The sequence below is a fragment of the Apodemus sylvaticus genome, chromosome 23 (genome assembly GCF_947179515.1).
Source record: "Apodemus sylvaticus chromosome 23, mApoSyl1.1, whole genome shotgun sequence".
NCBI lineage: Eukaryota > Metazoa > Chordata > Mammalia > Rodentia > Muridae > Apodemus > Apodemus sylvaticus.
This window is the reverse complement of record NC_067494.1, coordinates 4,661,599-4,733,687: the sequence shown is the minus strand read 5'-3', so window position 1 is coordinate 4,733,687 and position 72,089 is coordinate 4,661,599. Positions and strand designations below refer to the sequence as shown.

General features: G+C 38.3%; 2 protein-coding genes and 1 non-coding gene across 7 annotated transcripts; 2 read left to right on the top strand and 1 right to left on the bottom strand.

Moving 5' to 3' along the window:
• The first annotated feature begins 16,825 nt into the window (after nt 1-16,825).
• On the top strand, nt 16,826-43,128 carry Echdc1 (ethylmalonyl-CoA decarboxylase 1). Of its 4 annotated transcripts, none has more exons than XM_052169211.1 (7): nt 16,826-16,924; nt 19,823-19,876; nt 21,099-21,314; nt 26,574-26,716; nt 30,010-30,062; nt 32,262-32,342; nt 41,838-43,128. In XM_052169211.1, exons 3-7 carry the CDS (start codon nt 21,101-21,103, stop codon nt 42,244-42,246), a joined length of 900 nt encoding a protein of 299 aa, XP_052025171.1. In that variant the 5' UTR covers nt 16,826-16,924; nt 19,823-19,876; nt 21,099-21,100; the 3' UTR covers nt 42,247-43,128. The 4 variants fall into 4 exon arrangements, with proteins under 4 accessions (XP_052025171.1, XP_052025173.1, XP_052025172.1 ...); XM_052169213.1 differs by having other exon boundaries at nt 16,853-16,924; nt 19,828-19,876; XM_052169212.1 differs by lacking the exon at nt 16,826-16,924 and adding an exon at nt 17,236-17,334 and having other exon boundaries at nt 19,828-19,876.
• A 79-nt stretch (nt 43,129-43,207) lies between these two features.
• On the bottom strand, nt 43,208-61,617 carry Rnf146 (ring finger protein 146). Of its 2 annotated transcripts, XM_052169209.1 has the most exons (4): nt 61,506-61,608; nt 60,830-60,888; nt 51,458-51,567; nt 43,208-44,943 (listed from the first exon to the last, which is right to left on the bottom strand). In XM_052169209.1, exons 3-4 carry the CDS (start codon nt 51,463-51,465, stop codon nt 43,869-43,871), a joined length of 1,083 nt encoding a protein of 360 aa, XP_052025169.1. In that variant the 5' UTR covers nt 51,466-51,567; nt 60,830-60,888; nt 61,506-61,608; the 3' UTR covers nt 43,208-43,868. The 2 variants fall into 2 exon arrangements, with proteins under 2 accessions (XP_052025169.1, XP_052025168.1); XM_052169208.1 differs by lacking the exon at nt 60,830-60,888 and having other exon boundaries at nt 61,506-61,617.
• LOC127674273 (U6 spliceosomal RNA) lies at nt 46,653-46,757 on the top strand. Its single transcript, XR_007975324.1, has one exon. It is a non-coding gene; the product is annotated as a U6 spliceosomal RNA (small nuclear RNA).
• Nucleotides 61,618-72,089: the final 10,472 nt, after the last annotated feature.

The following is a 72,089-nucleotide window of genomic DNA, read 5'->3' as shown; positions in this document are numbered from 1 at the left end:
TTGTAATGAATATTTGAAATGAATCAACTTATAGCAAAGAAAGTTTATTCTGGTACACGTTTCTGGAGATTGTAGTCCATGACCAGTTAGCCCTATTCACTCTAGAACAAAGAATAGGTACAGTAGGGCAGGATGCATGAATGGAAGAAGCTGCTCGACTCCCACAGTTCTCTCTGAGAGATCACACTATGATTTAAGGCCCCCGTGGGCCTCACCAGCTAAGAAATACACTACCACTTAATAACACCACGATCTGGGGAACAAATGTAAAACATTTCCCTCTGGAGAACATTTTAGAGTCAAATTATGGCATTTGATTAGGATTTTTTTTATTTTATTATTTTTTATACAGCGCTCCTTCAATGAAGATTTCTGGCCACTCAAAAATAAGATTTCAATTTGTGAACTGTGATGCTATTGTAGAAAAGAAGAGATTTCACTTTTTCTAAAATGATTTTTAATGCTATATAAAATTTAGAGATGGTTTGAAAGTTTAATTTACTTCAATGTATAAGCAAATATGGTTGATTCATATTCTTATGTTTCATCCCCTGGATATAAAAGTCTTAGTATTATTATAGTAAGGTAATAGAAGTTAGACAATTTTCATCTCATCTATTGCACAAAAGGAGTCATAGTTGTCAGCAAACCACACAGCTTTCAATATGCTTCCCTTGGAACTGCAATCCCTTTCAGGAAGACAGTAAAGTCAGAGCAAGTAGGGTACGCGAGTACGGGGAACAAACAGGTGCCCAGAAACCCGGGATCTCTAACTGTGAGATAAGGCTACTGTATATTTAATGGAAAACACCTGAGTTTCAATATTATATGCTACAAACATGAGTTGATGCTTTTAAAATTACAGAATATATGCCCAGAAATCTAATTATAGGAGTGAAGAAATCAGAATCATAATACTATAGAATACAAGCTAGAAACAAATATCAAAAGTCTTTAAAACTTATTCAAGAACTTTGACCCTTTAAACTGTATATTTATACAATCTAAATAGTAATATTTTGTTATCATTTTTTGTTTTGTTTTGTTTGAGACAGGTGTACCCATGGCTGTTCTGGAACTATCTCTGTAAACCAGGCTGGCCTCGGGCCTCATGAATGCTGGGATTAATGACATGAGCCTCCACCACCTGGCTAAATAAAGATTTATTTTAATAGATGATGCTAGTTTTCTTCACAGCAATCTCCACAATAGTTAGAAAAAACTCTCCAGTGAGGGAACAGATAAATCAATTGCATCATTTCCACACCACAAAATATTATGGATTCAATAACTGGGTTATTAAATCCTTCATTATTTAGAGGTTTATGATTATACCAAGTTTTTATGAGTAAAATTTGGACCTAAGGACATGCCAAGTCAGTGAAGTGCTCGTTGTATGAGCCTGAGAGCCAAAGTTCAGAGTCTCTGTCCCTAAAGTAAAAGAAGGCTGGGTGCAGCATGGCAGACCTGGAATCTCAGGACTGGAGAGGTGAAGTAGGAGGATACCTGTGCTCACAAGCCAGAGTCTTTCCAACTCAATGGATTCCAGGGTGAGCTCTCCCTCACAAAGGTAATGTGGGAAGCAATTGAGACTAGTGTCTGATATTGACTTCTGACCTATATCCCCCTCTATACATAAAAATATGAACATTTTATATTTATCAATGTTTGTGAGGCAAGAAAATCAGATTATGAGACTGTAGATAATTATTTTTCCATTTCTAGTCAATAATGGTTGTTATAGTTAATGATGGACTGACTTTAATCCTTATTTAATTTATGCATGACAAATTCATTGCACGTTATTCACTTATAAACTACAACAGTGGCCAGCATGGCACAGAAACCTCCATCCATGCCTTATGCTTGTGTACCTCGGTAATCTCTAATAAGACTGAGGACTTGCTTAACTAGGGGGAAGAAATCATAGCTGGGGTAGCAGGATTTTCCCTGTACAACTAATTTAATTATTAATACAACAAGAAGTCTGTGATTGGACAGGGAAAATGGAAGCGGAGTGAAGATTTGCAGAGAGGGAGACATAGAAGACAGAGAGAGGAAGGAGGAAAGATGGAGCAAGAGGAAGATGATCCAGATTTCACGTGGCATTAAATAGCTACAGGTAGCTGTAATTTACATAGGGATAGGGTAATTGGGAGAAATTGTCTAATCTAGGTGGGCAACTTGTATCATTGTCAATTGGCTCTGAAATTATTGTGTGGGTATCTTGGGAATTGAGAATTTATTGGTATATAAATCTGATTGGTTAATTACAAGCTTCTAGCGTTTTGATTTTACTAGGTTACTGGGAATTGTGAAAGCTAACCACAAGGTGGGTCATTGTATGGGTTTGGTGTGGCAGAGACCCGCCAAGGGAACTTAACTACTTGGATGGAGACATCTGACAAGATGAGAACACCCTGCTGCAGCAACATGGCATATCGGTGGCCAGCACAGCATGGGAATTTTAAAATCTTTCTAATATTTCCTGCAACAACCTGGTACTGGACCTAGGTCATACCTAGGGCTAGTGGGCTCATGGATCTTGGAGGAGAAGCTACCATCACCACTTCACTAAACAAGCTTAATTCCCAACTATATTTTATATTCTAGTCCTTACATGCCCAGATAAATGTGGCCCTTACCCTTCATCAAGGAAATGACTTTGAAACAGACAGGGACCATTACAGAAAACTGCACCCAATCACAGTGCAGATTTGTGGAGCTAAGTCAATGGATGCATCTACAATACAACTTCTGTACCTAGGCACAGGGAACATTGCAGAAGAGGGAGTAGAAAGATTGTAAGAGCCAGAGGGTCTTGTGAGTTTGCTGTGATAGTATATCTCCTAACAATGGCAGAAGCTACACTATAAAGCCTTGCCAACATGGCTGTCTAAACATGACTGAACAAGAAAGCATAGGTTTTAACCTGTTGAAGGGGCTGAAGATGGGGCTGTGGTGAAGAACACTTCTGTTCTTGTTAAGGGGCAGCTTTGGATCCTAGCATTCACACTGCAGCTCACCACTTCCTGTCACTCCTGTTCCAGGCAGTTTGATGCCCTCTCCTGACCTCTGCAGATACATTGCACTTCCATGCTGTACATATTTAGTTATGTGAAAGCAAAATACACACAAAAATACTCTACAAAAAAGTTTTAATCTACTTGAGCAGGCAGAAGGCATTTGCAGTGTATTTGAAGAATTCAGCTTCTGGAGTAAATTAAGTAAATTAAGTTTCAAATATTATTAATATTTGAATAATATTAATATTAGTATAGAATATTTTGCTCATCTTAGAGATTTCAGGGTATTCGTGTCTGAATGAATCACCACACAATTAATTTCTATTTCCATTTACGAAAAACACAAGTTATGGGCCACCTGTGTTTAAAATACACACTGAAGGCTGGAGGTCTGAAGATCAGAGCCTTATTTTCTGGACTCCAAATAATCAAGTGCTGGGCCCAACTACTCTGTCTCCAGCGATTTACCCAGCTCTTGACTTACCCAGCTCTACTGAATTCCCATGGACTCCACACACACATATTGTTTGTACAGCAGCTACCAGACTGGCTATACAGTCAAAAGTATATGAGAAGCACACACGTCAGTAAAGTGAAGCCAAGCCCTCCACCTTGCAATCTCCTGGTAAGCCAAGACTCCAAAGTAAATTCAAGCCAAGCCTGTCACTCTCCCCAGAAGCAGATCAAGTCGCAAGTTTCATAAAATGGAAATTAACATTTGCTATAGTCAGGAGTACATTGGAAAGCACTGTCTAAATATTTCAGATAAAAATTTGAAAAGATTTCCCCCGACCTGACTTAAAATGCTTGCTATATCCCTTTTATTTTCTGCCTTCAGATATGACTATATAAACCTGCCAGCATTATTAATGCATCTCACTGTGACTCCTTGGTGTTACCAAATATGGAAAAGCAGAGGAGAGGGTCCTTAAAAGGAGAAAACACCATTGCTGCTGAGGGAGGGACAGTACTGCCCTTTCTTTTCCTTCTTTACACTTTGGATCTTCATACAGGGGTCTCAGCAAATGTAAAAGTGAAAATAGCTAGCTCCATTGATGTCACATACATACACAAGACACACACACAGCACCACCACCACCACCACCACCACCACCACCACCACCAAGAAATAAATTCACTTTACTTAAGTCTCAGGATATATTTTTTTCTTTAGAAAGCAATCACAGATCATGTGTAAAGTAAAATTCTCAGTGTGTAAGTATATTATTTTGTTGTAAGTTGATGCCTAACCATTGCTTACTTATATTTTTCTTTGAACCATCTGGTCTTGGTCTTGTACACACACACACACACACACATACATATAGCCTCTAACCTGTAATCCCCATCTGCCCAAGCACAGATAACTTTCTGGAATGCTGTGGGCTGTTGTTCATTTATGAGAAGAAATATGTCTGTTTTTGCTTCTGTAAACAAACTTGCTTGCCCTGAAAACCCAGAATATGTACTTGATTACAAGCAGGCAGTAAGAACATAACCTTGAGAGTTTTACCTTTATGTCTCTCTGTGGAACTGAGAGACAAAAAATGAGGGAAAATTAAGCTTTAAGGTGTCTTTGGAAGAAATAAGAAATGAATTAGAATGTTGACACTGAACTGATTGCACAAAGGTAGAAAGTACATAACCTTGAGTTTTGCCTTTATAATTCTCTCATCAATGTAATTCTGGGTCATACTCTGAGTGTGAGTGTCAGGTATAGAGCTGACCAGTATCCATTCTTCTGGCAAGTATTAATAATCCTGTTATTAAAACTTCTTCATGAGCAGACTGGTAAATCTCTGAACGACTTCAGACCCATAGCAATCTGAACTCCATAAACAAGCCGCAAGTTACACGTGTAGGCTGACTTGGACGTTTTCTATATGCCAGCATCACAAAGAGACAGTATCTTTGTGTACAGACCAACGTGCTATTTCTGTGATCCATGCTAATGCCAGACATTTCTTTTCATCTTGTTATCAGCTGTCAGGAGTCTAATTGGCTTTGTGTAAGCTCATTTATCTTCAAGACCTTTGCTTTCTATTCCATCTCAGTCTGACAGCTCTGTACTCCTCGGTTTAAAGAATAACTTTCAAGTCTCCGTTCTTCTGCACCTAATCTCTTCTTCCCTGCTCCTTTTTCCCCATTATAGGTCATGGCCTCGTCCTTGGGTGTCCTCTGGCTTCTTTAATCTGTGTGTGTCCCTGTGACACACTAGCTCCTCTTCAGTTTATGTGTTCAGCAAAATCCTCGGTGCACCTATTGCCTTGCTTTTCCTTTCTAGCACCTTTGGAATCCTATTGCTTATTTCCAAAACTGCCAACATCATCCCACGAAGTCTTTGCTTTCCCTCAGAACGCTCAGTATTTATGATGAGGACCATGATGCTCCTGATTGGATCTTATATGGCTCTTGTAATTTTTTTTACTTTGACATTTATTTACTGTTTCCTTTTGCCAAAGAGACATTGAAGTTTACTTTTCCTCCTCTTCTGCCTCCTAGTTCCATGGTAACCTGCTTTAGGTCCATCATCCATCTTCTATAGTCTAGAACCACAAAACTGAAATTGCTTGCCATCAAAACACTTTCCGAAGCTTGTGGATCTATTCTCTTTTTTACAGTCCAAAAAGCAAGAGTACCCATAGCTTGAGATGAATGTTGGGATCAAGATCAGGATGCAAGATGGTCTCTTTGTTGATAAGCCTCTCTTAGGAAGCAGGTATGGGCAATGTACTCCTCAGAGCCCTAATATCCACACTTGGCCACATGATTTCCAATAGCTCATCATCTTTGTCATTGAGCCACTCTTTGAATTTAGCACAACAGGCTAAACATGCATGCTTGCTGCCGCCAGTCACAACACCTTACACAATGCCCTGCTGTGCAGACCTAAGTGTAAGTGGCTAGCATCACTGTCTTGATAATACGCTTTGCACGCTATACGTGACTTCCTAGACCTACTAGTGATGTCAGACTCCATTTGCTTGTGTTATGTTGTTGTGGGTTGTCCTGATGTTGTTTGGTTTCTGATAGTTTCTGCTTCTTCAAAAGGGGTTGCCCCTGATGAGCACTCCATCACATACTCACGGGATCTCATAGACACCTTCCCCCAATTTTACCTGATCAATAAAGGCTAGAACCTGGGACTGGGGAGTAGGAGAGAAAGGTGGGACTGGAGGTCTGAGAGTGGGGGGAAAGTGGAAAGGAGAAGAGGACAAGAGAGAAAGAGAGAGAACAGAAGAGGAGGAGGAAGCAGTGATGGATCTGAACCACGTGGCCAGGAGAAACCACAAGTAGCAAGGGGTCTTATAGCTGGTGAGTAAGTTACTGTAGTGACAGATCTTCCCAATCTAGGCAAATAGCTTACAATTATAATAATTGGATTGTGGGTTTTTATATGAGCTTATTTGGGTTAGAAATTCCAGCAACATGATGTGGCTAGTTATACTTTTGCCTTTGTAGGATCATCTGAGCCATGTTCTTACAAAATGTCAAGGCAACTGAGTCACTGGAATAGGATCTATACCTGGGGAGAAGAAAACCTGAGCATTCTAATATAATTTCCTCAGACATACTGCTAGGGATTAATAGTTCAGCAAGACAGCAAACCCAGGTTGAACTGCCCATTGCCTTCTATTGCTCCTTTGCTAGTAAATGTTGTCCTGCCTTTTCCATAACTAGAAATGGCACTATGGACAATCTTGTGAGACACACCTGTAATATCTACCCTTGACACCCATCCTAGCCTCTGCAATAACCAATTTCAAGACCAAATTGAGAATCTGTCTCAAAAACAAAATTCATAGTGACTTCTTCTAACTTTCTCTGTCCGGACCCGCAGGACAGTCAACAGGGTCCCTGGACCACCTAGGAGAACGCAAGAGACAAGAGACACAAGCAAGACAGTATTCTGATCAAGATGTCAAATTTTATTTTATTTTTTTACACAAGGCAATATAAAGGGAAGCAAGCAAGCTGTAGGGAGGGGTTAAGGGGGAAGATTTACAGGGGCTGGCATCATTTCTTAGAAACAGTTTATCAGAGTTTCTGGGGAAAGCTAGTTATTGCTGCTGGAATCTTGGCATGATAAAGGGGGTCATGAGGAGGTGAAGTGGAAAGTAGTTGCTATAGTAACCTATCCACAGATGAGCTTTGAGAGGAGGGGGTTTTGAGATCTAAGTAAGAATGGCTCCTGGTATGGAGATCTCCTGGCATCAAGATCTAAGTGGGGATGGCTCCTGGCAATTCTCCCTCTTTATTTTCTCTTTAAAAGTTTTATCTTGGGGGCTGGAGAGATGGCTCAGTGGTTAAGAGCACTGACTGCTCTTCTGAAGGTCCTGAGTTCAAATCCCAGCAACCACATGATGGCTCACAACCATTTGTAATGAGATCTGCTGCCTTCTTCTGGGGTATCTGAAGAGAGCTATAGTGTACTTACATATAATAAATAAATAAATAAATATTTAAAAAATTTTTCTTTTACTTTTAATATGTATAGTAAAATCTAAAAATAACTTACAGTACTACCCTAACCTCATTAATAAATTTTCATCACAGATTAACTGATAAGCAAATAAACAAATATAAGTCAAAAATACTACTTTACTCTTCCTTCTCAATGTTTCTTAATACTTTCTCAAGTATTTAATCAATAATATCACCTGTTTTGGAGTTGTAAGTAAAATATTACTTTCTTAAAGTATTGGATTTGCTTATTTTGTTTATCACGAGAATCTGGTTTCTTTTTATAGGTGCACACTTGTTTATTTATTTATGTATACCTGTATGTGCTGGGGTGACTTCTGTGCATTGTATTTGTACAAGTGCTCTGGAAGGCCATAAGGCATTTACTCTCCAGAAGCTGGAGTTATAGGTAGTCCTGTGCTCAAAGGCCTGAGTGCTGGGGAGTGAACTCAGGTCTTCTGGAAGAGTAGCAAGTACCCTTGACCACTAAACCATCTTTCTAGCCCTCTTTTTAGATATTAATCATGTGTACTCTTTCCATCTTGATTGAAGACACCTTCTCAAAAGTAACATATTTAAGGAATGCACTCCTGAAGGAACATCAATAGGCCTATCCCATAACTGGTAAAGAACAAGCATACCCGGGAAAAATTATTCACAAAAAACACAACCAACAAGTGTGTACTGAAAGACACACTTTGTACGGAAGAGCAGATAATTCTTATTTTTAACATTATTAGAAAAAAATCTACTATAACTAAGTAAGAACAATGAGGATTAGGGGGCCTTTGAATCTCAATCGTCTTCTCAGCTGCTTTCTGCTAGCTCAGCACAGAGGTGATTTCATTCTAAACAAGTACAGCCAAAAACATGGCTCCTAGGTCTCCATTTCATTCCCTTTAGCTGTCAGGTGAGGTGTCAGATGCTGCCATTTTCAGACACTCTGTCTAGGTTTTTTTTTTAAGGAAAAATTCTAGCTGCCAAATTAGCAGGTTTACCCTTATTCATTCTTTCTGCCACCTATTATCTACTTAGTGCAGTGGCATAATGGAGGTGTGTAGTTGGTTAAGACTGATGCCTAGGTTATTCTCATACTAGGCTACATTCATGGGATAGAGTTTCCGCTCTGAAGAGCAAGCTAGAATTGCTGTAGGCTATTTCCTCCCATCTTAAATACTCCATCTAAATAAAAGAGATATAAAACCCAGAGGAAAAAATCCCCATTACTTTTCCTTAGAATAATTGATACCTTTAAAACAGAGATGGCTGAAGTTCTCTATCAAAGTAGTAACTTTATTTGAAATGAAGTGTAGGAGAATTTAAGCAAAGGGTGACCTTAAAACAGTATAGGTGTTTATACTCAGTAAAAGACATCAAGTTAGTACTTACAGAAATTTGGCCAAAGAGGAAAAGATAGGTATCAGAGAAGTACTTCTGCATCAGGGCAATCTTCCAACTACTTCAAAAACAAAGTTCACCTTGATTATGTAAAATGCTGGCTCTATTTAGGCTCTTTCCAAGTGACCTCTTGTCATCTCACCTTTTTTTTAAATTTTTTTTTTAATTTGGTATATTTTTTATTTACATTTCAAATGATTTCCCCTTTCCTAGCCCCCCCCACTCCCAAAAAGTCCTGTAAGCCCCCTTCTCTCCCCCGTCCTCCCACCCACCCCTTCCCACTTCCCCGTTCTGGTTTTGCTGAATACTGCTTCATTGAGTCTTTCCAGAACAAGGGGCCACTCTTCCTTTCTTCTTGTACCTCATTTGATGTGTAGATTATGTTTTGGGTAATCCAGGTTTCTAGGTTAATATCCACTTATTAGTGAGTGTATACCATGCTTCACCTTTTGAGTCTGGGTTACCTCACTTAGTATGATGTTCTCTAGCTCCATCCATTTGCCTAAGAATTTCATGAATTCATTGTTTCTAATGGCTGAATAGTACTCCATTGTGTAGATATACCACATTTTTAGCATCCACTCTCCGGGGAAATGTTAGTGATCCCCAAGAAATTAGACAGGAGGTGATCTGATGCAACTCACAGAAGGGTCTTTATTCTATTCCAGCTAGCTCGCTGCCTCCCCCCCCCCCCGAAGCACCACTATCACACAGGACGGTTTAGGTGGTGAGGAAGATCTGAAAGATAGGCTATATAGTAAGCAGCAAGCAGGGAGTATTAGTGCAAGCATCTAATTAGAAAGCTACCATGGCCTTTAACATAATTGGCTGGTGCTGGGAGTCCTATCATAAACTTAATTTCTGTTCTCCTCTGTATTGGTGGTCATAAAGAAGGATGTGGGCTTGTAACCTGGGTGTACAGGTTTGTTGGGGTAATAACCTGGAGACACTGGTCTTGTTGAGGTTGTAACCTGGAGACACTGGTCTGTCTTGTTGGGGATTAGCCTAGAGACTGGGGCTAGGCTTGGGTTGGTTTTTTTTTTTTCAAGGGGGAAATTTGGAAACTAATGCTAGGTACCAGCCTGTTTAAATGTAGGTCATGTTTTCTAAAATGGAGTCTGAACTTAAAAGATCTGCCATCTCAAATATAGGCTGTGAAAATGGTTTTATCACTTGACTGCCTTTAGTCACATTTATGGGGAGGAGCATGAGCAAAAAGCAAAGCAGAGAGATTAAGAAAACTGAACTTTGTACAGAAAATAGTTGTATATAAAGCTGTAGTCATATTATTATTGTTGCAATTATTGAACAGGTTTCTGTCCTTTCCTCTCCTTTCCCCCTTTTCAGCCCCATCCCCCATTCCTCTCTTCCCCCTTTGACTTCCTGCACATAGTAGATTACTCCCAACATACTCTCTGAATGCTGCATGGAGTTCTGCTTCACTACAAGTCCAGAAACAACAGGCAAGTGATAATGACTAACATCCTTTATGGCACAAGACAAAATAATAAGCCTTTACTCTTTTTACCCCAGGTGTTTAGTTGAATAATGCAGAGATTTGATGGCACACAAGCTTTGCACTAAATCTTTGATAACCAAACAAACAAGCAAACAATAGCAAGTACCACGAGGTAGGGACTCATTGTTTGCAGTTGTATGTGGGGTTTTTTTTGTTTTTGTTTTTGTTTGTTTTTGTTTTTGTTTTGTTTTGTTTTGTTTTGTTTTTTTGAGACAGGGTTTCTCCGTGTAGCCCTGGCTGTCCTGGAACTCACTCTGTAGACCAGGTAGACCAGGCTGGCCTTGAACTCAGAAATCTGCCTGCCTCTGCCTCTGCCTCTGCCTCCCAAGTGCTGAGGTTACAGGCGTGTGCCACCACTGCCCAGCTTGTGTGTGTTTTTAAAAATGTTTTGTAGTTGCTTTTTATAGCAAAAAATGTTTTTGATATTTTAAAAATTGTATTTACTGTTATTGTAGAAGGGTGGGTGTGTGTGTGTGAGGGAGGGAGAGAGGCAGGGAGAGGGAAAGGGAGAGGGAGAGAGAGAGAGCACATGAGAGCGCACAAGGTAGGGGGGAGAGGGGGAGAAAGGTAGGGGAGAGGGAGGAAGAGCATGAGAAAGGGGGGAAAGGGGGAGAGGTGCATATTATGAAGGGTGCACAGAAGTCAGAGAACCTCTTTTGGGAATTAGTTCTTCCCATCCATCATTGGTTTCAGGGACTGAATTCAGGCCACTGTTTTTTGGAGGGTTTTGCTTGTTTGCTTTTGTGGCAAGTGCTTTTAACTCTTGGAGCCATATCACTGGTTTCAACGGTATTTTTATTTTTTAATATGTATATACATACATACATAAAACATATTTATATACATAAAACATATATAACATTAAGTTATATATCCATATATGACAAGGATCTTATCCATGATTATGAAAAAATTAAAACTTTAAATAAAGTCCTAATCTAATTTTTAATAAGAAATTTTTGGATAGTTTAAAAATGTAATAAAATACCTGCAAATAGCTAATTTGAAAATAAAAATTTAATTTTCATATATTACACAAAGTAATTTCATAACCAAGTCAAAACAACTGAATCATATTTTAAGTAGCTTTTTGTCATATAAAGATGCAATTAATTTTGAGTTTATTTTGTGTATAGCAAACAAGTAGCACAAATTAATTCTCTTGAACATGAAGATTCAACTGTTAATTATTGAAATGACTGCTATTTTAAACTGCCAATTAAAACTGGATACGGAATGATCTCTCTGTAACCCCAGCACACAAGAAAAAGAGGCAGGATTATTTCATAGCCACTCTGAATATATAACAAGTCCAAGTAATAAAATCATACATTAAAATTATCATATCTTTTCTTTAGGTATTTGCCTTGCACTGGACATTCAGAATCTGTATCTTAGCTGCTACAAATAGTGCTTCAATGAAATGGAGAGACAGCTATTCAACGTCCACATTTCATTTTCTTCTGTGTATCTACAAGAGATTTTTGTTTAAAAGCCCAGATATACAAGTTGTGTGTCATACAATAATAGATCTAAGGTATACATATGCTATTTTCCAAACAGCCATAGGACTTCAATTTCTACAAACATTGTTCAGCGGTTCTACCCATTTGTTGCCTCTGTCAATTGGCAACACATGTGATGTGTTAGCTTTGCTGAGTTTTAATTAGCCTTCTGGAACTCAACAATTTTTTATGTATTTTTGTGTATTCGTATATGTTCATTTTGCTTGTGGGTTTTGTTTTGTTTCTGTTCTTTGGTGGTACAGTCTCTCTGTATAGTACATGCTGGCCTCAAACCTGATGGGTGATCCTTCTGTTGTCACATCCTGAGTACTAGGGCTGTAGGCATTCATGATCATGCCCAAATGTATACATTATTTTGGAAAATATGTGTTCAATGACACAATCCACCTTTTTTAAAAAAAAAATATAAGGATAGTTCTATTAAGTTGCATAGGACTTGGACTTTGAATGCCTGAGTATTGTTCAGAAAGATCTCTCATTTGCAGATCTCTTTTAATTCTTTGTGGTAAAGAGACTTTACAGCTTGATGGTCCTACCCACTTCTCTTCTTGAGTTGCTGACTATACATTCTATTCATCTGCTACATTTATTCATCTTGGCTAATTCTATAATTTAGTTATTATTACTAGTGTCGTACTATATTTTAAAGAGAAAAGTAAAGCAACAGAAAATCATATGATTCTTATAATAGCTAAAGAGACTAACAAGGATATTTTATTACTACAGAAAGGAAGAGACGGTCAAATGGAAGATAAATTAAGGAAAAGCACACGAAATTAAATAAGCACATTGTAATAAATTTCATGCCACATGATTCAACACTGTTTGAGTCAGTCTCTTAAGTAGATATTGAAAAACTCTGCATATATGATTAAGAGTGTAGCTTAGTGATACATTCTTTGCTGTGCACACGTGAAACCCTGGCATGAAATTTCAGTTCTGGAAAAATAAAATAAAATTCTGACTACAAAAATGTATGAAGGTAAGAGGAGGAGAAAACAAGTTTAACAGTGTGTCAAGAGATGGGGACATCAGTTGTAATTAGGTCTGTATTTATGAAAACTGAAACAACTTAACTGCCAATTGAGTCAAGTGTTAATATGTGAACAGCTGTTGACTTGATAATAAAATAGCTCATTAATATTGAAAGTTATTTGTATGCATGTGTGTATACACATCCAAGTAGGTACACAGGCACATGGAGGCCAGAAAATAACCTCAAGAGTCCTTCTCAGAAACTCTTTCCCCTCCTTTGAAACAGGGTGTTTCATTGACACAGACTGGCTGGCCAGCAGACGTGTTCCTCCAGTGATAAGATTATAAGCACAGAACACCATGCTCAGTAATTTTATGTGATTTCTGGAGATCAAATTTAGGTTGCCATGCTTGTGAAATAAGCACTTTGACTAACAGTGTCTCCTAGGCCATCCCTAGTATTTTGTTTGTTTAGCACAAAAGTTAATAATAAAAGCTGTCTTGACTCTAAGATGTACACCTACAATGATATATTGTACATATAGATAAGCAGGTCACAACAGAAAAAAAGAAAAGGAGGGAGGGAGAGAGAGAGGAAGGGAAGGAGGGGTGATGGAGGGAGGAAGGAAGGAAAACTAGGTGGTTTAGGAGTATTAGTAACAAGCTTTCTGGCATTGTACAAGGTTGCAGAGAGTACAAACTCAGTATCTGGGGTCAGTCGACATATCTATCACCTTCCTGTTTTCTCAAAGCACTTAAAAATTCATGTTATGTGGTTTAGTCTAAAAATTTATTCCAATTTATTCAAGATAATGCTGTGATAGTTATAATTGGTTGTCAAGTTGACTAAATCTGGAATAAACTATAATCTAGAAAAGGAGGGCACATCTGTGAGAAACAGTCTGCTTGGTTGGAAGTGTGTCAATCCTTTAAGGTAGAAAGGCACAACCTTTTGATCCATATCTTGAGGCACATCTTTAATCTGGGTCACACCTTCTGCTGGAAGCCTACATAAGGACACAGAAGAAGGAAACTTTTTGTCTTTGCCTGCTTGCCTTCACCTTGCTAGTACATCTATTTCTTCAGTGGCACTGAAGCTTTCTTCTTTGGGATTCCATCATTTACTAAAGACCAGCTGAGACACACAGCCTCTTGGGACTGAGAAACTACTAGATTCTTGGACTTTCTATTCACACCTGGCCATTGTTGGGTTAGTTGGACTGCAGCCTGTAAGTCATTCCAATAAATTCCCTTTATATATACATATATGTTCCACGTATGTAAGTGTGTTCCATATATACATATATGTGTGTCCAATATATGTGTATTCATATATATGTTACATATAATATATATACATATACATGTATATACATGTGTATGTATGTTTATGTATATATATAGAGAGATAGATATAGATATATATTCAGTCCATAAGTTCTGTGACTCCAAAGAACCCTGATTAATACAATGATTAAATCATGCATACAAAGGGGACTGTATATGAAATATGAACAATGATTTGGTTACTTCAGTTCATCAAGTGTTCAGTTTTTTTCTCTATCCAAATTCCTAAGATGCTTTTAAGTTCTTTAAAACTTTTTCCTCCCTTTTACCCATTCCATTTCAACTTGCTGGTTAATTCTTTGAGAACTGGAAGCTTATGAAATACTTGGAGAATTGACAAAGGACAGGGTAGTGTAATATCTAAATTACATAGGATTCTACTCAGTGAAGATAGTATCTCAGACAGTTGCACAAGAACAAAGACTTTCGATCTTGGACAGCTGCCTGGGACACAATACAAACATTAAGTCAAGGAGAAAAGTGACAAATGATTTCTGTCAAGTCACTATTGTCCAGAGGGTTTTCTGTCCAACACTTTAACAGTGTATACGGCTTATCACATTTTCTTTTGCTGGCCAAAAGAAAAACTGAATCTGAAAAATCATTCACAGAACGCAAATAACCATATATACAGGAGTAAATAGTCAATCTAGTTTTAAAACAATGATTCTGATTGGTTACATTTTCTGTCTCCCTCTTCTGCTGTCTTCACCTTGCTGGGCCAGCATTTTAGTGGTTTTAGGGGATACCCCTATTATGTCACATTATACAAATACAGAGACAAAGATAAACCAGATCCAAACCATAATGCCCAGTAGATTCTGACAATAGGATTCTGGAGTTTTGCCTTAGTCTATTTATTAGATACTCCTTTCTCCTAAAGACTGATTTCTTGGTTAATACTCAACCCATTTACATCATGTTCTAGAAAGAAGCCTTCCTAGCAACAAACAAAAATCAGAATGTGGCTTCTCCACTGAGGAAGTTCAACAGGGAGAACTATGACAAAAGTCTCTGGCAAGAACCACAGGGAACACTGACTCTTCTGCAAGGCCAGTTATCTGATTAAAGCCTTCAGTGTTTGCGCAGAGGCTGTGTTACAGGTCCAGAGACAAGTGATAATTTATTTTGGGCCACCTTTAGCTTAATAGTCATTTGCTACCAACTCTCTATGTGACCTAACAATTTTATGGTCATGGTGTAAATCTTCTAGAAAAAGTAATAGATTCCACCAGAAGAACTGCTAAGAAAGCTGTCAGCTATAAATTGAAACCTACAGATTCTGAGACCTAAGATCTGGACTTAAAATTTCCCTGTTCCTTTCACCCCGGTGCTCTCACATTCTCATCGATGTGTTTTCAAAATAACTTTTGTTTGTCTGTTACTCTAACACCTTCATAAAACTGCTACTATATTAGAACAAAGAACTGGGAGGTAACCTAAACCTCATTTGTATTTGGCTTTAGAATAAACTCTACCTTTTGAAAAAAATTCTAGAATTAAACACTTCTAGTAATGACTTTTTCATACCAATTCTGCTAATAATTCTTCCTTATTACACACACCACTGTATTACTGGTTTGGCACATTATATCCATCGCACCCGAAATACACGTTTTTATTTCTTTATTATCTATGATAACTGCAGAAGTCTACAAACACCAGAGTGCTATCCAAACCAAGGCACAGAGCTGACAAAACTGATCCCAAAAATTTCAAGTAGCCCAGGCTGGCCCTCAATTCCATGTAGAGGAAGGTGTCCTTGAAAGTGCTGGGATAACAAGTGCCCATCATCACGTTTAGAGTTCTCTGTCTTAACAGTTACCAGAAATCAAACTTTACGAGTGTAAATCTCTCTCTCACCCATAGTTCTGGACACTTCCAAGGACAAAGGAAGCACACAATAACTTTTTGTTCTCTAGTTCCTGTAGGTTAGATTTCTGTGGTAACCAAACTTACAAATTTGGCAGGGCTCGCTGTCTCTACACTGACCAACAGGCTGTAATTTTCAGTTCTCTGCTTATTGAACTCAGAAGTCCTTCTTTTAAAACACACAAATTATGTCTGCCCAATTAGGGGCAGATACCTCCCTCTCCTTACTGTTTGCAGTTACTGATTAAAATGATTCAACCACATTATCTTTGATATCATCTAAGACTTAATCTGTGACCTTTCTCTGTGACAAAATGATTCTAATGGAGGTATGTTTCTTTTGCTCCGTGTCTTTAAAGAGCACATGACATAGTCGTGTCACAAAAACTTGCTAAATACTTTTTTGATAGATGACAAAATACTGCCCACAGCAACTCTTAAACCCAAGAAGGCTCAGTGTTCTTTACCTTTCTCTCTCCTTTCTCTTATCTTTCCCTTCTTTCTTTTGCAGCCAAACAGGGTAGGAAGTATTTGGGTGGCCTCCTTTCCCCTGTCTGAACTCTAAAGCAAGAAAATGTCAACCACGGAAAAAACCGAGCTCCCTCCTTTAGCTTACTACACTTTGGGGAAAGTTCCAGAAATGAAGAGTCTGATGGGAAGGGGCGGGACTTCCGGGCAGCCGAGTTCCTGGGATAACCCCGGGACCTCGGGAGCACACCAGGAGCGGAAACAGGCGCGCGGGGGAGAGGAAACAGACCGGAGCCTTTGGAAGCCGGAAGAGCGTTGCGCAGCGGAAGGTGGGGTGCGGGAAGAGGGGCTCGGAACGCGGAAAGGGGAGTCAGAGGCAGGGGCTGCAGGCCGGCCGCAGGGCTGGGCCCGAGTGGCAGGCCGCGGAGATGCCCCTCCTCTCCCCCCGCAGCCGGCCGGCCGGCCGGCGTGCTGTGGCGTGAGTGGTGAGGAGAGCCTTTTAGGGCGAATCCGAGCGGGGCGGCGCGCGGCCGTGCACGGGCTCACCGCGCAGGCGCACTGCCTTCTGCTGGCCCCGGACCGTGCAGGCTCGTGAGGTTCTGGGGGCCCCCCGGGAAGTCCTGAGGCGTTACAGAGAACGTGGGAAAGTCGCAGAGCTGGCCATCCCAAAGGATGAGGAGGCGTGGGGTCAGCTCTGAACTGATTTCTGAATACTTTGGAACCCCTTGTGAGAACTGAGGTAATGTTCCGTGGGATCTCTAGAATATCTGCTTGTGAGCTAAGTGATCTTGCTTGGTTCCAACTTCTGCTGCATCTTAGTTTCGCGAAGCCGACTGTTCAACAAGAGGAGCAACCCAACTTTGACGGGAGTTATTAAAGATATCCTGCCGTGTCCCCACTTTTATCAAATCCCAAGGAGTTACACACCGGAAAGGCTTCCCTAAGGACATCACACTTTAGCACTTCTTAAGTTCCTAACTTCCACACCGGATTCTCTAAAGTGTTACTGTCTCTTGTTCCCGGTGCTACACGTTTAGAGATAAGACCTAGCCTGATCAGAGACATGGTTTGAAGAAATAGCTCCTTCACAGGGGCCTGACAGGCAGAAGAATTGTGAATTCTTGGCGAGGGAAGAGCAGCAAGACAGGTTTCTCTTGTTTGTTTTTTTGGACACCTTATTGGACTATGACTTGAAAATCAATTAATAGCTAGCTGAGGTGCAAACAGGGTGATCAGAGTTGCAACAAGGTGAATTAGAAGAATGCACTGGCTACGTGGTGAAATAGCCTTGTGGTCAGTCACGGCCTTAAGGCTACCAAATTGTTTTAAGAAAATTCTTGGAAATTCCTATTTGCCAGGCACTTTTCTCAGCACTTCGCATGCCTTCTTGGCAACTAAATTTAGTAGAACAACTTGTCAAAAGAAGAAGTTAACGATAGTGTTTGATGTGACCACAACTGTTGGTAGTGGAGATGGATTTAATGTAGTCTAGGAACTTATGTGAGATAACTTGAAATTACTGTATGGAAAACAAAAAAACCTGTAACAGTATATGCGCTGAAATTTGGGATGACAAAAATCAAGATTTGAGGAAATAAAAATTGTTTGCTTTGGTATGTGTGCGGAGAGGTGTAGGTGGTGTGTAATGTGAAAACTTGAGAAACAAGTTATATATTTCATTCTAAAGTACCTTATGATTTTTCTTTGTTAACTTTCTTATGCTAATTGTTTTAAATATGGAATTATGTTAGTTTTCTAATATAATTTAAGGACTTTTAATGGAAGAACTAGCATGTTGAATTGGAGAGGGAAACCTTTGGTCCCTGATGGCCAGAGGTGCTTTTCAGTGACGTGGCAGTGAACATGCATGTTCTCCTGGAATGATCTGTCTCATGATAGAACAGCTGCTTTGTTGTACTACCACATGACACAATTTAGTTTTGCTGTCCCCCTGAAGAAGTTTTGATAACATCGTAACTTAGACATTTTCATTGCCTTGTGATCCAGGAATAAAGGAAATAAAATAAATCTAAGCTGCACCGGAACTCTACTTATATTTTCAGATACTACACTAATTAACCAGTGTCTAACATCTTATCATCTTAGAACCCTAGCCATCATGTATCTTTAAAAAAAAAAGTTATTTTTAATTATGTATATGGGGGTGTGGTGGGCAGGTTGTATGCACAAGAATGAGATGTCAGAAGAGGCCTGGGTCTCCTGGAGCTGGAGTTACCAGCTGAAAACCAAACTCAGGTTCTCAGAATCAGTGGTAAATAATTTTAACCACTAAGTTTGTGTATTTAAAATTGGGATGAAAATATGCACAATAAGCTATTAGCACATTGCTACAATCGGATGTCCAACGCTTGGGTCAGTGAGTCTAGCAGGCTTGAGCTGTTCTTTGAATTACACTGGTACAGACAAGGAATCTGAAAGAAGGACAGAAAAGAAGGCTCAGTGTTGAAAGAGAGAGACACAGAACAAAGGAAGAAGAGAAAAATGGGGAATTAATAGAAGAATGGGCACATGTCATAATAGAAGGCTTTCTTGGAAAAGTGTGTTTTTCTAATGATGCAAAGCAACCCATTATATAAATAAGTGATCAGTGGTTTGACAGAGAAAAGGCATGATCCATTTATACCATTTATACTAATTATGCCAGATGTTGGAAGGCTAGAAAATATATCTAGGTAAAGTAGGCAAACACACACACATGTGTGTGTATATATGTTTATGTGCAAATATATGTATAAAGATTTTACTAACCTATAATAACAATTAAAATGCCAATCATTTCTATTAACTCTATATTTTATACTTTAATTTCTTGTTCTTTTCATAAACAAGGCATTAAAAAAATATAGACAAATTAATATTCTTGAAATAGCCATCTAAATCATAATCAAGTTTTCTTAGCATTTTCATTTGATGTTATAATCAGTGTGGGGAAGATCAGAACTTTTGCTTCAAATTAATTTCCTACTTGAGTTATCTCTCTACTGAAATATACTCATGAGCAAACCAAACAATTTGCAGAGCCCACAGAGCCATATATGTACCTATGTGTGTATGTATGTGTGTGTATATATATGTTATATATATTATGTATATATGTATATTTGGTATTTGGTAAGTGCACTGAACTCACTAGGCTTACTTCTGGAAATGTAGGCAACTCAACTTTACAATTTGAATCCTTGATCTTGATACTTATGTTTTTCTAGAACAGAAGTAGACCCAGCAGAACCGTGACACCTACTCTGTGTGCCCTTCTTAAGGTGAGAGGGTAAAAGTAGCTTCAAATGTCTTTTCGCAAAACATGAAGGGCATTGTGGGGGGAATAAGACTGGCCAGTAGAGAGGAAATGAAGGAAAATAGAATTGAGTAAGTCAAAATATCAGCACCAGAAAAGCAGATACACTTTGTTGCCTCCTGCAGAGAGCTCACATTTCAGACTTTCTCTGGAAATGAAAGATACCAGTCAAACTGGATTTTCTCAATTATGCTTGCTAATAATTTTTTGGTATTTACTGGTAAATTATTTCTACATCTGAAAGAATACATATAACTTCCATTAGCCTTGTGAGAGGAAAAGAAAATTACTGATATGTGTAACATAGTAACATTGGATAATATTAATAATCACTTCTGGTCTTGTCTGAAACTTAGAAATTCTGTTTTTGATGTACCAGATCAGAAAAAAGGAGAAAAAAATATTTTAAGGGGCAAGTCGTGTAATATGTTATATATGTGATACTCTGGCTATTTGGGTCCATATTATGTGTGTATGTTTGTGAGTGTGTATATGTAGTGTGAATCATGAGAGAAGAAATACAAATTTTAAGTAAAGGCCAAATCGAGAGTTTCGTACATGATTCTTTGGTTTGTAGAGAGTTATTAAAAATAATGTCAATTTCAGTATATCCCAATTGAATTATAGGGACATCCAGGTATCGGTAAGGCATGAGTCAGAGCCAGGAATATGAGAGTTGTTTCTTACAGACTTTAAGAAAACTGTGGGCAATAGAATGAAGGATCTATAACAGTCAATAAAAAAGAAAAAAATGCAAACACACACACACTGTAAGTGTTTAATGAGATACTGTTCTGGGGGGAGATACAACAACACACATGTGGGTTCAGTCCAAAGAACCAATAAGAGAGCTCAGTATCACTGCACTGAAGTGCAGTGTGATGAACTAGTGCTCTGATTGGTCTACCTACAGGGGCAGTGGTGACACAAAGCCAGTTGCCTCACTGAAAGCCCAGCCCAGCCTGGGTAAACACCCCTGAAAGCTGGAACCTTGAAGGAAAATGAGTTGTAGGTCAGCCTAGTCTACTTAACCAGACCTTGTCTTATTTTTTTTTAAACTGAAGCTTGCCTTCATTGGCAAGGTTTCCACGGTTCAAGAGAAAAGCTTATCATATCCAACAGAACAGTATAAAAACAAGAATGGGTCTCTTTTTATTGGGACAACTGTATCCTTTTTTCTTTTCTAGAAATGGCAAAAAGTCTTTTGGCTTCATCTTTGTCTGTAAGAACAAAACTCTTACAAACAGGAGTGTCACTTTATAATACGACGCATGGCTTCCACGAGGAAGAGGTGAAGAAGATACTGGAGCAGTTTCCTGGTGGGTCCATCGACCTTCAGAAGAAGCAGAATGGCATCGGCATTCTGACGCTAAACAACCCCAATAAAATGAATGCCTTCTCAGGTAACAGAGGTCTGCCCTCTCCAGACAGGGAAGAACACTAAGTCATAGCCTGCTATCATGGTTTTTGTGGTCTTTCCTGGTGAAAAATTCGTTTGAAAGTTCTGATATTCTTTGTACAACATATGCATACAGATAGGATTTTCTATAATGTGAACCAGAAATAATTTTGTAATTATGCATATGTTAATTTTTTAAGTCACGAGTATAAATCTTGATAAAAGTGCACACAGTTAAATCAATATATTTTACCATTGGACTGTGTTAACCATATTAAACTTTGATATGTTTATTGTTAGCTAATGCTACTAGGAAGCAAGGGGAAAGAGATTTCACAGATACTCTGTACGTTGATATAACTGTCATTGTTAGTTTCTACCCTTGCCTTCTAATATTTTTCAATTTCTAAGTTCTTTACTTTTTGAGGTTATAATATAACAACATCATTTCCCTCTTCCCAGACCTCTTTTTATCTTTCCCTATACACACCCTGCCTTGTTCTCTTTCAAGTTGATGAACTTTTTCATTAATTGTTTGTCTCTGTCTCTTCATCTCTCCATCTCTCCCTGCCCCCCACTGTGTGTGTGTGTGTGGGTGTGTGTGTGTGGGTGTGTGTGTGTGGGTGTGTGTGTGTTTGTACCCCTGAACACATAAGGGTAACCTGCTCAGTCTGTTACTTGTCTGTATATGTTTTCAGAACTGACCACTCAATTTTGGATAACCAAATGTTCTTTCTTGCCTGGGGAAGATTTTTCTCCCAATTTCCAACGTTCTTTAATTACCTGTAATTCTTTGTATAGGGTTGAGTCTGCACAAACTTTCCCTTGTCCAATTGGCATGTCTCTTGTTGTTGTCATCCTTCTTCAGGTCAAATTTAGGCAGCCATGTTGGTGCGACTTCATGGGTGTAGCTTCAGATATTTCTAGAAGACAACCATAAAGCAAACTCCCTCTTCCTCTGGCTTTTAAAATCTCTCCCTCCCCTCTTCCACAGTGTTCTCTAAACCTTAGGTGCAGGAGTTGGTGTTGTAGGTATATCAGTTGGAAGTGGGCTGTACAACTCTTCATTTTGATTGGTTGTGGTTTTCAGTATCACTCACTCTCAAATTGATAGAATCCTTTTCTTTAATTATTATTGTTTACACACACACACACACACAGATACATAAGTATAATCTGCTGAGTGTGTTTTTGTTGTTTGTATTTATATGGTTTCAGCACTGACTGCTTTGTATTGGTCTCACCCCAGAAGGTAATACTCTCTCAGCAGTAATTAGTTGACTAGATTCTTTGTCTGTGGTTGGGCCCAGTAGGAGTTGACACATCTATTGATACTGACATTGTTCAGGTCTTGTTTATATAAGGACTTCTAGGAAACACTGTATCAAGGCAGCCATCTTGGTATTTTCCCTCTGACAAGCTTTCCACCCCCTCTTACAGGAGCTATGATGTAGATGGATCCACTATGACTAAGCTCACTTCGATCCATTTATCTCCGCAGTGAATTTGTTCACTTGTAGTTTTCTGTGATGGCCTCCATTTGGCTGCAAAGAGACTTGTTTTATGAGAGATAGTAGCTACATTTGTCTGTGGGTATAAGGATAAGATTTAGAATGTAGTGAGGAATTAATTCTGGCCTAGCAAAGTAGTGATAGTAGAGTTTTCTTCTGGGGTCCATGACTTCCTTCACTACCACTAGGAAGTTGGCTAAGTTTCTAGTACCAGGCATGATTTCTCATGTTGAGTGGACCTTCAGTTCAAGCAGATCGTTTCTGGGAAATATGAACATGTGAGCGCTACTGAATGTACATTTAAGGAGGTTGCCTTGCCATGCCTGTCACTTTGGCTCACAGATGTCACCTACATGTAGAGCTAATGACTGCTTTCTTCCCTTTCAAAGTGTTTTTTGATACCATGGATGTTAGACCACAGAAAAAGGGCTTCCATGTTGGACCCAGCTCAAATAGTCCAAGTCCTGTGTCCAGTGTTTCAGGATTAGGTATTTACCGTCAACCTTTGAAAGACAAGCAAGAGCAACAGCAATATTCTATGTTGTTTGGGACTAGCCATTTAACGATTTCTCAGGTAGAGACTGGAGAGATGGCTCAACGGTTAAAGGCACTGACTGCTCTTCCAAAGGTCCTGAGTTCAAATCCCAGCAACCACAGGGTGGCTCACAACCATCCATAATGAGATCTGACGCCCTCTTTTGGTGTGTCTAAAGACAACTACATTGTACTTAGATATAATAATAAATAAATCTTTAAAAAAAAAAGATTTCTCAAGACTGGTCCTGGGCATTTTGTTAGTCTGGGATTCTTATGGGAAGCAATATCAGCCCAAGAGGCATTGTGTGTGTGTATGTGTGTGTTTACATATCTGTGTGTATATATATGTGTGCGTATGCATACACTTATATGTATTGTAAATATTTTCAGATATGTAAAAAATAATAAGATTCCTTGAGGTTTTATTAAAGGACCTTAGTGTTCATTGTCCCTCCTCCTTTCTCCCTTTTGTACTAATCTCCCTCCACCCTCCCTAGTTCCCGTTTCTGTTTTTCACTTTGTATCTTGTTGTTCTCTCAAGTTCTCCACCCCACCTCATCCCTTCATACTTTCTGATTTCTGTGGTTTCTCCATGTTGTATACTCTCATTTGTGGTTTCTTCATGTTATATACTCTCATTTGAAGATTTAGATCTAGAAACTGCAAATGAGAGAGGACATGTGACATTTGTCTTTCTCAGTCTGGGAAGACTGAATATAATCATTTCTATGTCTGCCAAGTTATTTGCATATTTTGTGATTTTCTTTATATTTACAGCTGAATAGTATTGTATTGTATATATGTACCACATTTTCATTACCCTTCATCAGTTGAAGGGCATTTGGGTTTTTTGTTTGTTTTGTTTCTGCTTTTCTTATGTCCTATCTATTGTGAACTGTGTGGTTGAGCAAGGGTCTGGAATGGAATGTGGAGTTCTTCGGGTATATGCCAAGGAGTACTCTAGCTGCGTCACAGTAGCTTTATTTTTAGTATTTGAGGATTGTTCATACTGATTTCTAGAGTGGCTGCACCAGTTTGCATTTTTACTTCTAGCATTTAAATTTTTATGCTCAGAAGTATTTTATACCATTTTATGTATTTACACATAATTCAATCAATTGTAGACTATGAGTTTCTAGCACTGGGCCTTTATGGAAAGACCACTTTCATTCTACTTAGGAAATTGAGACCTCCTTGATTACAGCAATGCTGACCAACCCTAATAGAATGCCAGACACAACAAGATTCATGTGTAATGTTAAATATTCTAGTAGACATCATTTAGATAGCAAAACCAAATAGGTAAAATTAATTATAATAATATACTCCATTTAACTTCCTTTATTTAAAATATTTTCACTGAAGTAAATAATATAAGAAATTTCATGTGGGGTACTTTCCTTTCTCTTTTTATAATATGTCTTTGAAATCTCGTTACGTTTAGAATACATCTCAGGTGACCACCCACATTTCAAGTGTAATTAATGGTAGTAGCTTCATATATTCAACTATGTAGGGAGACTATTAATTCGATTCATAATGTACAAAACAAGTAAAAGCAGAGATGTTTTAAGTAATAATGTTTTGATAGCATGTGTGGGGAGATGAACTCCCAGTGCCTTTGCTTAGATATAATCAAAGCAGATAACTCCAAGGCTCTGAGTATATAAGATCTCCTCCAACTCTTAAAGTTTGCTGTACTAAGTCGAAATAGTGAGTTTAAAATGAACTAGTGGTATAGTTTTTATATTCGTGGTCACCATTATTGTTTAGGCACTTAAATATCATTTGTGATTGAAGATGTAGATTTGTCTGTATAGATTTATTCTTACCCTAAATGTATGGATTATTTTTGTCTCCCAAACTATAAATAATTTGCATGTAAGAATATTTTCAAGCATGCAGGACATTCTTGAGACATTTCTATTTAAGTAGGTAGTACTTAGAAAGGATGATTTTTAGTTATTTGTGAATTCATAACATTGATCTAACATTTACTGTACCTCCTGTCACTATTGGTTATGGCAGAATATTGATTATTGACATTGTGGATATTTTTTCAAAAAAAAACAAGTCCCATGAAAAATGTTTTAAAATCCCATTAATCATATTGCAGATATTACAACCCACAATATGCATAGATATAGGTTATTTATTGGAACTTGAAATGACACTTTCTGCTGCTTCCATATGATAATCAAATGTGTAGTCCATCAACTTTGCTGCTGGTAGATCCATAAAGCAATTTTATACTGTACCTTCAGTGTGCCAGTTTTCCAACATGGCCGTAAATTACATGTTTATTAGCTCCTTTGAGGCCTAACTGACTGGTTCTGCTGAGAAGACAGTAGAATCTCACTTTGTAGTAGATTGTCTGTGTCTGGCGTGTCATAAAGCCTCACAGTCATGTCATGCTCACAAAGCTCATTCAGCTTCTTCACTGAGGCAGCATGCACCATTGTAATATATTCTAATTGTTTTGGTTCCTAGGGCATGTATGATAGTCTTACGTTTTTACCTAAATACGTTTGTCTGATTTCTCTGAATTTAAAATTTTAAGGCAGGGTCTGGTTTACATACCTTGTCTGTATAATCCATTGTATCAAAACAGTAAGCATTTGGTAAAGCTACAGTAAATATTTATTTTTTATTCGATATATTCTTTATTTACATTTGAAGTGATTTTCCCTTTCCTGGATCCCCCCTCCCTGAAAGTCCCATAAGCCCTCTTCCCTCCCCCTGTTCCACAATCTACCCCTTCCCACTTCCCTGTCCTGGTATTCCCCTACACTGCTGCATTGAGCCTTTCCAGGACCAGGGGCCACTCCTTCCTTCTTCTTGGGCATCATTTGATATGTGAATTGTGTCTTGGGTATTCCAAGCTTCTAGGCTAATATCCACTTATCAGTGAGTGCATACCATGAGTGTTCTTTTGAGACTGGGTTACCTCACTTAGGATGATGTTCTCCAGTTCCATCCATTTGTCTAAGAATTTCATGAATTCATTGTTTCTAATGGCTGAATAGTACTCCACTGTGTATATAAACCACATTTTCTATATCCATTCCTCTGTTGAGGGACATCTGGGTTCTTTCCAGCTTCTGGCTATTATAAATAGGGCTGCTATGAACATAGTGAGTATCTGTCCTAGTAGTCTTGCTTAGCACTTTACTGTATCTGAGGTTTGTTTGTGTTTTCTCTCTCTTATCTGATAGGTGTCATGATGCTACAACTTTTGGAAAAGGTAATTGAGTTAGAAAATTGGACAGAAGGGAAAGGCCTCATTGTCCATGGAGCAAAAAGTACTTTTTGCTCAGGATCTGATCTGAATGCTGTGAAGGCACTCTCCACTCCAGAAGTAAGTACATAGTCTGTGTACTTAAGAGTATTGGTATTAGGTCTTCCTTGAAAGTCTGATAGAATAGATGCACTAAACCCATCTGGTCCTGGGCTTTTTTTGGTCGGGAGATTTTTTTAATGACTGCTTCTATTTCTTTAGGGGTTATGGAATTGTTTAGATGGTTTACTACAGATTCAATGCAGTCCCCCTCACAATTCCAACTCAATTCTTCATAGAGTTATAAAGAGCAGTTCTCAAATTCATTTGGAATAACAAAAAACCCAGGATAGCAAAAACTATTCTCAACTATAAAAGAACTTCTGGAAGAATCACCATTCCTGACCTCAAGCTTTATTACAGAGCAATAGTGTTAAAAACTCTATGGTATTGGTACAGCGACAAGCAGGTAGATCAATGGAACAGAATTGAAGACGCAGAAATGAACCCACATACCTATGGTCACTTGATCTTTGACAAAGGAGCTAAAACCATCCAGTGGAAAAAAGGGCAGCATTTTCATCAAATGGTGCTGGTTCAACTGGCAGTCAACCTGTAGAAGAATGCAAATTGACCCATTCTTACCTCCTTGTACAAAGCTCAAGTCCAAGTGGATCAAGGACCTCCACATAAAACCAGATACACTGAAGCTTATAGAGGAGAAAGTAGGGAAGAGACTTAAATACATGCACAGGGGAAAATTTCCTGAATAGAACACCAATGGCTTATGCTCTGAGATCAAGAATCAATAAATGGGAACTCATAAAATTGCAAAGCTTCTGTAAGGCAAAGGACACTGTCAATAGGACAAAATGGCAACCAGCTGGTTTGAGACCACATGAAGCCCAAGAAGGAAGACTAACGTGTGGGTACTTCGGTACTTTTTAGAAAGGGGAACAAAATACTCACAGGAACAAAGTGTGGAGCAGAGACTGAAGGAAAGGCCATCTACAGGATTGGGCAAATATCTTTACTAATCCTACATCTGAGAGAGGGCTAATATCCAGTGTATACAAAGAACTCAAGAAGTTAGATTCCAGAGAATTAAAAAGTGGGGTACAGAGCTAAACAAAGAATTCTCAACTAAGAAATAGCAACTGGCCAAGAAGCACCTAAAGAAATGTTCAACATCCTTAGTCATCAGGGAAATACAAATCAAAACAACCCTGAGATTCCAGCTCACACCAGTCAGTATAACTAAGATTAAAAACTCAGGTGACAGCAGATGCTGGCGAGGATGTGGCGAAAGAGGAACACTCCTCCACTGCTAGTGGGATTTCAAGCTAGTGCAACCACTCTGGAAATCAGTTTGGCGGTTCCTCAGAAAATTGGGCATAGTGTTACCTAAGGATCCAGCTATACCACTCCTGGGTATATACCCATAATATTCTCCAACATATAACAAGAACACATGCTCCACTATGTTAATATCAGCCTTATATATAATAGCCAGAAGCTGGAAACAACCCAGATGTTGTTCAACAGAGGAATGGATACAGAAAATGTACATTTATACAATGGAGTACTAAACAGCTATGAAAAAACAATGAACTCGTGAAATTCTTAGGTAAATGGATGGAACTAGAAAATGTTACACTGAGTGAGGGAACCCAATCACAAAAGAATGTACATGGTATGCACTCATTGATAAGTGGATATTAGCCCAAATGCTCAGAATACCCAATATGCAATTCATAGACTACATGAAGTTCAAGAAGAAGGAAGACCAAAGTGTGACTTCTTTGGTCCTTCTTAGAAGGGGGAACAAAATACTCATGGGAGGAAATATAAAAACGAAGTGTGGAGCAGAGACTGAAGGAAAGGCCATCTAGAGACTGCCTCACCTGGGGATACATCCCATATATAGTCACCAAACCCAGACACTATTGTGGATGCTAAGAAGTGCTTGCTGACAGGACCCTGATCTAGCTGTCTTCTGAGAGACTTTGCCAGAACCAGACAAATACAGAGGCAGATGCTGGCAGCCAACCATTAGACTGAGCATAGGATCCCCAATAATGTCCCCAATGGAGGAGTTAGAGAAAGGACTGAAAGTGCTGCAGGGGTTTGCAACTCCATAGGAAGAACAACAATATCAACCAACCAGACCCCCCCCCACCAGAGCTCTCAGGGACTAAACCACCAACCAAAGAGTACACATGGGGGGAGCCATGGCTCCAGCTACATATGTAGCAGATGATGGCCTTGTCAGACATCAGTGGGAGGAGAAGCCCTTGGTCCTGTGAAGGCTTGATACCCCAGTGCAGGGGAATTCGAGGGCAGGGAGGCAGGAATGGGTGGGTAGGTGAGTGGGGGAACATCCTTATAGAAGCAGGGGATGGAATGGGATAGGGGGTTTCAGGGTTGGGAACCAAGAAAGGGGAGGGGTTTCTCTAAGTCCTCCATTCATTTGAAATGTAAATAAAGAAAATATCCAATAAAAAAATTTAAAAAAAGAAGAGAGGACCAGAGTCAACTGGTGATAAGTTAAAGAGAAGATGATATGGAACAAGGAGAACTCATTCATTTTGACAAATGGAGTATTAAAAGGTTTTGGGACAAGGTTGAAAGCCATATTATACTGGATTAAAGATGGTATGGCTTTTATGAAAAATCTAGGAATCAGAGCCTTAGAATGCAAAATCCCAAAACTCATTCTAACTTCTTTATTTTACATGTATCTTCCTAGCAGTAGCATGTGACAGAGTCCTATGTTTCCTGAAGTGACTGTGCATGAAACTCTACTCTGTTCTTGGAAGCTGTAATTGTCATGGTTGGCTGTCATCTTGATGGTATTTAGAATCACCTTAGAAATAAAGCTTTGGACATTGTTGTGAGGAATTATGTAGACTGAGTTCATCGAGACGGGAAGAACACCATAAATGTGGGTGATGCTGCACAGGCTGAGTCCTGGTGTGAGTGAAAGCAAGCGGGCTGAGCATGTCCACCCACAGCTGCCCTCTGACTGAGGATGCCACACTCCCAGCTACCAGGCCTTCCTTGCCACTCTTACTACTTGCCTCACACTATTACACCAAATCCTCCTTCCTTCTATAAGTAAACTTCTGTCTGTAGAACTTTTGCCACATCAGCAAGAAAAATAATCAACTCGGGTTACAGTCTGACTAACCTAGTGTCACCATCCTGTGCTCAAGATCTAGGAGAACTCACAGCACTATTTATACTTCAGCCTCATAATTGGAAATGAAAACACTAATTTTCAAAAAGTTTGGCCTTGTTCCTTTTAAAAATCTGAATTTAAAAAGCACCTCTTTATTTAATATAATCATATTTTTGTTTATTTTTATTTAAAGAATGGAGTGGCCTTATCTATGTTCATGCAAAACACCTTAACAAGATTTATGAGGTAATGTATCTTTCTTTTAAAAATAGGATTTTTAACAGACTGGGGTGTGTAACTTATTACTGCATTATCTGTACATTTTCTATAGCTGAACTTCGTATTGTAGCTGTTGTGATGATGGGCTGTTACAAGGTCTGATTACAAGGGCTGTTACAGCAAAGAGGCAGGGTGGCATGCAAGACTCCCCCAGGATGGAGAGAAGGCAAGAGAAGCAGACTGCATCCACCAGACAGAAGAACTGAATAGGCAAAAGTGGGTTTACACTGCACCTAGATAAGGAAAGGGAGAAAAAGAAATTTGTGCATTTAAGGTTACAATCTCAGTATGCTTTGAATCTTTCTGATTTTGTCCTTAAGATCTATTTATGTATATGAGTACACTGTCACTCTCTTCAGACATACCAGAAGAGAGAATCGGATCCCATTACAGGTTGTTGTGAGCTACCATGTGGTTTCTGGTAATTGAGCTCAGGACCTCTGGAAGAACAGTCAGTGTTCTTAACTATTGAGTCATGTCTTCAGCACTCTCTCTGATTTTTTTTTTATTCTTAATACAAGCATTTTAAAAGTATGAAAACTAAGAAAATATATATTTAAGCATGCTTATTCGACATTTCTATATTAGTACTCATTTGAGAGTCTAGAAAAAAATAGAATCATAACATTGCTGCTTTAAATATCATTTCCTTAACTCCTGTTTACTCCTACCACACTAAAATTTACTCTTTCTTTTCTAGTTTAAAACTCTTTTATTTTAAAGATTATTTTATATGTATGAGTGTTTTGCTTGGTTGTCTAGAGCCTTCAGAGACCAGAGGAAGGCATCAGATCCCCTGGAACTGAAATTATGGATAATTATTAGCTACCATGTTGGGTGCTGGAGATTGAACCTAGGTCCTCTGCAGGAAAGCAAGCCACTAAGCTATCAATCAAGATAGATTTATTTTTTCATTCTTTTAATTATCTATCTACTTATCTGTCTGTCTGTCTGTCTATTGGCAGGGTGTTATGTAGCCCAGTTTGATTACAAACTTATTAGTTGAGACTGACCTCAAACTCCTGTTTTCCTTGCTTTTATAAGTGCCTGGATTACACGTATCACCACATCTGGCTAAAAGTTATTCTTGTTTAAGTAATCCTTTCTATGTGGGAGTAGGGCATCTTAAGAAAATATTTAGTTAGGTGAGACCAATAGCTTTCCATTTTGGTTAGAATCTATAAAAAAAAATGCATACTTTGAAAACACTTTCTATCTTTCTAATAGTATTCTCACAGTGTTCTAACATAATTTATTTTTATTTCATTATTATTTAAGACAAGGTTTCAACTCTATAGCCCTGACTGTGCAGAAACTCACTAGAGCAGACTGACCTTGTACCCTTAGAAATTAATTTGCCTCTCAAGTGCTGGGATTGAAGGTGTTTACCAATGCCTGCCCACCTTCTAATATCTTCCTCTGGTCTCTGAAGGCTCTAGACACATATATAGAGTACATAATATAAACACCTAGGCCAAACACTCATAACTATAAAATCATCTCTAAAAGAGTTTTAACCTATGGGGGGAAAACATAAATTCCAGTGTGGTGGAAGCAAACAGGAGTTAAGGCAAGATATATATATATCTTGATGTGTGTGTGTGCATATGTGTATGTGTATATATATATGTATATACATATATATGTATATATGTATATATATATATGTATATATATGTATATACATATATATATATGCCTCTTTATAAAAAAGAAACTGTAAGGTTTATTTTAAATGATAAGTAATGTTAATATTATAGGAGCAGCCTATGGCCATTTAGTTGTTTGATGGAAATCTTAAATACTTGATTTTTGTAGCTCTCTGTTTTAGACCAGATTATCCCATCAGATATGACCATAATAACCCCACCCTGGCTGTAGAGCCATAAATTAAAGCAAGCAGAGTGACTGTGCTGATGTCCTAGGTTCCTCATTTAGAAGATAGTGTCTGCTTTACTATCCACCAGGCAGTGACCGGCAGGCACTTGGCTGGCCCACTCGAACACCAGCGTGGCTAGTTTGTGGCATCATGCCACTTTTCTTCTGCTGGTGCTCTTGATGGTTCCTGTTACTAGCATTGAGAAATGTTGAAGATTTTAAGATGATTGTATATAAATGATTACTAACGTTAGAATAATTCACATCTATTTTCCCTTCAATATACAGACTACCATTAATAAGTGTTGCTCTGGTTCAAGGCTGGGCAATGGGTGGAGGAGCAGAACTTACTACAGCATGTGATTTCAGGTAAGATAAAAACTATATGCTGTAGGCATTAAAAATAATTAGCGTATGATTGGAGTTAGTTTTACCATTTCAATATTTCATATATGCTTAAACAAGGTAATCAATTAATGAATGTTTCAGTCCTTAAAGTAGAAAATTTTTAGTTTAGTGCAGCTATTAGTCAATTAATACATTTCTTTAAAAAATAATAAAACACAGTGACTATTAATAAGTCAAATCCATATTAGCAAAGATCCTAAGAAGGAAAGTCATGGAAGTCACAAGAAGGAAACTACAAATCCAAGAGAATTATTCAGAGGTTAGCAACTGAAGAACACAAGAAGAGAAGAAGCTGGGCAGAGGCCATGGGGCTGCAGTTCTCCTCAAGAGGGTTCTGAGATCCATGCTTACACTATCCGTGGCTCACAGCCACTTCACAGATGGAGAGCAGAGTTGCCGGGCACTCTGGGAGCTGATAGGTCTTCCTTAGAATAATTCTCAGCTCTTGGTAGCTATGTAGGTACAGAGGCCATAGAATTTGATGCTTTGCACAGGCTTAGTGCTATCTATCCCAAAGACTGTAGGAACAACTGTGAAGAAACCTCTCTGTTCTTTTATATGCTTGTCCTAAGATCTGTAAAAATGGAGGAAAACAGCACCACATTGAACTGTTCCATATTGACAGCTTTGAGAAGTCCCCAGATCCTTGAAGTCTTATTAAAGAGTTGTACTTTCAAGAAATGTAGATGCTTTTATTTTTAAAGATACACTTGATCCTTTTCCAGTTTAAAAAATGTTGTGTATTATAGGCAACTAAACTAGGAAGGCAGCAAGGAGCCTGAGCCTGGCACCAGATATACTGTCTGCTGCTTCTACCTGTCTGACGTGTGTGTGTGTGTGTGTGTGTGTGTGTGTGTGTGTGTGTGTGTGTTTAGCATAATGCTGTATCTGTGGCTTTTCCACCCATGCCCCAGTTCACATAGCTAGCTACCTTTCCTCAGCTCTATTCGTACAACTTCCTTTGAGTCTAGGCAGGGAATCTCCATGGTTTTTTCTTTCCCAGAGTTCTCTTTCTGCAGGATATCCCACCTTCCTATCCTGCCTTTTTCTATAAGTCATAGGCTTTCGATTTTAACAAATTCATGCCCTAGGCAGGCATGGAAGGACACAGACACTTCTTCACACAGTGTACAAGTATATCACTTCAACATAACGCTTACTGTTAATGTACACAAAATATTAAAGTGGTCTTAAAGTTACCTTATTTTACCACTATAGCTTTTAGTAGAAAAGTCAATAAAAATTATCTGTCATACCTTAAAACTACTCTCTTTGTTTGACATACTTTCACTCATAATATTAACTTCATTTTGGTTTTTTGTAAAGTACTTTATTTTTATGTTTTTAAGGTACTTTATAGCAATACAGTTTATATATTAAATAACTATTATACAATGATTTGATATAATTTTAAACAGAACACAATTTCAGATCCAAAAATCTTCCCCATAGAGGGGAAAAAATAGTATTTTTCTTGTTTGCATGTGTGAAAACCAGAAGAGGGCATCAGATCCCCTGGAACTGGAGTTAAGAGGGTTTTACCTGTGATGTGGGTGCTGAGAATCGAACTTTCATTCCATATATGAGGAATAAAAATGATCTTAACTGCTGAACCATCTCTCCAGCTCCTAGAATCACTTTGTCTAAATGTGTTTAATTTCTTGTTTTCTGCATACTATTTAGATTTCATCCTTTAAAATGTTGACGCATACACTAAGAGACAAGTTTCAGTCAATTTTTGACCTGATTTCTAAAGCTAAGGACCTGACCCTTCTGTTTGGTAAATAGCATTCTGGATGTTTCATTAGGTTATGTTGATTAGAATTACAAAAGCTTTTGTTTTTAAATAATCTTATATTGAGATCTTAATTACATGTAGTCAAATGCATCCATTTTAATTGTGCATTATAAAGGAATTTTGATGACTGCATATATCCATGTAACCACTGCAGTTAAGATATAGAACATTTTTATTTCTCTTATGTGCTTATTAATAATGCAATACTAAACATGAGTACACAGGTATCTCTGCTGTATGATGACTTAGATTTCAAAAAGTCTAGCCCCTGAACTTATACACATAGCTGAATGGTGCGGTAGATCTTTCTGTGTAGGCAAGCGCATCTGAACTGGAATTCCTTCCACCTCATCCTCCCAGAGGACTCGATTATAGGCTTTTACCTCTCTACACTGCTTTTCCAAAGAGCAAATATTTTTACTTTTTAAAGTATGTTTAGTTTTTCATTTTAAAATATTGACAAATTTCCAAAAATGTTTACTTAGTCTCCTTGAATGCTAGTTGCCAGGATACAATTACAAATCAAAAAAGTCAAAGAGAAACAGTATTTTAACTAATCTGCAGATGCCATTCAGTTTTTTTTTGTTACTGTTTTAATATCCTTATTTGTGGTATGGGATCCCATCAAGAATCGATTTTGCTTGATACAGATATAGCCATCCTCACCTTTTATAGTTAACCTTTCTGTCCATTATTATATACTTGCTATGTAACTAGAGCATAGGTTCTGGTAGATCATAGGTCACTGAATTAGGATCATGCGTCTTCACTTTTCTGAGGAACTGCGAGCTGAGCTCACGGATGTGTTGGCAATCTGTCTGCCACTGAGCTGCATCCCCTGGCATTTTGATACTTTAATATTGAGATGGGTTCTCACCAAGTCACTGGGGGAGAACTTTAAGAAGTTGTTGATCTGACTTCTGCCTCTGGTTTTCAGGAAACTAAGGTTAGGGATACCAGGCCAGGCTAGAGGTGTGATCTTTTTATAGTATTGCAACCTCTGTCTTGTCTAATTGGTAGTTTTGTACTGTTTTATACTCTTTATTGCTATTGATTTTATTTTAGTCTACCATCTTCTTAAAAAGTTATTTTTATTTGCATGCGTGTTTTGGCTATATGTGTACATGTGTACCACACGGTGCTCTCAAGAGGGCAGATATTTTTGTTTAATGACTTGATTCTCTCTGTTCTTTCTTACTGTTCTTTTCTTAACTCATTGTAGATTATGTGTTATTCTGTTTACTTCTATTGACTACCTAAACACATACACACACACACACACACACACACACACACACACACACACACGGGTGGGGGGTATAAAGAGACAGAGTTTTCTTCTAGTTTTGAATTAACAGTATGTATCTTAAAGTGGTCAGAGCCCTATGCAAAAATCTTAAACTAATTGAAGTAAGATATTGGGATAATACACTATATGTTTATTTCTTTTGTTCTGCCCTTTGGGTATTATCTTTATGTTGCTTCTATGCATTATAATGCCACAGTTGCTATATTTTTGCTTTAGGCAATTATCATTTAAATAAATATATATAATGAAAGTAAGTTATCAAGCCAATTGTTTATATTTCTATCAGAATGAATATTTGAGTTCAGTATGTTGGTTATCACCTGAGGTGATCTAGAATACTTCAAAGACAAATCATTGGGCATACCTAAATTAGATTAATTGAGGTGTGAAGATCTCCCTTACTGTGGGTAGCACCATTTCATAGCCTAGGGCTCTGGTCTGTATCAAATACGTGCAGAGCACCAGGACTTACAACTTTGTTTCCTGAGTGTCCTGAGAGGGCAGAGCAGCCCTCCCATTCCAGATATCATAACCTCCTTGTCATGACAGTGAACCCTCAAAAATTGAGCCTGCATAAACTCTTCCCTCTCTCCCTTCCTCCCTCCCTCCCTCCCTCCCTCCCTCCTTCCTTCCTTAGTTTCTTGTTAGAATTTTGACATCTCAATGAAGAGAGTAGCTATCACAACTACACTTAGTCACTCTATAGATTTTTGTCACATATTTTTTTTAAAGTCATAAATGAAGATGAAAGTTTTCCTAACAAGGAATTCTTTTGGCATTATTTTGTTGAATGCTCACTTGTTTAGAAACTAAGTTTTGATAAGGCACTCTTAACATTTTGTTACATATATAGATGTATATCAAACACAAATATTCTGATTCATGTGTTATTACAAAATCAGAACCTAGGAACCATGACTCAGTCAACAGTGGGAACCTGGCAACACTGCTGGAGCCCCCACTTAACCATCGTAGTCACACCCTCTCACTTTGACACAGCATTAAAATGTGCTTTTGCATTTCAACTTCTTATCACATAGGATAATAGACATAAGCAAACTCATGAATAACAAAATTTTTGCTTTTCATTTGATAATTAAGGACTTGTTTCAATTAACAGTTTTTTTTATCTCAGAAACTTTAAAATTGTTTTGATGTAGGAAACTATTTATCAAGATCTCAACCTCTTTGAAAACCAGTATAAAGGAATGGATTCATAGATGCAATGGAAAAAAGAGAAAAGGTCATTTCATGTTATAGCACCCTCTGCTGTCCTGACTTCAGACTGCATTAGGGGCCTCTGTTTTGTTCTTTGAGGAAACAGTCACATGGCTTTATGGGTGATGTGAAACTAAATAGGAAATGCTTCATGTATAACTTGATTGAATGTTTCCCTTATTTTACCCAGAGAAACAAGTATTTAGAGAGTATAGAATTCAAATATGTAATTATATAAACATAAAACATCTTTAAAGAGTTTTAAGCTATATGCATACAGGTACAAATAAACTGTTCTTCCATAGAACCATAAGTTAAGAATTTTTAGATGCTCATTGATAAAAATAAAAATCATTTGATGTTATATCTGGTGCTCTTCTTCAAGTGTTTACTAGATCTTTGTGCTACCTTTTATATTAATTTTCCTTTCCATAATTTGGAATACTTAGGATTTAGGATGAAAGTAAAAAAAATCAGAGAAGACAATCAGATAAATACTGTATCATTCTAGAGTTTAGCATATTATGGATCTTACTGAATATTTGTTATGATATACATGATTATGTGTCCATGCAGTAACATACCTGATAGGTTTTTAAAACAGTTTTCTAGTAAAAGCATGGTCACTTTTATGGAAATGACTCCATAGTCAGTTCAACATTTTTTAGCACTTCTATAAGCCAAGTATAGCCATCTACATCCATGTCTTTGGTTTCTAAAACTTGTATGTATTTGTTATTTGCTAAAGAATTTACTCACAGCTAATTAAATCCCATATCAGGATTTTGCATGTTTTGTTGCAAATAACATGTAGTCAAACTACAATCTAAAAGTATTAAATAGAAAGGCACAGCAGTAAATCCTTCCTCAGATTCAGATTGCATGCACTTGTGCGTGGCCTGGAGAAAGCTCACGCCATTGGAGCCCGTCTGTCTAGAGGTGAGCCACCCCTGTGAACAGTGCAGTGCTGACACCTGCCTGAGTCACGAGGAGCTATCTACGTTGTCAAGACCTTATCCTGGCACCACATGGACTCATACACACTCAATCAGATTTTTACTCAATAATTGCTATAGATTAATGATAGTGGGAATGTGATTTCAGTATACAGTTAAATTTGATTTATTACTGGCCTTAATTTGTAGGTGTATTTCATTATATCAACTTTCTTGTTGGTATATATGTTTAGGGAAGTTAAATATATAGGATCTGATGCTAGGTGTGCTACCTTCTGTAGAGAAATGGGAGATAACAGAAATATTTTTTGTTTAAGTGAAGAAAAACTTGATTCTTACCATAGAAGTTTGAAAACCATCATCCTGGATTTCTGAAACCTTTTTATATGCACATCCCAAGAACAGCTATAGTATTAAAAGTGAGGGCTCCAGACAGGACTGCCTGCTGGATAACAAGGTAGTGGTACCTCAATTCATGCTAGTGAAGGCTTTTCCCAATGCCCAATGATTTACATGATATCTGCAAACATCAAACGCTTTCATAGTACTGTACTAAAAAGGTAAGTTCCTATTTAAAATATGTATTTTAGCTCCTTTTAACGTACTTAATTTTCTTAGCCCTGATAATTGTTTGGAATTCATGCAGATGACATTTTCACCCAAGCTCCTCTTCTTTTTCCAGGCAGATGGAAATAACTTGGTATGAATAATAGCCCTTCCCCAACCCCTCAGTCACCAGCTGGTAATAGATTTACTGTATGCAATTGTCAGAAACATTCTCCTGAATCAGACATTTCATGTGAATCTCTCTAAGAGAATATGGACTTTTATAAAAACAAAAAGGCTGAGGTGAGGGCTAGGAAAATAACCCAGATAAATGAATATTATCAAGTTAATACTAGTTTTTAACAAATTTTACTTCTAGGAAATATACTGGTTATGCATTGTCTATCCTGTTCCACCTAACCTTTATAATACCAGTGTAATACATTTTTTAATATGAATGTTGTTACCTATATTTCCTAGTTTCCCTGAAAAAACCTTAAAGGCATAAATGTCTGGTTCTTTCCAATCCCATGTCTAGATAAATAAAACATTTTTCATTATTTGGAAAGAAAAACATATGTCTGTCTTATGGTCTTCATTAATGTAATCATCATTGAAAGATGGCCCACTACCATGATAGGTTTCACAGTATAAAGATAGTTGTTCTAATTTTAAATGAATTAAAGATTTTATAATACTGACAAGGAAACAATTTAGAATTCCTACAGACAGTGTTTCTGTGCCAATCTGTTTAATAGTTATAGCAAAAGCAAATACACAAAGCTTATTGTGTGTGTGGCTACAAAACATACTTTAATGTTTCTAAGTAAAAGTATATTACAGCACAGGATCATAGATTTTTAAAATAAAACATAGTTCCTCTAATTTATAAAGGAATTGGAAAGTACATGTTCTAAGTATTCGTTATATAGGAACACATTTGATAACTAATGTTCTGTGGCATGAGAACTGCTTTATAGATCAGCAAACTCAGGCCAAGAAAGGGCAAGTAACGTCTTAGAGTCTAAATGATGATATTCCTCTTCCCGTCTGTGTGTCCTGTTCCATGGCTGTGCTCTCTGCGGCACAGAGTCTGGCTGCGGCTCCATGCACTGCACAAGCAAGCTCTGCGCTCTTCTAGCTCAGTACATACCCCGCCTTTTATCACAGGCCATGATACCTTCCTTCATCAATGAACACTTTAAAAACTGGTTTTCTTGTATGCGTTTTATAAAACACGTCCTGTTGAGTAGTAAGTTCATTTAAAAATGTTCTTGGATATGTTTCCTAACCCTGAAACTTGGGGTTAACTCATGGGAAAGTTGCAGCACAGAGTAGTCTTTCCTTAGGTCAGCATTTGATCTGCAGCCCTGTCAAAGTACAAGTCAGGCCACAAAGATGGCTCAGGAGGTAAAGATGCCTGGGCTCAACCTTTGCCGCACTTGGCAAAAGGGGAGAACCATTTCCCATATGTTGTCTTGAGACCTGCAGGGTGGGCTGTGTTGTGTGTGCACGCGCCTGTACACACACAAAGTAATTGTCTGCCTAGTGTGAGTAGTTTTTCCTGTAAATGTTCCATTCAAATAGCTTAAGAAACATCTCACATCTGATGAATTTCATCTCTTCCTTGCCATATGTCAGTGGAACATAGAACGTTTATGTCAAAGGAAATTTAAGGGTTTTATAAATGGAATATTATGTCTGTAATTATAAGGGCTACGTCTTCTTTATGGACACATAGACTCTCCCTAGCAATAAGCATTTCAGTTAATACTAGGTAACTGCATGTAAACTCTAGAATTACTGCATAATCCTGGGAGATGATGAAGCAGTTTCTATTTTAAGATATGTCTTATCGATCCAATGATTTCCTCTTGAATTATATTTTCCAAGACTTGAAAATTTAAAGTTTAACTTTGTGAGGCTAATAATCTCATAAAAGGTTTTTGGCTGGGTGCTGTGTATCTGTCACTGTTGAAACATCTTTTGTTATCGCCAGTGGATTTTCAAAATTATGTTTAATGCATACTAAAGGGTACATCAACACCAGCACACTAGCTATGTAATTTATAAAGGACATGTCTTTCTTGAGGGAGTTTGGCTCTGTGATCCAAGGCACTTTCCTCCCAGACCGACAACCCAACCAAGTCCACATCTGAAAGATTCACATGGTGAAGAGAGAAGCAGCTGACCTCCATACATATGCCAAGGCATGTGTGCCCCACACACGTATGAAAAGTAATGTGATAAAACGTTAAAATACTGACAGAAGTGACCTTGTAAAATGAAGAAACAAAGCATACATAAGGATGGTTACCTAGCTTTCTGAGAAGCACTGGATTCATGCAGTGTTACCTACATTGTACCAATATCTACTGCCTTACTGATTTTTATGTTCAGTTATAAATAAGTCTACACTTTCCTTATATCATCTTCTCAGCAGCTGTCATAGCTAAGCCAGCATGTGCCAAATCCAAAATTTGGTGTAAAATCTGGCATATTTAAGTAATTATGCTACTTAAGAGTAGCAAATATTTCCATTTCCACAACTATTAGGTATTATTATATTTTGCAAATTTAATTCCTTCCCAAATTTGTGGCAGATCCCATTATGGGATTAGATTCAGGTCTTTTTGATAAAGATTGCTCTGCTCAACCCATTTAAAACTATCTGTTGAAGCTGTTTCCATAGACTTGACTGGAGAAGTAGTTGCTCATTACTGTTCCCAGTGGATTAGTAGGCTTTTGCCGGAATTCTCCACTGTAGTATTTCACGATTCAAGGTCAGGCTGCAGTGTAAGACACTTGGTACTATGAGAACTAAGTCGTCCACAGTTGAATGTACAGTGTGTTGGAAAGGCAAATCGCTTCAGCCCTTCTTTTTTACTGAGTAGTTTTCAAAATGACTATCCTTAGGAAAATATTAAAATTTCAGTTTGACATTTACTTAGTTCAAATTAGGTTTCCACATTTTTTTAAGCCTACTATTGTTGGTTTTAAAAAACATTTCACAGGTACCCTTCCTAGAAACACTGAACACTTTAGAACTTTACAGGACCTTCATTACACAAGTAGATGTGAGGCTTCTTTCAACATCCACCAATTATTCTCTTTATGAACTGCTGTATCCATAAAAACACTAATTGGGTATAACTCCTACAGGAACATAATGCTGTCAGTCCAATCCAAGCTACTGCCATCTTCGTCTTCCTTACTGTTATTACTGCTTCTGCTTTGATCTGTGCCATGAGATAAGCATCCAGACACTGAAGCCACCTGTCTAGGGACAAGTCCTGCTGTTACTAAAGCTGTATGACTTTGGATGAGATATTTGGCTTCCACTGCATACTTTCTCAACCATAAAAATGAGAGTATGTCATAGTTACTTTGAGAATTTGTTAACATAAAGTTCCTTAAATGTGAGACTTGAGTTTTTAACGAAGTTTGGAAAAATTGGAACACAAATGTTACTTTCAAAAGCAAGAGTTTGTTGACTAGTACATGGTAAATTAAATTCTAGCTGGGGGCATTTTCCAACAATTTTATGTCTGCCTTAAAAGATCGGTGATTTCCTGTCAGACCATGATTCTTGTATATATGTATAGTTACAGTTTTCCTTGTTTTTACAGGTTGATGACTACGGAAAGTGTGATTAGATTTGTCCACAAGGAGATGGGTATAGTTCCAAGCTGGGGTGGAGCTAGCCGGCTGGTTGAAATCATTGGCAGCAGACAAGCTCTCAAAGTGTTAAGTGGAACTCTCAAACTGGATTCCAAAGAAGCTTTAAATATAGGCTTGGCTGATCAGGTCTTACAGTCCTCAGATGAAGCTACGGCTCTGGAACAGGCACAAGAGTGGCTGGAGCAATATGTCAGTGGACCTCCACAAGTCATTAGAGGCTTAAAAAAATCTGTCTGTTCTGGCCGAGAACTGTATATGGAGGAGGCATTACAGAATGAACGAGATGTTTTGGAAACACTGTGGGGTGGACCTGCAAATTTGGAGGCTATTGCTAAGAAAGGAAAGCATACCAAGTAGTTTTTAAAATGTTGAGTGCACTACAAGTGAAGCTGCAAGGGAACATGAGGAGGTGAGACGATATTAGAGATGAGCATACGGAGCCATTCGAAGGGGACTGAAAATATGTGTGTTTGGTTTGGGTGGTGGTCTCCAAAAATTTTAGTTCAGTGCTCCATTGTCTTTCTTAACATTGAACACTTCTATCAATTTCTACATTCCTGTAGTAATTCTTAGCCTGGGCTTGATGTTTTGTAACATACTAATTTAACTTTTAAGAGAGGGTCTTAAACTTGCTATGTAGCCAAGGGAAGTCTTGAATGCCTGACCCTCCTGCCACCACCTCAGAAATACTCGTTAATATGCTGTTTCTAACCCAAACTTTATATCCATTCCAGAATTCACTTACTAAAAATTGTATAAAAATTACCTTCTAACCAGTCTCAACAATACGTTAAAGACACTCAAAATAATGACTTTTTTGTCGTTTGTTTTAGCACTCCGTTAATGTGATATTCCTAGTACAAAGAATTTAGAAGTATGTAAATACAGGATCCCACTTTTTGAAGGAAACAGACAGAGGGACAAATTCTCAATTCTGTGTTCGTCAGTACTTCCTACCTTGCCAAGCCATATGAAGTGGGCTTACTGGATCTATAACACTATGATTGTAAGTTTTCTGTGTAGCCCAGACAGTAATACCACTGACAGAGACCTGTAAATATAAATTAATGGTATTAGCTGCTTGAGAAATTTAAATCTCATGGCCTTTGGATCTTTTCCCACATCTGTTTATTCCAAACCCAGTGCCCAGTGATAGCTTCTCTTTCCATATTCTCTTCTGAAGGAATCCGAGTTACTTCTGTGTAAGGAACAGTTTGAATAAAATACAATCAATTCGAACCTCACCTTTTAATCATTTTTTTAGCCATAAATACCAAAATGCCCCCATCCCTTTTCCAGACTCAAAACAAGAAACAAATTATTTCTGATAAACTCTAGTATTTATTAAATTATAAAGTTTTTTTTAATCAAAAAAAATGCGGACTAAGAGAAACCTCAAAGTACAAGGACAAGACAGCAAATCTTATGGAAAGGAACGCCATAAAGTGTGTTATAGATTCTGAAACTTATTAGCTGTAGCTTTACATTTCTATCTCAATAAGACCAACTATAAAGTAGTTGTTAGTCATCTATTTTTAAATCCCAAATTCACATCTATTTTCCACATTAAGCTTCCTGCTCATAATGATATCAGATATCTCACAGGTGCCAAATTTTATTGAAAGTTTATACCAATCCATGCAGAAAAATAAGGTAGTGCAAGAATCAGATGAGGACCATTAATGCACAGGGACACACTAGCAAAAAGAACTAAAGACTTAAAAAAATACACTATAAAGTAAACAGATGTCAAGAAAACTGTGTTATACTGAACAGCTCTCAACTATCAACACCTCAATTCCTCACATTAAATAAATTTCAGCAGAGACATGTTAGACATTTTAATTTCAGATCTGTCCTTCCCATATCCCTTCCCACCCAACTCCCACAATGCACTACTAAGGATGAGTATAATGTTATGTGGGCAGAAATTTACAGGTATCCATTTTACCCTTGAGTGTGGTGCTGAAGACATTTGTTTAGACCTCTGTCACTGTGCACTGTCCATCAGGCCTTCTAGATCTGACATTGACACTCATGGTCCCACCCCCTGCAACAGATCGGTCAGTTCCTGATCGGTCTGGCCGTTCAGCTACTGTCTGGTTTGCACTTGAAACCAAAAGTCTCTGCTGGGTGAAGGAGTGCTGTGTAACCCCCACAGGGGCATCCTCACTATCACTACTGGCATCAGATTCTGTCTCTTCAACGGAGGTATCTGGTACTCTGCCAGAAGATGGTGCTTCATGATCTTCTTCTCCTTCACCTCTGTGACTCCTTTCAGCTATGCTGTCTCCACTGAGTTGTAAATGAGCAAAAGAGTCTTCCAAAGAAGTGCCTGCATCAGGGGATGGTGTTACAGGGCTGGTTAACTGACCATCAACTGATGTTAGGGGCCTCGTAGAAGATGGCACTGGAAGCTGAACAGAAGCTCCAGTCTGTGCTGATCCACTGTCCGCACCATCAGCAGAACTCTCTCTTGCTAGATTTACATTATTGGTATCACAGTCCAGCCTTAGTCCAGCTACTCCCTTCTTTGGTATATCTATTATATCTCTCTTAATCTTCCTGCGACGTCCATGTTCATTTCTCCTATATTGAACCATGTTTTCAAGATCAGCAACATACAGAAATCCAGCAATTAACATTTCCGTGTTCTTTTTACCTTTGGAAAAAGCATCTTCTAGTTCCCGACTAGTGCGCTCATCATACTGCCACCACCCATTCCTTCCTTCATAATACCACGCATATTCACCATTTCCTCTGCTTGCAGCCTTAAGTTCTTCTGGTGACAACAAGGTTGGTTTGTCAAGAAAATCCTCAGGAATCTCTTGTCGACAAAGAGCACATCGCTTCCCAAGCCACGAAGCACCCTTTACACACAGATAACAGAAAACATGCTTACAGGGCAGACTGACTGGGTGAACACATGTTTGTAGACAAATGGCACATTCAGGAACTGTCAGAGAAGGTGCAGTATTAGAACAGGATTCATTCCCCTTCTTATTTGTAGGAAGCATATTTATTGAGTGATCAATTTCACCACAGCCGGCCATCCTATGGAAATGAGAAAAAAAAGTTATATTATAAAATATAATTTTATTATATTTTAATTTACTAGTTCAGAATATACTCAGTAAGCCATTCCATGCAAACCAGATGCTATATAAGATAAAACAAACAAACATATAGAGACCAGCAAATTCAAAGCTGGCTTGGGCTAATATAATGTTCTTATTGCAAACACAAGGGTAGGGAAGTGAAAGAAAAGAGCAAAAACTTGATATACATAAAAAACCTTTTTCATTTGTAGTTGTATGTTGACATAGGAACCAATGAAAAGTATAGTTATTAAGCAGAAAAGCAAAAATAAACCAAAGCATATACAACATCTTAAATACCAAGACAGAATTAAATGCAAACATTTGAAAACATGAAATCTACTCCACGTTGGCTTCAGAATCAGTATGAAGAGGATTAAGAAAACAGCTAGGTTCTTCAAACTACAGCTCCAGACAACAGCAATTTGCAGCCCTCATTTTAATTAGCACTTGGGTGACATTCCTAGATGTTTATTCAAGCCAGTCATTTAGCTCCGAAACTGCACTTACACCTCAATGCATTCAAAAGATCAGTAAGTCATATTAATATCCCATCTGCCCAAACCATGTAATATCCATTCGACCTTTCAGGTCATCACACATCAGTCACTAAATCACTACGTATGCCTCTGAATTCAGCCGTACTCTGTCCTCAAAGGTGGATGTTAGAATAATGCAGAATCTCTTAGGATCCTTAAATGGTCTGGCTGCCACTTCATCTATCAAGATTTCCTCTTGCCAGGTATCGAGCCATCTTGTGGACTCTGCAGTGTGATATATGTGTTACCATACAACCTTGCAAATCTTTACTAAAACAAAACATTTTTTTAAAAAGCAAAACCACGATCACACCATATTTTAAAACAGAAATTTTAAAGTTTTATTTTGATTAAGCTCCAATGTCTAGATAAAACTTTTTCAATACAAGGTACTTACACATACCCTGTCGATATGAGAAGGCTCTTTCAGTGTGTGCATCAGTTGTGAGGAAGCACAACAAAGAGCCAAAGAGTGGATGGCTGTTACGCACCCGGCAGAGAAAGTCACCATCACTGGGCAGTGAGACCAGTGCTAAACAGGAAACCTGAAAACCCAAGTCTCACTGTCCTTTATTAACTACATGCTTTAAGTCATTCACATAAACAAGTAGCTTAAATTTCCTTACTTGAAAATTACATGGATTCAGGCTAAAAAAAAAAAAAAAAAGATTTCTAAATTTAGTATCTAAAGTTCTATTAAAGTTCCACATAGAACTGAGAGAAAAATATAAAATTTGCTGACAGGGAGGGAAAGAAAATATTTGCCAACTTGGATGTAGTCAACACTGATTAAAAACTTTGGAACTCTGATTTATGTAGATGTATATGTACATACAGAGGCACCTGCACAGAGGTGAGTTGAAGGCTCCTGGTCACCTAGATCTGGAATTTCAGGTAGTGAGCTTCTAGAAGTGACTGCAGGGAACTGAACTCTGGTCCCTACAAGGTTTGCAAACAATTCACTGCTGAGCCCTCTCTCCAGTCTGGGCACTTAGAATCTTTGCCTTAGTAAGTACCTACTAACATCTACAGGTACATTAACAGTGCTGCAGTCTAATGACAAATAGGAAACATATATGTGCAAGGAGAGAAATCACAAACATGATGTACTGAAAATGTGTTAAGAGTGTTCACTTCGGCAGCACATGTACTAAAATTGGTGATACAGAGAAGATCAGAATGGCCCCTGTGCAAGGATAACATGCAAATTCATGAAGCAGAGTATAAAGCTCCAAATGTATATAACTCCTGAAGAAATTAACTAAAGCTGAACTTTCCTGTTTAAAAAAAAAAGGCAGGGGAAGAAAAGAAAATGTTTTAATATAGTAAAGGCAATGAGCAGAGATGAATGGCTATAAGTTATGAAGTTTGAGATGGGCAAGTGGGGGCCTGGACAGTGGAGATCCAGTACATAAGTACTAAATTAAGTAAACCTTCAAGGAGATGGAAGTCAGCCTGAAAACAAATCATAAAAGCCTTATTTTCACCAGGCTAAAGAAACATGACTTGTTATTCCATAGATAAAAAACCACAGGTAAAAAGAAAACAGCTGACTAGACACAGGAACAAAGACTAAAGAATGGAGGTGACAATCCCAGAGATTCGAAATCACTTTTTCATTCTGCCATGCTAAACACTGACTATTTCAAACTAGACTACTGTAAGGATTTGTGCACTTTGTCCTAGATCACTCCAAACTAGGTCCAGGCTATAAAAGTGCTTACACTCTCAAAATTGAGGACAACATCATTTGCCTTTCAATCTCATATCCTATTATTCTGCCTTTTCCTATAACACTGGTTTCTCAAAAGACACATGTTCAAAATTATACTAATTTGTAAGTTAGACTGAACTCAAAATAAAGGACATATCCAGTACCTATATAAAGAAATGACAGAAATACTTAATGTATATATTATTTTTCAACCCTTAATGACATTACCAAGCCCCCTTTCCAGAAATGCTATGTTATAGTAATCAGGAAAGTGTAACTTCTAACTCATTAAGCAAATACAACTTAATGTACTTCTCACTCTAGGAGCTTAAAATTGTCATGCTTTAAAGATCTAATGTGAAACAAAAGAATTAACAAGGGTAAGCATAAGCTTGCTAACTCCTTAATATCAACAACATCTTTCTCTCCTGGTCTGACTCAAATGAATTGACTATGTACACTGATAGGGTCTCAAAAAACTTCAGTCCTTGATATTTAAATCAAAGAAATTAATTCTAATTTAATTCCTTTTCCCCCATGTGTGCATGTAAACTCAAGCATGTGATCTTGTGCACATAGAGACCCAAGGCTGACTTCAGAAGTCTTTCTCAATTGCTCTTCACCTTCTCCGAGGTAGTGTCTGTGAACAAAACTACAGCTCACCATTATGGCTGGTCTGGCTAGCCAGCTTGCTCTAGGGATGTCTCTGCATTCCAAGAGCTGGAATTACAAGCTATCTTACCCACCCTGCATTTCTGTGAGGGCCAAGGATCCGAACTATGGCCCTTACATTTGTACAGCAAACTCTTTATGAGGACAAGAACATCAGGGAGTACAAAGAAGGAAATAGTTACCTGCAGGGAGGGGACACATTAAATATATAACATGCACTTTGTAAGAAGTGTGCAAAGACTTATCCTCCCTTAATGAGTTCAGACACTTATTCTCACTGCTAATAGGTCTTAAACAGTTTTAGGTCACAATCTTATTAAGAATGTGATAGAATCTTATTTTAAAGGTTAAAATTGGTCTACATATATAACCATCCAGTTATATAGTAACTTGTAACTATATATATGGTTGGTTACTATATAACTGGATGGTTTCAAGTCAGCAACACATACATGGTTCTTAAAAACATGGAAATGAGTGGCAAGAGCAGGAAAAACAGGTACAAAACCTTGGGTTACCCAACACTTCAAATCATAAGCAATTTTTAAGATATTTCAAAAATGTCCAGGGGAAGAGAGGAAACAGACATCCCCACAAAATGCTGAGGGGCATCAGCCAAAGCAAGTAAGAGTAGAAACCCCTAAGCTATGCTGCGTAGCTCCACTCACTGATTCTGCTTCGACTATCTGAGATCACCAAGTTTGTTCCAGTAACTTAGCCAAGACATCTTTATTTCCTATTGCCGCAAAGAGGGTTATGAGATTTCCTCACCCCTCCTAGTTATAAAACACCCTGATTCCTGTTATCACTGATCAATTACACAGCCAAAGAGTCATTGGCAAAGCATAGCTGTGTTTGCACTCTGCCTCCCTGTCATTTACTCCTGGTTCAGGATGGGGTTCTGTTGGTCATTTGCAAAACTAACCCCTTAGATTTTGTAATCATTACCTTGTTCTAACTCCTCTAGAACTCTGACTAGCAACTCAAAATTAATGACCTCCTTTACCTTAATAACTTGAACCCATTCTTTTTCTAAAACCGTATGTTTTCATTTGGATTTTAGCACATTCTCAATTCATCTCAAGTTTCTTTTTCCCTTTTCTCTAGTACCCCTTCAGTATCAGTACTCTTTTGAGATTGGAGGTATTCCCTGTTGTAGACATTATATGCATGGTCAGTATTCTGAGTATCTCATGGGTATGGGCCTATATGACTTCTCACACCTCACATCTGGAAACACTTCATCTCAGACCTGTATTTCTGATTCAGTATTCCAAAATTCCACCTCAAAACTCTCTATGCACTTGAACTTGAATGTGACTAAAAACAAACTTATCTGCTCCCTAAATCCTGTATATATTTTTTCTCTCCACCTTGGACAAATCACCATTATTACTGCTCACATAACCCCTAGCCACAAGTCCCTTAAGAATCTGCCTCTTCATTCCTAATACTGTGAACTTAATTCCTGACCTTAAGCTACCCCTTGCACAAAATACAAGCCTTCCAATAGACTTCAGTCTTCTTTCTTCATAGCTTCTCCTCTGCTCAGACATGCTTACTGGTCATCTCTCAACCTTTAAGAGTTTCTCCTAGATATGAATCCAATACAAGTTCCCAGGCATAAAATTGCACTAAATAGTTAAAATCTTAGATATGCCATTTTTCTTTATGTTAACACTTGCCAACCTTGCCTAACAATAGGAATTAACTAGTGTGTTCTTTCTGAACCCAGGGTTTAATAATAGTTGTTATAGAAGCCATAATAGAAAAAGAAACTCACCAAGATGCTAAGACTTCATTTCCCAAAGGAGCAGAAGGGTTTTTAGCCATTTAGGAAAAGACTGACCCCAGCTAGCTCACTCTAGTCATTTTATTCAAACCTTATACAAGGTTTATCAGTGCTAGGAATTTCCAACTACCAAAGTTATCTTGCCCTTGCTGCCCAAGAGAGCAGACAACCCACACAATCCCAGTCTCTTTTGACCATGGCTAGCCATAATCAAAAGTAAGAATTCCAGGTTTGCCAGGAGTGTCTTAGGGCTAGGATTTGTGCAGCTGCAAGCTTTCACGTACCACCAAGTCTAGATTTTCTAGGGAGACAACATTTCTTCAAGGTTCATACAGTCTCAAAACAATTTCTCAGCCTCTACTGACTAGTGCGATCATAGCAAAGGCTTTGCTGAAACATTTCACTCAAAGCCAACCACAAAGGCCTTATGATACATTTCACTCAAAGTCAGACACAAAGGCTTTACTTTACATATAACTACACGTGTCCCGAGGGATTATACTTACAGAAATTTGGTAAACACTGTTGTAGGGAAATGCCTTAATTTCTCTAATTCTGCTTCTTTAGCATAGGTAAGGCTACTCTTACATTTAATGATTAAATTCAGCAACCCAAGGAAAGTCCACACCAGGTACCTGGTAATATACTAAGTATTAAATAAACATTCACTCCTTTAACTCAGATTGCTTATTCTTCCTCTACTCATATATTTTATCAGTTCTTGAGACTCTGAAGCACCTGAATGTTAGACATCTGTAGCCTTCTCTTGTTCTCTTCCCTCTCAGTCCTTTACATCTTAATCTCTTCTTCTTCTCAGCTCCAAAAGCATCTTATTGTTAATCTCAAATTGGCAGGCACCTGTACTACCATTTATTTGATAACATATTTGTCTCATCTCATTTACTAGGCTATAGTAAGTCCTCTGCTGACCAAGTCTACAGACATACAAGATTAAGTCTACCCATGCACCATACACATGGTTGGCTGGAGGCATCTGCCTCAGCTGTAGGGAGTTTGCCTAGCAAGCACAAGGCCAAGGTCCTGAATGTGATCTCCAGTGGGGTGTGGGTGTGGAGTATGCAATCCACAAGATTCACTGGTTCCAATAGGAAGAAAGTGACTTGTGGCACCATTTTCTTTTATTCAGTTCTCAACACTGACTTGAATGATACAGTCAAACTTTTAATGGCAGAGTTATTGTACTGAAAAGGGGCTAACAAACTAATTTCTGTGTCCAATTTGGAGACTGTGAAATAGTATCTGCAAAAGTCGCTCTGGTCCAGGAATATCAACACTGTACTGAACAAGACTAAAAAGCAACAAGGTTTCATTTCCCATGATCTAGAACGACAGTGTTGATTGTAGGAAATATTTCATTAATATGATGAACTTTAAGATGATCAGGTTCAAGGCTGTCAAATCCCTGAAGGCATATTACACAAAACCTAGATGGCAGGGAAAGACAACTAATATGAATAAAAAATGGTGTACTATTTTCTAAATCTAAACACAAATATAACAGTACACAGGCCTCCAGTTTTTTAGACTTATCATAGTATCCCTACGTGGAAACTTAGAAATCTTGATTATAATCATTTAGCATGCATAGGACTGCTTTCTCTATAAAGCACAGGTAAGTCAATAAAATTTCATTTTGCATAATTAAAACTAAATACAAGTATTTTTCTCTATTTATCCTACTCACTCCATTGGAGCTTCGGAGAAGCTGTGACGCTCTAGAGGCTATACTTACATTTCCATCACAGATCCCACAGGCACTGGTCACAAAAACAAAGCATCTTCTTTACCAGCTGTCAGCTAATTTGTAGTGATTTCTCTTGCACTGCTGGTTCATTCTCTGTGCTACAAAAGAAAAACAGTATCTATAGTAATCCCTCTACATACTAAGATCAATAGAATTAAGTATGATCGTTTAACTAAATATACGTGGCAATTTTTATTTTTATTGTTTTAATCTTTATTTTTAAATTAAAGTTGAAGACAAGAAACCACTGCTATTAACACAGTGGAGGATCTAGCAGACAAATTAGACTGAAGAAACAGTAAAGCTGTACAAAGTAACAGAATAAGATTTCAAAATACATTTCTCACTTTTGCTGATAGAAAATAAACTATTTTCTCTATAAGGAGAAGTTGAATAACCAAGTCCAGCAAAGTTGTAGACTGTAAGTCACACACACATACACATATGCATACATAGACACACACACCACATACCTCAAGCAATCACCCAACAACAAAACACCTGCAGTGTGTTCCTAGATAATAGCAGTCAACAAAATTGAAATTAAAGAAAAAGACCATTGAAAGTAATAAATTTGGTTTGGATTGACTTAACCAAAGCTTGTCTGAAAAATGATAAAATATTAATGTCATAAATAAAATAGGGCTGAGTAAGTAAAAAAAAAAAAAAAAAAAAAAAAAGGTAGCCAGTGATTATAACCTGGAGACCATAAGAAGACAAATACTCTTCAGAGTGGTCTACAGACTGAATAAATTCCTGTTAAAATTTTACCAGCCTTTTTGCATAAATAGAAAAGCTAGTCCTTAAATTCAAAGAATCTTGAAAAATAAGAGTAAAGTTCAACAACTTTACATTATGAAAGAGTAAATTCATAATTTACTACAAAACCAAAATACTAGCATATTTTGGTATGGAATTATGCAGAGCCAAATGCAATTATGAATCAAGAAAAGATGGATCCAGGTAAGGGTGGCACATGCCTTTAATCCCAGCACTTGGGAGCACTTTATTTATTTATTTATCTTATGAGGACATTTAATTGGGCTGGTTTACAGGTTCAGAGGTTCAGTCCATTATCACAATGCAGGATTTTTTTTTTTTTTTTTTTTTGGGCAGGCGGATTTCTGAGTTCAAAGCCAGCCTGGTCTATAGAATGAGTTCCAGGATAGCCAGGGCTACACAGAGAAACCCTGTCTTAAAAAAAAAAAAGAAAGAGCGAGAGAGAACGAGAGAGCGAGAGAGAGAACGAGAGAGAGAGAGAGAGAGAGAGAGAGAGAGAGAGGGAGAGGGAGAGAGAGGGAGAGAGAGAGAGAGAGAGAGAGAGAGAGAGAAAGAGAGGGAGAGCGAGAGAACAGAGGGCTCAGCAGCTGAGAGCATGTACTGGTTCTTGGCAGAGGTGCTGGTTTGGGGCAGAGCTCAGCACCCATACAACCTGTACTGTCAGTTATGTGAAACCTAATGTCCTCTTTTGGTCTCCATAGACTGTTACATATATGGGATACACATAAACTTATATAAGCACATACACATAAAAATATGTAAATAAATCTTTTCACCAAATGCAGAAATAAACATATTTCTGTTCAAATGATCTTTGGGAAGTTATATCAAGAATATTCAATAGGGAAAGAGTATTTCCTCAATAAATATTGGGATAACCCAATTTAGACATGCAACCAACTCAGGCCACACTTCACACAACATCTAAAAATTAACTCAAAGAGGATCAACGACCAAATTATCATAATCAAATCCTTAAAATGTTAGAAGCCAATAGAGTGCAAATTCTTCTTCCATTGGAACACACAACACCATTAGCACAGAGAACAAGGAATATATAAATCGAACCTTATCAGAATATAAAGAAAAAATTCAACAACTTATAGAAAGGAAGAACAGTTTTGAAAATCAAGACTTAATTTTCAGACTACTTAAAGAACTCTTACAATTCAATGAATAAACAAAACTAAGTAAGAAACAGGCTTGAGAAATCATTTTTTAGAAGAAAATGACCAATGAGCACATGAAAAGTTATTCAGTCTTGGCAGTCATTAGGAAAATGTAAATCAGACTCATAGCAATGTAGCTACCATTTTTTACAAAGAGCTATAACTTTTACAAAGTGAAAATAAATACATGTGGCTGAGGATGCAGTAAAGTTACACCTGTAGTGACTGCTAGTAGAAGTGTAATATGATGTCACCCCTGCGAATCTTTGATAATTATTATACCCTCCCCCCAGCAATTGCACTGCTAGATCCATACCAAAAGAAAACTAGGACTCACAGGCTTTCATACGACAAACTTCATAACAGAATTACAGTGGAAAGATGAACACAAGTGTCTCTTTGCAGATATATGGATAAAGGAAACTGGCAATTGCAGTATTCAGAGCAAAAGAATGCAGTTTGTCCAATACAGATGCAAACTGAAAACATCTTACTAAAGTCAAATGAGTCAGACACAAAGGGAGAAATAATATATTCAGTCCTGTATGAATAGAGAACTTCATAGGTCATCAGAGACCAAAAGAGGAGAGAGAACAGGGAGCTCCTGTCTCAAAAGTACATAGTTTCTGTCTGGAATATGAAATGCTTCCAGAAATACACAGAAAGAATGACTATCCAACACCGTTAATAAAATTAGCTATTTTGAGTGTACATTTACACAAATGGTTAAAGAGTATGGCTTGTTTCTTAAAATTCTACTACAACACACATTTTAAGTGAAATAATCAAGTTGTGTATGAACCCAGTCAAAGTGGCAACAAAGTGTCAATAATCCACTCTTAATACTGAGTGTCACTGCCTTCCAGCACTGGTGCCATTAGCACATTACCTAATGGATACTGTTATTTATTTTACTACAGCCTGTCCAGGGAATCAAAAAGCACCCCAGCCTCTAGTTGTCATATCGTATTCCTTCCTGCGGCTTACCTACTTCAAGAGGCATGTCATTCCAAGAAAAACTTACTTAACATCATGCATGTGATCACTAAAGCACTGACCAACCTCACAGTAAGTAAATCTGAAAGGGGAGAGATGTGGAGTCTGTTTCAGTTCCATAAGCCTCTCATGACTGCAAACTATCTTGCTAACCTAAGACTCTGATAGCGAAAAGTAAATGTAGCACCTGTGGCCTCTGCAAAATACAATGTTTGAGGTTACTCTGGCTTTAGGTAACATGGCTGCCACCTCTCTACTCTTCCTAACCCTTTTACACCCGGCCTTTGTGGTTCTGTGGTGCGAGTAAGTAAGTTCAGTGGCACCACACAGGATTATTTACGCAAGTCCCTCCCACAGCCCATTTTCTCACAATGCCATCTGCAGGTCAGAGGGAAACATTCCACTGTGTCAACATGGCTTCCTCTGCACACCACCACTGGCTGTGCTGACGTCCTCATTTCACTACTTCTCATCCTCTTTATGCTATCTGCTGGCAGCCCCACAATCCTACTTAACTGTCCCTGAGAATGAACAGCCCAACTTCTCAGATGTCCTTAAACCATGCTCCAGGATTCATTTATTAGAAACAAGTACACAGCTTCTTAAAAGAATGCATTTTGGGGCCCTCCCACTGTAGATTCTAGGCTAGAGATACTGATGAAATGAGTCTAAAAAACATAAAACTGCCCTTCATTTTCAACCTCTACACTCCTAAATTCAAATCACTTTACTTTCTCTCAGTAATAAAGTACTACTTGGCATTGTCATCTAAAAGAAGTCCCATTCCCATTCTCAGACCACAAGTGCTGGCCTTTCCAGATAATGTCCTATTCCCACACCTGCTCTTTGGTTATGGAGACCTCTGGCCACTTACCCATCTTCTTTCCTTTATACAGTTCCTGATGTCATTTCCTTTCCTGACCAATCTAGAATCATCTGAAAGTTCTTCCCTAACAAAACCCTGTTTTCGTCTCCTCTGTGGTATATATATAAACACCTACCTCTGCTGAATCTTGCAATGTGCCATTTTAGTTTCCATGCCTTAGCCACTTAATGGTCAGAGAAAAAGAGAAGACACTATTTACTACCTTCTCTGGCCCTACATACTGTCACACCAAATCCTGTCATTTTGTAAATTGAACAGTCTGGGAATTTCCTACGGACTATTACATAACCAGCCTTAAGTTCATTCATGAAGTCTCTGAGTAATACATTGGAAAAAATGGATCATGGTCTTCCTAAACTAGAAGCCAAATTTTAGTTTTCCTGTCTATTCAATAAAGGCAAACTCCTTAGGAAAATGAAGGCTTTAGGTCTCTGAACCCAAAATAAATAAGTCCCTTTTATTTATCCTTGGCAACCAACCTTCTACATTAATACCAAAGTTATACTAAAGTACTCAATCCTCCAAAGAGTTCTCGATAATTCTGTCTATCTTCCTGCCTTTAAAAGTTGTCCTCTTTTACAGTTTATAAAATGTCCAACGATGTTCACTGCACTGCACAGGAATGGTCACTCAAAGTATTTCCCTCTCCCGTATTTTATGTATTTTTCTATTATAGAACTTAGCATGAGTATTGGCATTATTAATTTATGTAGACTTTTTCACAGAATGAGGACATGACATGTTATATCTTTAAAGGTTGGTAAACTGCCAATCAATTTGTATTGATTTCAACTGGTCTGTTTAAATACCACAATACTTAAGCCACATAAAATACCTGAGTTCCCTCTGAGAAGGCAATCTTCTGGAAACTACCACATACAAAAAGAGAATCCTTTAGAGAACCCACAATGTAACTGAGCATTACAGCTACAGCTCTAGAATCTGTCATCTTTCTATCTTTTAGCAAGCACAAAATTCACCTGGCTAATGAATACTTAAGGATTGTCCAGAATCTAGATAAAAACCCAAGAATAAGGTAAAATTGTTGTGGTCTCATATTTCTTATAAAAATGTTGGCAAATCATTGCTTAGAAGTAGGAAAGGTGCCTTTTTCCTCTCACTGAAATACAGAGAAAAAAAATGTTCCTATTTTTAATTCTCTCCTTCCATTTATTTACTTATGTATGTTTCTCTTTAGTAAAAAACAACTGTTCCTGCCTATTCACTTACCTATCTTGTCCATAAATATTTAATTTCTGCAACTGGTTTGTACTTAAAAGATCAAAGCAAACAGAAGCAAAGAGGTTTCAAAATAACCAATATAAATCTTTTAAGAACACCTGCATTTGGACACCTAAGTAGGTTGCAGTCTTTTACAGAACTAGCTACTCAGTAAACACCAGCGAAAATCTACTAGAACAAGGGGTTCTCTTCACAATCCTATCCTGTCCTTAACAGAACCCACTCACCCTACCACACCTATCTACTGTACGTATGGTTAGCAGTTAAAAAAAAAAAAACTTCCTAAGGGACCACAAGGAACATGCCTGTATGATTTCTCATTAACTAATGATATCTTTTCAAAACATGGTTAAAATACATTTACTTTGCCTGATACATCTTTTGCACTCTATATTTTTTCTGTCCTTAAAAACCTAAAAGATAGAACTCAGAAATTCTTTTAATAAATTATTAAGCTATTGATTTTTATTACTTCCTCCAAAGATCGTTAACAATAAACTCAAATACTACCATATTTATTCAGTGCATACTTACAATTGTTTTACTCCAGTTATACATTCATTTTCAAACTCTTTGGGTCTCATAGACAAACTTTATCAAAGTATTCCATCAACAACCCTGACTGAAGCTAAATGGGAATAACTACACATGTAAACCCAATGTACTTAGCATCTCTGTGAGGGCAGAGTACTTATGTTTTCTAAAACCTTGCAGGTTATGGTGACTTTGGAAAATGATCTAAGATGCCTACAGACATCGAGGTCTCAGACGACCAGCAGCAACAGCACCACTAGACGGTTCCCTAGAAATGACACTCTGAATCCTGAGAGTGAGACCTCCTGGCTACTCATGTGCCCGCTCAAGTCAGCAAAGCACTGGCAATCAGTTTGGCCACTGAATCCTCAAAACAGCCTTGAAATTGGGACTATGTAATTTACAAAGATGGAATATCAAGATCAGAAGGCTAACTGAAAGTCTAGAAGCGAGTGATACTTTTAAGATGAGATGCAAATTCAAGCATACATCTTTAAAAAGAGAAAAACAAACAAAAAGAAAAACAAAACTGTCCTAGCACTGGAGAGGCAAAAGCAGAGAGATTGTCAGGAGTTCCAGGCCAGTTTGAGGCTTTATCTCAACACACACACACACACACACACACACACACACACACACACACACACACTCAATCTCTCTCTCTCTCTCTCTCTCTCTCTCTCTCTCTCTCTCTTTCATAAAGGAAAAAAAAGAGGAGGGGAGGGGAGGGGAGGGGAGGCACACACCACAAAGAAACAATCTTTCTCCTAGGAAAAAATAACATTATCTTACAACAAGCCAGCATCTAATTTCAAATTTCTAGTTACATTAAGGCTAATAAAAAGAAACAGGTTAAATTAATTTTAAAGTGTATTTTATATAACTCAGTGTATCTACAGTATTATCACTTCAATATGTATCCAATAATAAAATCATAATAGGATAATTTGTGTGTGTGTATGTGTGTGTATTCTGAAATCCATATATACTTGATATTCTGCACAACTCAGACCTGAGTACCAAGTGCTCCAGGAGTCTACCATCCACACCAAAGTGATCTACAATATCTTATGTATTGACACACTTCCCTTAAAACATGAAGCTGACAAACTGTTACTTGCTGAACAGAAAAACTGAACTACGTGCTAAATACAGATCAAGCAAACAGAAACAAACCAAAAAAAAAACCCTGTATACATTGTGTTGTGATAGGTTTAAGGTGCCAAACTGGTCCATTACTATAATCTTGCAAACTATAATATCAAAAGGCAGAAAACAGGATATACATGTCATGTAACACTCAGGGGTCAGATGAAGTAACCAGCAAATAATTTTCACATTATTTCAAACACGATGTATTTGAAGCCAAAAAGTGTTTTTATTTTACTCAAAAGAGGATTTTTAAGGGGGGGGGGGGTTGCTAACCTAAGTGTCAGAAATAATTTAGCAAACATATATAATTCAAATATGCATAATTCCTCCCCCAATGATTTTTAAATTAAACGAACTCAATACAGATGAATAAAGTAGCATGAAAACAGAAAAGAAACAAGGTTCTTTAGCAACTGTGGAGGAAAAAGTGACAGACTGATTTTATATAACTATGTTTATAGATTAGCAATTAATTTAGATCTTTATCCATTAATCCAGCTACATTAAACAGAACCTGAAAAAGTCATATTTTATTACTTTAAAATTGTAATCACTGAAGAAATTTAAATTATAATTACTTGAATACATTGTTAATGCCTAATGTAAATATTTAGGATTAATATTATGATTAATAATATAAATAATTAGGATTAATTTTAAGTCAGCCAAACTTTATAAAAGCACATTTTCCCTAGATAAACTTGAATAAATATTGGTCCTTTAAGAAAAAATAGGCGAATCAAAGAAAAAGATGAGCATATTACAATATAAATAGACATATAAATGTCAAATTACATACACTTGAATATTTTCTGCTTTTCCTATTTAAAGTTAAGGTGTAATAAAATAAGAATTACTCAAAACAGAATGTAGTGTATAGAAAACATATCAATGATAGGGCGACTACTTCATACTCATTATGTGTATATGTTTACTTACATATGTGTCTATATAAACACAGGAAAAATGAGTGGGGGTCAGGTGGGATTTAACAAACACATCTTAAAATTTCTTAAGAAAGATTCCCAAATTCAAAAGTACATAACTGTTACAATGTGTCAGTTTTTGTGCTTCATCATCAAATCGGCTTTCTTTAACAGTCTAAGTTAAGCTTGGAAGCAGGTGTGAGAACTCACCTCAGTTAAGTTGGGCTCCATACTTGGAGGGACCTTTGTGTCTTGTGTACAACTGTCCTTAACAAGCATCATCCTATGACTCTACTGTCTCAGTCCTCATATCTAAGTGTAAGTCTTAAATTCCTTCTCTCCAAAGTGGGCTTTGCATTTATTTCATTAACTCATGAGATATAAATATTAGTTTATATGTACATTTAGTACATGTAACCTCATCTAACAGATGTTTCAGGCTGGCCGACATTCTGTAAATAAGAAGTCCTCTTATTAACTGATGTGTGACCTTCGTGGAGTCATCCCTATGTTTTGTTACTTCTGCTCTCCCCTCTGTAATTCCACAACTCTGAACGTTTTAATTAACAGGCCTTTAACAACAGGTTTTGTATTAACTAACTAGAAAGGTAAATGAGAGTGTACAAAAAAGCAAAGGAAGCTGTAGACTAACATAGTGTCTATGCTCAAACCGACTGTTTCTAATCCACCCAGCAGTTCCCCAAATACAGACTCTGTGACAACCAGGCAAGGGAGTAGAAAAGACTCGGTATCTTCCAACTCTCATACTGATAGGAAAATGTGTTAAGTCCTTCAAACTCATATATGGCTAACAGAAAATATGTTTTAAACAGATGGATATGAAAAAGTTCTTCCAATTATTTTCTTCTTTCAAGTCAATGTCAACAGTTCCAAAGTGGCACTTTACTACCTGACATGTCTCCTTCAAAAATATGATAGATACATGTATCATTTATTTTTGCATTCCTCTATCTAAAGGCCAGTTATTTGGGCCAAACATTTCCCCATGATGACAACTCTACTCAGTTTTTAAACAGCATAAAACAGAAACCCTCAAACATTTAAGTGCCAGGGTTTTCATTCTGTCCCCATTACACAGGCCCATTTAAGACATAAATAAACACGAGTGTTTAACTCTATGATATCCAAGACTCAAGCAAACATATCTAAAACTCCATCTCTACTGTAGAAGTTACTCTTGAGTTTTCTCTAAAATGAGATTTACTTCACCTATTTTCATGTGTTTTTTTACAGCTCCCAGACTCTTTACACGCTATAACTACTAGTATGTGTGGGTCGTTTTCTTAATTTGTTCCTTAATATGCCATGTCCTTTAAAAGTCTAATGATACAGATCATTTACTGCCACGTTCTACTTATTCAAATTCTATGACAATGCGTGCCTTTCAATGCTCAAGCACCAGGTGCACATCCAGTTTGCAAAACAACTCACACACACACACACACACACACCCTGGCACCTCAAATGTTAATCAAAGAACGAAGTCTTTTCTATGTCCTTTTTCTTTCTTCTTCCCTAAGTTCTCTAGTATTTCGATGTTGCAAAAAGAAAACAAAATGCTGAAAATCTGTGAAGAGCTCAAAGAGCACCCTGAGAACAGACAAAATGTAGTTGTCAGAATGCGAGTGCTAACTTACAGTGGGGAACATCTTACCTAATTAGAGGACGGTTCCATTTCCACATCCTCAAAAACAATGTCACACAGCCCTTTCTCTTAAAAAAAGAAAAAAAGAAAAAAGTCCAGGAAAATAAGACAGCGACAACAATGGGGAGCCCGTGCGCTTACAGATGGGATGGAGGGTAAGGGAGAGAACTCCGCATCGCATCCAGCACCCAGAACAAAGCGACAGCCGGGGCTCTCAAGATGCACCCGGCTAGGGAGGCCCAACTGGTATCCTGACACCTCAGGGTGGTTTCGGGTTTGGGGAGCCATCAAAACAAGACCGCTCGGCGGCTTCCGCCAGCGCAAGGAGGAGGGGACGACGCCGGGCACTGGGCAAGACCCAGAGACGCGGCGGCGGCGGCGGCGGGGCAGGCGGAAGACGGCATGCAGCCCGTGGCCGGCTGAGGCCCGGTCGAGCCCGCTGGAGCTGCCCGCAGCCCGGCCTGCCTGCGCAGTAATGGCCGGGGCCGCGCCCGTCACGGTCCGGGCTGCGCCAGCTCGGCCTCCATCCGCGCGCCCGTCCGGGCCGCGCTGGCCAAGGGCGTCCCTGCCCTACCGGCCCCTGACCCGCCGCCGCCCGCCGCGGACTCCGAGCGCCGCCTCGCAGTCAACGAAGCCGCAGTGCCCCTGCCGAGGCCCGCAACCCACGGCCCCCCGCGCTCCTCACCGATCCCGCCCGGAGCCCACTTCTCGGACACCGCCGCAGCCACCTCGCAGCCTTTTCTCCTCCGCTTCGGAGCCCCGCAGCGAACGGGGACGCGCGCGGCCGTCACGTGACCGCCCGGCGCTCGAGGGGCGGGGCCGCGCCGGCGGAAGCCACGCCCCCTCCGTGAGCGCGCGCCGCGTCTCTGCGGACTGTCCACTCGCTGTGCCTTTCTAGCCCTTGCTGCGCCTGACCCGGCTGCTCCCTGTCCCTGTTTTGGTTCTCCCTCGCCCTCTGCACGGCGCACCTTGTGGCCTCCTGGTTCTGAACCGGCGGAGGTCCGTCTAGGTGGCTTGTGGGAGGAAGCTAGACGTTCAGGACCAGGAAGAAGAGCCTTCCCAAAACTTAGCCTTGGGCTAAGTCCTGAGTTTCCTTTGGCCTTGCCCTTAGCGAGAGACTATGGCTTGTTCCTTATTTAAAAGGCACCCGAAAAGGCACTGCGTGGACTGCATGGGTCCCCGGAATGCTCCGATTTTTTCATCTCACAAATGGTTAGATATGTAATGGGGGAGGGAGCGTGCTGGGTTCTCAACAAGTCTTTTGAACCCTAACAGCATAGGAAGCTAGAAGAAGAAATTAATCATCCTATGAATCTAGAATAAATTTCATGGGTTACTTTTATGGCAAGCATATGGTATTAAACATCAAAATCTAGTCGTTGTTCATTTTAACCGGCACATGATCTTTTTCAGAACGGGGTTTTCTCTTCTTGAAGTTACACAAAGAGGACTAGCGAACCTTTTCACCTTTGAAAGTTATTTCGGCATTCTTTAACTGGTTGCATTGTGCTTGCAACAATGTTGCATTTTAAGGTTTCATTAACTGTTTGAATTCAGGACTGATAAATATACCGGGTACTTATTTACAGGATCTCTATAAAGCAAGGCCTTTCTCTCTGATCCAAAGGAAGAGCTCATCTGCTTAACATTAGTAGCTGTAAATCCAGAGCATGGATTCGGGTTACTCAATCAGTTGTTATAGGAAATATTATATGAACTTTCATAACCACAAAAAAAAGTTATATATCAATGTACATTGAAAGGGATAGGACACTGAATAGGTGGGTGGGTATGAGCAAGCATGTGAGTCTATTTCATAGGCTTCAGGTGTTAGAATATTCTTAATTTCGAAGGGATCTAGCGGTAGAGGTTTGATTTACCCCGCTTGAGGATCTGGGTTCAATCCCTAGTACCATTCAAGGGAAGGTGTTGGGGCGGGGGGGAATTAAAAATGTTGATGGAAGCTACTGGCTAGCTAAGGTTCAACAATACATACCAAACAGTCAAAAAATGTTAGATCGGATGATACAAGAATTAGTAGCAAATGGTTACTATGGCGATTATGGGGTATAGGGGAGGAGGGGCGCAAATATTTGTTATTGTTTGCAGCATTCTCCTGAACCACTATCAGAAAGTGGTTAGTCAGCCACTCAGTCCACAGGATCTCCCACAAGACTGTGGCTTCTTTAGGGAAACACGCACATAACACACACACACAATGTGTAAATGTCTCTTGATGCCAGCTACTTGAATAAATTTTCTTCTAAGTAATACTATTTTTTATAACTTTAATTAATGTACACATATCGGGAGACATGCCATTTAAGCTTAGTTCCCTGTCATATCCTCTTATTTTTAATTATAGCGGTATTCAATACATGTATATAATAGTTGCAAAATAATAGCAACATTTTGACACGTTCGTCAGGATTCAAGCTTGAAGAAACAATAGCAGTACTACAGATACACAGGCCTTATTCTGGGCAGGCTGATCTCAATACAATAATCTGATGCATCTGTTGCTATTCTCATCTTACAGAACTGCCACACACCTGGGGGTTGAATTCAGGTAGAGACTCCATGCAGATGTATGCTCAAATTTATTTCTGGATTAGGAAATGACTTCCATAAAGTCCTGTTTGAGAGATCAAATATTAGACAGATCATAAATATTTTGCCTGGCCCCTACATCTATTAGGAAAAAGCTTTCTTATGCTGTCCTTCAGTCTCTCTAGGTGCATAAGGGGCACAGAATAAGTGGCTGGAGTCTTATTTTGTCTGCTTACTGAAAACAAAAAAACGTGAGACAGACAGAAATGAGGATTCAGAAACATAACAAAATACTCTCTCAGATTCAGCCCTTTCCCACAACCATGTCAATACATGCTTCAGTATCTATGTCTCAACACACATTTAGTTTTTTCTCTTTTGTTGCATATACATTTTGCAAATAATTTCTTGGCTCTTTCCATCTTCAAAATACACTCAGGATCCTACTACTTTTTATGCTGACTTCAATCACAGTATCTCTAAACCAAACTTGAGTGAGGTTATACCATACTTCTGAATACACATACATAACCCCCTTTGGCTTACCAACACAAAGACAAATCAAAAGTCCTCCTTTTGGGTGTCCACCCTACTTAATGATCTCCCAGACCTCCCACAACACCCCTATACAAACTCTCTGTTACATTCTTTGCTAGCCACTTCCCCTTTTTTGATCTGTGTGTGTGTGTGTGTGTGTACGCGCTCAAATACCTTGCAGTCCAAATACCTTTCATATCACTCACTATCATTTCTTATTCTCCTTTCCATTTTCTCTCATACTTAGAGCAGTATTCATAGATCCCTTGTAATGGATGTTATGTTTAACTCACCCAAATTCATTGCATTCTTCTCTGGGCCAAAGCATAGAACCCAAAAGGGTGAAACTTTGTGATAATTTATATGGCATGTTGGTTAATCTTTTCAACTTCCTGGGATTTTTGAATCACCGTGGAAACAAATCTCTGGGCATACCATTTGGATTATCTAGATTAGGTTAATTTGAGTGGGAAGATTTGTCCTAAATGTGGGTGGTACCATTTCATGAGCAAGGGTCACTCTTGATCTAAATACAAAGAGATTCAAGCACCAGCTGTCACAGTATCTGCTTCTTGCTTGTGGATAAACTGTAATCAACCACCTCTAGCTTCAGCTGTTGTTTCTTCCCAGCCTGGTGACTATACCCTAGAACTGTGCACCAAAACCAACTTTTTAAAAAAGGTCCTTTCTGTTTTTAATTCTCATCTTACAGAACTGCCACACAACTGGGGTTTGAATTCAGGTAGAGACTCCATGCAAATGTATACTCAAATTTATTTCTGGATTAGGAAATGACTTCCATAAAGTCCTATTTGAGAGAGCAAATATCAGACAGATCATACCAATTGCAGGAATAGTGTGTGCCATTATGTAGACAAGTTCCCCACAAAAGCTACAAATGTTTGAATGAATACAAGTATGCCCATGAGAAGATGTATGTGTGTCAGTATGCATGTACTCCTTGACAGGCTGAAAAATACATAAAAGAAAAAGGTGAACTCATTCTTTGTCAGTAATTGTAGATGCAGACAAACACCGAGTTTATACAATACTGTTTTCCACACCCCCCACTTCCTGAAAGATACCTCAGGCATTCAGATGAATGCCCATCTTCGCATAATACAAGATGACAATTTTTCCAACATTATCAGGAGTATTTTTAAAGTACTTACCTCCCAGTCATTATTAAAGGATGAAGCATTCGAATTAGTTACTTGAAGAATAAAATTAAACTCCAACAGATGGAAGACATTTCCATGACAGTGTTCTTGTATTGGCATTCTGTTTGGTGTCACTGAATTAAAGATAAAGGGATTGCAGCCAGCTTCTAGGAAGTGCCTGTGTTGGGAATTAATTTCTTCATACCAGTTCATAAAAGACTTTCATGGATATCAACATCTTTAGGTTATCATTCTTCCAGATATCATCCTGTCTAAGGCTCTAAGGATCAGAGTTTCTTACATTTCTTGCTCAACTTAAGAATAAAATATATTTTATTTTCTGAAAGACAGATAAAATGAGCATGATAAAAATTATGTGCATCACAGTGGAGTGCATGTGGAAAGCAATGGTTTTAGAAGCTTTAGTGAACCCTAGAACCTCTTATGACACTTGCAGAGGATCCACAAAGGGATGTTTTTTTGTTTTTGTTTTTGTTTTTGTTTTTGTTTTTAAATAATAGAGACTATAGCGGGCTTGTTCAGTCCTGTCAAATATTCGTTTCCCAGAATCTACAAAATACAGACTGGAGCTAAATAATAAATATCTGCAGATAATAATAAGTAAATAAATCCAGATGTGAGATTTTGACTGTTTCTATTAAGGAAGGCATGAAAGACATTTGGAAAATGTAAAATAGTACCACTCTCCTCATCCAATTATCATTATTTGGGAAATAAACTTATTTCGTAACTTGCTATTTATATACTTATGGCAACAGCATGATTGTAAGTGAATTAATAAACTTTAAACCATCCTTAGTTTTGATTTTTTTCATTTGGTAAATATTGACATACAAATAAAAGTTCTTTAGGGTCTTGTGCAATTTTTAAGTATTTAAAGGAGTGCTAATCTGGAGCTATTTCAAGTACCAAGTAATTGTGAGTTAAATTTCTCTTCACATGAAAGTAATCCTCTGATAGTTGTGAACATGGATTTCTCATTTGTCTGGAAGGAGAACAAAACAGATTCAGGAATGCACCAGTCATTAGAGCTAGCAGATGAAGAGGAATAAAGCAAAGGGGAAGTTTGGGAAGCCATTTTTTTCTATTTTAATTGAAGAATTACCCTCAGACTGATACATAGCATGGTCCACACACTATGGCCTCATGTCTCTTGTCATGAAATAGTGCTTGCTTCTTTAAGTAGAAGTATGTTGTCAGTGATATTTAGCTAGTATATTTATTTTTTACCTAACGTGATAATGAATGTCGTTTTTTGCCTTTTTTTTCCTTATCCAGTCACAGAAATTGTTATGATAATAATTTCAATGAAGAATATTTGAAATTTGGCATGGAAACCAGTGCTTGGATATGAGCTCATGGAGAATCCAGGGCATCTCAGGGAGCCTGGCTGGGAAGAAGGTACATGAGACAACCACAAGGAATTAAGGACACGGAGAGTCCTGGGACCAGAGCTGCCATCAATAAATACAACAGTTTCATTCATTTAACAAGCATATGCAAACTTCACTTCTGCTGTGTCTAGCCATAAACCACAGGTAAGCTATTACCACTACTCATCAAGTTGACAAAATACTTATCCAGGAGGGCAATCTTAGCTATTATCATTGTACTGTCACCACCAATGAACTCTGGTCCTCAGACACTTGGGTTGAGACCATGTCAAGTTTCTGGGCTTCCAGCTAGCTGATGACAGATTATTGAACATCAAAGCCTCCAGACACACATGAGCCATTGTTTAGTAATATATTTCTTTCTTTGTAGCTATAGATATCCATCTGGTTCTTTTCTCAAGAGAACTTTGTGACTTGCATGTTCCTGATTTTGATTATGATCTTTGACATTCTAGGAAACACTGTTTTGGTAAGTGGAACATATAAAATGGATTAAGCCAGTGACTGTACACCTGTGTTCTAATGTTTGAAGAGATTTGGGCATTTGAGATAAGGAAGGCTGTCTTTGGAAGTGTAGAATGTTTACTGAGAATGTAGAACACAAATTCACTGTTGGCGTTGGTGTCATACCTGCAGCTGACTCATTCATATTTCTACCATGAGGAAAGCCAGCTGACAGGTGAAACTCATACCAACAAAAGAAGGCCTCACTAAAGCAGCCTAAAGGCTGTTTATTTTTTGTGTCACCATTACACCATTACACCATTGTGTGCTAGAGTTCACTGGAACTATCTGGAATGTTCCTGAAAATGGCATGTGCTTAAGCTGAGGCCTTAGGTTGTTATGGCTGGAAGGTTGTAGAAATCTTTAAGAAGAGCAAGATACTGATAGCATTTAGGTCATTGGAGGCCTTCTTTGCAAAGAACAGTGAGACATTGCGCGCTCTCTCTCTCTCTCTCTCTCTCTCTCTCTCTCTCTCTCTCTCTCTCTCTCTCTCCCCTCCTCCTCCTCCTCCTCCTCCTCCTCCTCCTCCTCCTCCTCCTCCTCCTCCTCCTCCTCCTCCTCCTCCTCCTCCTCCTGTACTGGATGGTTTTGTGTGTCAACTTGACACAGGCTGGAGTTATCACAGAGAAAGGAGCTTCAGTTGTGGAAATGCCTCCATGAGATCCAGCTATGGGGCATTTTCTCAATCAGTGATCAAGGGGAGGGCCCCTTGTGAGTGGTACCATCCCTGGGCTGGTAGTCTTGGGTACTATAAGAGAGCAGGCTGAGCAAGCCAGGGGAAGCAAGCCAGTAAGAAACATCCCTCCATGGCCTCTGCATCAGCTCCTTCTTCCTGACCTGCTTGAGTTCCACTCCTGACTCCCTTTAGTGATGAACTGTAATGTGGAAGTGTAAGCTCAATAAACCCTTTCCTCCCCAACTTGCTTCTTGGTCATAATGTTTGTACAGGAATAGAAACCCTAACTAAGACACTGAAGCCTTAGACTGCTATGGCTGGAAGGTTGTAGAAATTTTTAAGAAGAGCAAGATACTGATAGAATTTAGGTCATTGGAGGCCTTCTTTCCTCCTCCTCCTCCTCCTCCTCCTCATCATCATCATCATCATCATCCTCATCCTCATCCTCCTCTTCTTCCTCCTCCTCCTCTTCCTCCTCCTCCTTCTCCTCCTCCTTCTTCTTCTTCTTCTTCTTCTCTCTCTCTCTCTCTCTCATTCCTGCCCTGCTCGTGAGGAGCATACTTTTCTAAAACAAACTGTTACTGCAGTCCCAAAGGCAAGGAATGAAACCAGTCCTCGACGAAAACCTTCAAAGCTGTGAACCAAAATACACTTTTCTTTGTAAGCTGATTTCCCCTCTTGGAGTTCGTTATACTATGGGAAAGCCAGCTAATCCATCCAGGGCATTGTTTACATGAGTTAGGGCTCACTTATGCAAACTTGGTGCATGGAACATCCTGGCGCACGTCCTATAGTTCCTATACCCAGCTGCAAACAAACCTCATACACTTTACTAGCACATAATTCAGAATTACCACACACCTGGCTCTACCCAGCTGCAAACAAACCTCGTACACTTATGAGCACATAACTCAGAACCAGCACATACCTGGCCCTCCTATGGCCTCACTTTATGTTCCACTAAAATGTTAGAAATATTAATTAAATGTGGGAAGGAACCTGCTTAAGAAATTGATGCATCTCTCAGCCTTTGATAATATAGGACAGAAAGAGATTAAGAAAAAAATTGCACAAGTTAGGCTTGTGACTCAATTTCTGTTCACAATAGAACAATCTATATTTAGATGTTCATGAAATAGTCACCCCAAACAGACAGAAATAGAAGTGTGATCCAAGGTAGGAAGGAGAGGGGGAAGGGATGGAATTTACGTACAAAGGTACTTTTCATATCAAGTTTGTCCAGTCATATATTTTGACCACAATGCATCCTGACTAGTCATTAATCATAAAATATTGAATTAGAAAACAATGAATTTATGTCAAAGTTTAAAGTCAAACTCTGAGCCAACAATCAAATTAATATCATAATTTTGGATGATAGTAAAACAAGAATTACAAGAATAAAAGGCATTAGCAATTTTCAAATGTGGGCAAAAGTTAACCTCAAATAAGATGTTACAGTGTTGTAATTTATTACTAAAGACAAAGACCATGAAGAAAAAAAAAGAAACAAGGGGGAAAAGAAGAACAAAATAGAGGAGCAAAATATACAAGTCAAAGTAGAATTGATAACCCGAACACTTTCATCTAGATTTTAAAATAAAGCTACAGAGCTGGTGAGACTGCTGAGCAGGTAAAAGTGTTATGTGTGGTTGGGGCATGTGTTTGCAGAACCCTCACATCTTATCCAGAGATAAAAATAATGGTTGAGACAGATTTGCAAATGCATCATGCCAGCTTTATTTGGAACTGTGCTATAATTCTGACTTGAGAGGAATATGCAGTTGAAACTGACAGCAGGATACATGAGTAGAGGCCTCCGCGACTTCTGGTTATTGTGTTATTGTGCAGGGTTCTTTGTATTGTGGTCAGGAGGAAGAGTTTTGTTGCCAATGGGGCATAGTTTGGGTAGTTCCCTATATTGATTTATAGACTGAGACCACATACTTTTTTTTTATTTGTCTGCTTCAGATGTCTCATTCCTCACTCTAATCATATGCATGTCCATTATGCATAGACATAAGATGGTAAGTAGAACCTTCTCCCTAAAAGTTCCTTTGAGGATACAGTTTTCCCTTTCTGCAAAAGAACAGTAAAAATTTAAGCCAAGCCAGATGGGTCTTCCCATTCTTCCTACCAAATACATAGGGAATGTATGTGACTAGAAAGCATCTAAATTTGATTGGGCAGGGAAATCTGTGGCTACATAAAGATGGCAGTTCCGGGGTTGCTAGGGGAATTGTTTGGGGGAAGTTTAAGTGCACAGTATGTGCAGGTGAGGGAACTAGACTGCTGAGTGCATTATTACCAAAGGGGAGCTAGACCCTAAAGATGGCTAAGTGGCTAAACCTTGCTGTACAAATATGAGCATCCAAGTTCAGAACCCATTAGAATACCGGGTGGGTGGTTACCTGCTTGTGAGTCCAGCCTCAGAGGAGAGAGACAGAGTTAAGCCAAAGCAAACTGGCTGCAGAGACTAGTATGGTCACAGAGTTGGCTTCAGTAGACACGTGACTCAGTGATTAATGAACAAGAGAAATCAGAGACAATTCATCACATCAGTCTCAGACCTAACAGCTGTATGCATCTACAAGCATGTGAAGTCACACATGTGACTACAGATGAGACTCACATACAACACACATGCACAAACTCACACACACAGGCACGTGTGCATGGGCACACACACAGACACAGACACACAGACACAGACACAAACACAGACAGACAGACAGACAGACACACACACATATACACACACATATACACACACGCCACCCAAGCAAAAAGGGGAGGGGGAGGCTATGCATAGCCACAATCAAGCAGGGTCTCAGGCTGAACTCTCTCCTGTGTTTTTATCTGCCTTAGAAGAGCTGGCTATGCAAGCCTGAGGCCCAGACATCAATCCCCCAAATACACAACAGAGGTAGAGAAACAGTTCCCAAACGTCCTCCTCTGCCCTCCACACCACAATGGCACTGTGGCACATGTGCACACACATGTCATAATAAAAATATATTTAAAAATAAATAAATGTACAACATAACAGGGCATCTTGGGTAAATTTTATTACAACAGTAATGTATTCATGAGCAAAAAGAACTGCTGTGGGGAAACTGAGTTTTAGATAGTACTTTATTAATTTCATTTTATTTTCTGTCTTCCCTTCCAAGAAAGCAGGTTTCATGAGAATGGGGTTTTATGTGTCTGCTTTTTAGTGTGAACAAAGAAGATGTATACCTTTGGTATCAATAAATGTTTTGGAGTTATTAATTTTTAAGGAACACAACGTTGACTAGAATTAAAAACATATATCCAACCATCATTGAATTACCTCTAAATAGTTCTATGACACAACCTATGCACATTCAAGTTGCCAATGAAGGAAAATTCTTCATGTTATATAAAATGCTTTATAGCTCAAAAAATTAGATACTAAGTTATATAATTATAGAATCTAAAGAAATAAATTTAAAATTTCTTATACTCAGAAGAGACTTAAATAAAATACTCAGATCAACAACAAATATACAAGAGTATATTTGCATATTAGTAATAACTGCAGAGAAAATAAAAATTTACATCAAAGCATCAAAGATGATTGTTGGAGATTAACAAAATTATCTTAAAATTTCCCCCAATGTGTAGGTAGTAATAGGCATGACAACACTGGAAAATAGAATCCATGGAGAGATGTTGCTATATATCAGATGGATATATTTTGTCTCAGATATTAAACTGTTAAAAATTAATCATAGTAAAAATTATTATTTAGCATTTAGTATTACAAGATTGTCATGAAAATAATAGAGGGAGATGCTCAGCATGGGTATAGCTCCTAGCACATGTATGTACATTCAGACTGTTTATTTAATGGCTACAGATTTTCCACAGAAAGTTTTGGAGAAAAATCATAAATACAGAGAAAAATGCACATAGCATGCAGCCCTTACATTGTAAGATAAGTTGGCAATCCTTATAGTGTTATTGGACTACAATATATAGTTTGTTCCCTGGTGTTTTAAAAATCAAAAGTGTGTACATCAAAATATAAGTGCTTCAAGAATTCTTGGAAGACACAGGGACTCAGTACAAGTAGCAGTTCTGGACTCACATTCCCGGAAGGGGCATCTGGTGCAAGCCCAGGAGTGGCAGCTCCCCTGCCGATCAGTAACTTGGCACAGGCTTTCCAACCATTTGGTGTCAGTTTACCTCATGACTTCAGAGAAACAGCTCTCCTCTAGTAGAGTTCTGAGACAGAAAGTTCCAGGAAAGACAAGGGTTTAAAAAACAAAATGATAAACCGTAAAACAAATTAAAAGGCACTAAAGGTAGATATTTAACAAGCCTGAGATTATGTGGTCTGGTACAGTTCTGGGATTATTCTTGCTGATTAATTTTGAAGAAGATGAATATTAATGATGATG

Coding starts and splice junctions, on each gene's coding strand:
- Echdc1 (XM_052169211.1), top strand. CDS start 21,101: ATGGCAAAAAGTCTTTTGGCTTCATCTTTGTCTGTAAGAACAAAACTC. Junction 21,315..26,573: donor TAAAATGAATGCCTTCTCAG/GTAACAGAGGTC, acceptor CTTATCTGATAG/GTGTCATGATGCTACAACTT. Junction 32,343..41,837: donor ACTACAGCATGTGATTTCAG/GTAAGATAAAAA, acceptor TTGTTTTTACAG/GTTGATGACTACGGAAAGTG.